We start from the raw sequence: 72089 nt of genomic DNA on the forward strand, positions 1-72089 counted from the left end.
ATTGAGTGTCCCATGTATTGAGTGTCCCATGTAATTGTGAGTGTCCCATGTAATTGTGAGTGTCCCATGTAATTGTGAGTGTCCCATGTAATTGTGAGTGTCCCATGTAATTGTGAGTGTCCCATGTAATTGTGAGTGTCCTATGTATTGAGTGTCCTATGTATTGAGTGTCCTATGTAATCGTGGGTGTCCTATTTATTGAGTGTCCTATGAAATCATGACTGTCCTATGTATTGAGTGTCCTATGTAATCATGAGTGTCCTATGTATCGAGTGTCCTATGTATCGAGTGTCCTATGTATCGAGTGTCCTATGTATCGAGTGTCCTATGTATCGAGTGTCCTATGTATCGAGTGTCCTATGTATCGAGTGTCCTATGTATCGAGTGTCCTATGTATTGAGTGTCCTATGTAATTGTGAGTGTCCTATGTAATTGTGAGTGTCCTATGTAATTGTGAGTGTCCTATGTAATTGTGAGTGTCCTATGTATCGAGTGTCCTATGTATCGAGTGTCCTATGTATTGAGTGTCCTATGTAATCATGAGTGTCCCATGTATTGAGTGTCCTATGTAATTGTGAGTGTCCTATGTATTGAGTGTCCTATGTATTGAGTGTCCTATGTATTGAGTGTCCTATGTAATCCTGAGTGTCCTATGTAATCCTGAGTGTCCTATATATTGACTGTCCTATGTAATCGTGAGTGTCCTATGTATTGAGTGTCCTATGTATTAAGTGTCCTATGTAATCATGAGTGTCCCATGTATTGAGTGTCCTATGTAATTGTGAGTGTCCTATGTATTGCGTGTCCTATGTAATCCTGAGTGTCCTATGTAATCCTGAGTGTCCTATGTATTGATTGTCCTATGTAATCGTGAGCGTCCTATGTTAGGATATTTTTTAACCATTTCATTGGCTTTATCACATGACCCTCCTAGGTTCCTGTTTACTTGAGTCTAAGAATTGATTGATAACCTCAGATTAGAAATAAAACCTGAATGTACTGATGGGTAAAAGCACACTTGTCACATCTATTCGCTATATATGAAGATGAGAATTACTTTTGACAGACGTCCGTGTTACTTTAATCGCTTTCTTGTGCTTTGCTATTGCCGCTGTAACTAGAAGTTATGAAGATGATAGCGACTAATTATAAACGCACCTTCCCCGTACTGTAAATCTTTCTCTTAATACTTTACAGACGACAGAATATAGACCATTGTAGAATACGTGAGCGACTTTCGTCCAGCTTCATGGATTTAATTTCTTATAATTGGACCAACTTCCTTCAAAACAGAGTAAGCGTTCTACTTCTTAAAGCTGCTTTGATTTGTATGTGATATCTTAGTCTGAACATCTAAGGCAAAACAGTTATTTTCATAGATATTTTTATGAAACATTCACTAGTTGTATTATCCAGGGCTCGGGGAGTTTTACGTTAAACAACAACAGTGCCCCCTAGTGTGTCTTTCTATCCCAATGCTGTTTACTTTCACTCTTTCGGGTTTATCCTTCAGGGGTTCATTTAATCTTGCTGCCCCATGTAATTTTCCTCCTGACTCTTTAACAGTGGGACAGAAATCTAACTATTATTATCGCGATGATTTATAGGAAATTATGTTTTCAATAATTGTGCTGTAAAGCTGTCAAATTAGAAAACAGTTATTAGGCAAATTGACATAAAACAAAAGAGATTAAAACATCTATTATCCCCGAGCTCTCGACTGTCATTACTGTCAAAATGTGTCTATAAGGGTAAACATCATCAACTCTCTCAAAGTAATGAAAAGTCTAATAAAGAATTATCCGGACATATATGATGAGCGCATTCTATGTATGTCTATCAGTGTGTGAGATATCAAGAGAAAGGAAGAGAGAGAGAGGAAACAAGAAAAAGGGCATGTGAAGAAAATAAAAAAAGAAAGCAATAGTGGAAGAAAAATAAAAAAGAGTGAAAGAAAAGAAAGTAGAAGCTGAAGACATTAGACACAGAAAAAAAGGTTTGAAAGGAAGAAACATTTGAAAATAATGAAAATAGAAAGTAATAAAGAAAGAAAAATAGAAAGAAAGTAGAAGTCAGAACGAATGATAGAAAGGAAGAAATAGAAAGAAATAAAGTAATAGAAAAAAAGAAAGAAAGAAGCAGAAGAAATAGGAAAAAGAATTCAAGAGTGAAAGAAAAAATAGAAAGAAAGAAAGAAAGAAGAAAAAGCTGAGGATATGAGAGAAAAAAGAAAGCAAGCAAGAAAGACATAAAGAAGAGAAAAAAAAATAGAAAGAAAGAAGCAGAAGAAATAGGAAAAAGAATTCAAGAGTGAAAGAAAAAACAGAAGGAAAAGTAAGAAGGAAAAGCTGACAATATGAGAGAAAAAAGAAAGCAAGCAACAAAGACATAAAGAAGAGAAAAAAATACAAATAAAGAAAGCGAGGGAGAAAGAAAGTATTCATATCCTATCATGCATTCTATTCTATGTGTGAAACAGTATTTGCCCCTTTGTTACACTGATCAGTAAGTGAAGGACATGAGGGGGATTCACACATGAGATAGTTTGCACATTTTTGACTTTTTAGAATTTCTTTTTTCCAGGGTTCATATGACTTTAATTATATGAAAATCTCACTTTCTTTATAAACTTAATTCCTTGATGAGCGCCTTTTATTAACTCCTTAGCAACTGTTGTATCGTCTTTTTACAGCGGCCTTTAAGGTTTGTGTATATCTGGTGTTTGCCGGATAAATAACGGGAGGAGGACACAGGATGGATTAGTAAAGAGAGAGTTGACATTTCATGCAGTTAGCGAGTGTGATAGGCCTGTCTGAAAAGATGGGTTTTAAGACCATGCTTGAAACTTTGGAGATTTGGTATTAGTCTGAGAGTCTGGGGAAAGGTGTTCTCGAGAATTGGTGCGGCTTGTGAGGTTATTATTTTAAACTGAATTGGAAGGAGACGGGCAGCCAGTGCAGTGACTGGCACAGACTGGAGGCGTCCGTGTAGCGTTTGGTCTTAAAGACGAGCCTGGCTGCTGCATTAAGAATAGATTGGAGAGGAGAGAGATTAGGGAGTTAGTTAGTAGGGAGTTACAGTAGTCTAGTTGAGTGAATAAGAGCAACAATTATCAATTGAGGAGTTTTAGTTGTCAGAAATGGGAGGATTCTGGAGATGTTTCTAAAATTCATGTGGCAAGAGCAAGCAAGAGATTGAATATATGGTGCAAAGGAGAGGTTGGAGAGAGAGGACATGATTTTAGAGACGGCAGAGAGACAATTACTAGTGTTCTGGATTAAGGCAGGGGTGATGTTACATGCAGAAGTTTATAGCTGGGTGTCATCAGCATATATATGATACTGGAAACCAAATCTTCTGATAGAGGGCAAAGAGAAGAGCACCTAGGACTGAGCCCTGAGGAACCCTGATACCGAGAGGAATATGAGAAGAGAAAGAGCTAGAAAAGGAGAAACTGAAAGTGAGGTCAGAGAGATAGGAAGAAAACCAAGAGAGTGCAGTGTCCTTTAGGCCAATGGAGCGAAGCATCCTAAGGAGGAGCTGGTGGTCCACAGTATCAAGCACTGCAGATAAATCCAGAAGAATGTGGAGTGAATAGACATCTTTGGATTTAGCAGTGAAGAGATCATTGGATACTTTAGAAAGAGCAGTTTCTGTGGAGTGCATAGAGCGGAAACCAGATTGTAGGGAATCAAGGAGGGAGTTAGCTGAGAGATAGTGGGTAAGTCTAGAATAGACCAAGCGTTCCAGGAGTTTGGAGATGAAAGGGAGATTAGAGACTGGTCTGTAGTTGTAACACTGGATGGGTCATGAGAAGGTTTCATTAGTAATGGGGTAACAACCGCATGCTTGAAAGAAGAGGGAACTACACTAGAACAGAGATAGAGGTTGAAGATTTAAGTGACTGCTGGGGAGAGAGACTGTACGAGATGTGAGGGGATGGGGTCACTGATGCTGGTAGTGGGGCGAGCAGCGGAAAGGAGTCTGGACACTTCTTCCTCTGTGACTGGCTCAAAGGAAGAGAGCAAAACAGGGTGAAGTGAGCGGAGTGAAATTATTTCATGGCAAATGCAATCAATTTTAACTTAAAAGTAGGTGGCCAGATCTTCAGCCCCAAGGTCTGTGACACGTAGCTGCCCCTTTGGTGTTAGTAAGGAGTGAAGAGTATCCAAGAGCCTTTTGGGATTGTTAGAGAGAGAGGATATTAGATCAGTAAAATAGACCTGTTTATCAAGGGAAGTGCAGAGTTATAGGTTTTTAGTATGAATTTGAAGTATAGAAAGTCTGCAGATGTGCTTGATTTTCTCCACAGATGTTCGGCAATCCTAGAGCACTGCCGAAAGAAACAAGTTTTTTCCTTGTGCCAAGGTTGTTTGCGTCTGTGTTAAAAACCATGTTTGACCATGGTGTCTAAGCAATTGCAGAGGGAATGATGTCACAGATAGGCGGTTGTGCTCTGAGGGACTCCCTGGTATACCTATTGTATCTTTCCATTAGGCCATGGCAGAGGTATGGCCTTATAAAAAGCCTGCCAGTGACTGACAGTAAAATACACTGGACTAAATAGGTAATGCTGTTAAGAGATCAATTGATGTTAGGTCAGTGTCCCATTGCAGGATAGAATAATAATTAAAAAAACTAAAAAAAAAAAAAGTCTATAAAAACCATCAACACACACACAAAAAAGTTTAAACATTTTGTAATTCCATACCCCCACCAATGCAGGCTATAAAACTATATATAAAGCTATAATAGTATATATCTTGTATGACAAACAACTTAAAGAGACCCAGTCATCAGCAATTGGCCTAATAAACCACAACCAGTATATTGTCAGGTAGTGTAACACCTTCTAGGTTTGGTTTTTTTCATGGTCCTGTGTGGTGGCATCAACCAGAAAATCAACTTTGAAATGAGATGTAATTGGGTTGGATTAAGTCAAGGAGGCGGAGAGTTTCACATGAAGTCAAGGTGGGGAGCCCTGAACACCTCCTCCTCTGTGACTGATACTATGCATTTCACTTCAGGAGATCTGGATAGTTATGTCTCTAGATCTAGGTCCATCAATTACAGTGAAGAGGACTTTTTGAGGAAGAGAGAGCATGACTTTAGTGTTAAAAATCTCTTCTCCCATGACTTTATACAACCAGTTTACATCTCACTTCAAAGTTGATTTTCTGGATGATGCCACTATACTGGGTCATGAAAGAAACAGGATGTAAAAGGTAATGGCAACAACATACTTTCATAATGGTTTATGAAATCAATTTCTGCTGACAGGTTCCAATTAAAGAGAACTTGCCATTAAATTAACCCTTCTAAAAGAAATAGTTTATAAAAATATAATTAAAAGCATTGCCGTTATCCCTATATGGTTCCTTTAAATGGTTGTAATGCTAAGAAATCAGCAACTCATATTACACTAAGTGGGTCCTTCATATTAAATTTTACTTGCATTGCCCTGCCTACTTGTTCCTGATTGATGTCTCACTGCTAGGATATGCTGTTTTATGAAATATTGGGAGAGAGCTCTGTTACATCATGGGTCTCTTTATATCATGTGACCAGGGTGTTGTCATCTAAGGTCCTTTACCCAGTTGCATTTGCAACTTCTACCCCATGTTTCCCATGTTCACATGAAATCACCTCCATGAAGGCAGGCTGTGATTTCATGTGATCAGATACAAACATGAGGTAGTAGTGCAAAAGTAACTGGGTAAAGAACCTTAGATGATATCACCCTAGTCACATGACATTAAGTGCTAAATGTTTAGAAGAGGCATGAGACATGGGAAGGAGTAGATGGGAGGGACTGGCCTGGAAGGACACCCCCACTGATGTCAGGTAATATAACAAAAATATAAGTTGATTTATGGTGATGTTATGGAAACAATTCTAGCTAAAAGAATAGTGTCAGTTAAAAGGGCTCTCAGAGAATCTGTTACTAGCTCTATTTGTGAAAAAAAAAAATTTTTAAAGGAAAAAAGTGCCCAAATGGGCAATTTTTAATCATGCATCAGACAAAAAATTATAATAAACTTTATGAAAGCCAAGTGGCTTCCATAAAAAAAAAAATTAAAACTACTGTTTTTCATGCAAGAAATAAGCCCTCATACAGCTATACTGACAAAAAATTTCAAAAGTTTCCTAAATGCATTCGGAAGTTGCCACTGTAAAAAGTCCCCCCACCCCCTTGAAGGGATTTCATTATGCAAATCAAGTATTTTTTTCCTATGAAATTGGTATAGCTGCATATGTATTGGCCGACATAAATAAACCGATGTTATTAGGGTTCCACAATAAATGCAGACATTTTTATTATAAAAAGCAACATCATATTTATGGTATTTTTAAAATATACTGCACAGAAAGTGTTATTAAATGACATCTACCACCAGGATGAGAGAAGCCTAAATTGCCCTCCGTACGATAAGAGCTCGGAAACTGTAACTACCATGTGCCCGACATACCATGTTTAATTCTATGTTGTTGGCACAAAGCTATAAGCAACTCTACTTCAAGGGTTAATACAAAGGTGGCTTTCCTTAAAGGGCCTTCTTTGGTTAAAGGAAATCTACCACCAGGATCAAGGATTATAAACCAAGCACACTTACATACTGGTGTGTTCCCCCTCCAGCAGGATCCGCTCTTCTTTAGGCCTCTTATTCGTGTTTTTAAAGAAAAATAGGCTTTAGAAATTATGCAAATTAGCTTGAGGGGCTCCAAGCTCCATTAACGCCTATAGAGCTCAGAGCTCATTTTTATAATTTTAAAAACCCAGGGCATAAGAAGCTGAAAGAAGAGCAGATACTGCTAGAAGGGGCAAAAACCAGTATGTAAGTGTGCTTGCTTTACAGTTCTTAATCCTGGTGGTACTCATTCTTACTCATGTCCAGCCATTCAGTTGTATAGGAGGGCTATCTCTGATTGCTCCCATAGATAGGGAATAGAGTGGCAGGAGATTCAGATACCCGTTCTCTGGAGAGCTAGGGGTCATGTTCTCTTAATGAATGGGATCCTCACCAATCACTTTATTATCAGCTTATAAATTCATAAGTTAGGATAACCTCTTTATGTTTTTGGTTAGTGATCCTGTTACTGATGTATTGTTAAAAGAGTGCAATTCCACATTTTCTATGCAAAGTCTCCAAAGTAACAAATACAAAAGTGTGGACCTTCAGTAATACTCTCTTTTATTAGTAACATGCTTTTTGGTACCTTAATAAATAGATATTAGTTAGTCAAGACACAGAAGGAAGTATGGCTGTATCATCTTGCAGAGGAGCTGTAGAAACAAAATAATAGGACATTTACAATTAAGATCCATTGTAATGTTAGTTATAGTAAAAATCAAGCATGATGCAGGGGCATTTCTACCCTCCCACTCTGTGCTGAACCTTCATCTGCTGCAGTGATATTACAATAGGCAAAGGGAGTGGGAAAAGTGCTGGGAGAGCAGAGGAGGAGACAGTGTAACAGTTAGAGAAGCTGCAGCACAGACAGGCTCTGGTTAGGCCCACTAGTGCCCTTCAGGCTCCTTAGCATAATTTTAAAAGTTGATTTTAGAAGGAAAGAGGCCATAGATAACAAATATAAGAAGATTACCACAGTTATGGTGCCTGGATCTATTAGTAAGTGTTTATCATGATGGATTTTTTATGGTAGATTTCCTTTAAATGGATATTCCTATGGAGACAAGATTCTTAAAAATACTCAGGACAACAAAATAACACATTCTCTAATTCACTGTTATTAACAAAAACACAGCATTTCACAGATATAACGCCAACCTGTCTCTATCAGTCCTGGTGTACACAATTTCGGTTGCCCCGGGATCCAACCCTAAATCTTCTATCTATTATGGTCGGGCAGGGCAGATTCTTCTCATGATTAGCTTCTCCTGCCTGCTTCTCTTCTCTGCCTCCAGACCCTTTTAATGCTTTTTTTTTACATTGCGTGATACCCTTAAAATAGCTTCAGTAATAGGTCAAATTGATTATTGTGATTTCTTTAAATAATATTATGCAAATCAGATTATGATGCATCATGGGAGGAATTTATGTAACACAGTAGTAGGAATGCACAGGTTTCACAAGTGCTGGAGCTCAAGAACTCATGGTATACCATGGGATTTAAGGGCTTTAAGAAGTTTTTAGAAAGTAATGCATAGTATAAAGTTTCCTAAAGCCCGATCTAGTATTGTCCTCTTCAGGTAATCTTCTAATGGGATGGGGAGAAGCTTGTATAAATCCATCCACTTAAATTTTTTTTCATCACTCAATAATTAAGTCTCAATACTTTGACTAGTACATTACTGAAATATTTACTATGATCTCTGAATCCATATTGTGCTAAATTAAAGGATCTCTGCTTTTAAAGGAAACTCCTTCAAGTTAACTATTCACAGGTCGCAATTCTTTTATTGTCACTTTTGGAAGCTCTAGTTTCTAGTTCTCCTTATAGAGATCCACTCGTGAAGAGTGTGTTACCTGCTTTCATCTCTGAGAAAAAGTGTGCTCATCATAAAGCTCTTATTTTGTGTAATTTATTGGTAGGTAAACTGTAAATCCTTAAAAACAAAACATGGATTCACAGGGAAGCTACCAATGGGGGGGGGGGCACTACTAACTGTTCTTATTTCCACTGAAAATCTTAGTCATAGAAATTATGACTTCTAAAATACTAGAAAAAATTCTTCGTCCTAACAATTTTTTGCACCCACAACTTTTTATATTTTCTGTGTAAAAAATTGTACTTCGTATTGATGGTATAAATTCATAAAAACTGATGATGCAATTGCATAGACTACACCACACATCTCTCTCCAGGGGGCAGCATAAATTCCTAACACAACTACAGATGATTATAAGTTACACAGTTATTATAATGGACAATATAGTGTATGTCAGTACACTTATGATTTCTTAGGTTTCAGGGAAGAATATAGCCAGAAGGATTATGAAAGGCTTTCACATAAATGGTAAAGTCTCTAGCTGCCTATGTGATGCTCTCCTGATACATCTCAGTAACAAAGCAGACAGCACTTAGGTAAAGTAATTTAACAGTCATGATGCTGTTTAATGATGGATGGAAAAACATAATTTTGTCGCTTTAATTTCTGTTTATATAGTAATTATACTTTATGTTTAGTTTATCTGGTGAGGGAAACCCCTGACAAATGCAAGGAAGGCAAAGGCCAAACAAATGCCATAAAAGATAGGTTCTGTAGGTTTGTTCTTAAGTTGAATTTGTATGTAAGTCGGAAGTGTATATTTTATAATTGCAGCTCCAGTCAAAATTTTTGGGAATTTTTTGGACAATTGGATTTTAAAAATGTTGGGTTGTCATAAGAAGCAAGGTTAACAATAAAGCTTAATTGCAGACACCTGTGATAACTGTTATAACTGTTTATAGTAGCCTAAGGCTAAAGTCCATAGGTCCATTTGTAACTAGGGGTTGTCTGTTAGTCGAGTGTTCATAAGTAGGGGACCGCCTGTACAGTAAAAGAATTTTTATAAGACTTATTACATGTGTTGCTTTACCCAATATTTTGTGAGGACTCTACAGCTGGAAGCTTTATTCCTAGAAAAGTTAGAAGGCAAACTTAGGGGATTACTCCGGAAAGTTCAAGTCATACTTGGTTTTGGGTGGCTGTCTGATTCTATGGACACCTACCGGTCACAAGTAGATAGATTGGATTGTCTGTTATTTTGCCCAAATGGATCAAAGAAATGATCAATATGACAAATTTCTTTCTAGACAACAAAATTATCCTAAAGAGTTTTTCCCTTTGCGGTAACTTGAAGGTGCATGGTCCCAGTGCAAGAGATAGGTAACAGGTCCCCAACTGCAATGAGTTGGTTATAGTACTGGCTGACCTTATTTGTAGAATAGATACTATATGACCCCTCATGCCCCTTGGACAAAGTATAACTGTACCCTATGCACCACATCAAGTTACACCCCTGGTTTTCTTTATAGCTGTTTATCATAGGGACAATGCAAACAGCAGCACAGTTCTGAGCTTCATAGACCATCTGTGGTGGGACTTAACATGGAAGTAGTAGATTATACTTATCTACACTGAGACCTGAGGATTTCCTATTACTAGTTCATCATGTCTTCATCCAGATTTAGAGGCTGCTACTATAACACACCATTAAAAATCCATAACGAAAGATGGTCTTTCCTTTAATCACGAAGACAAAGAAAACATTCATCTGCTTCACTTCCCTAAGAGAATAATATTACTTAACAGATTTTGCTATGGTCCTATTTATTTGTCATTTTGGCCCATATCCCAGAAAACCAGCTTCCCAAATACTACAAAACATCAATAAGCTTCGAATTAGATTATATGTTCTGCAAAATGTAGTTATGGAGCAGTCAAGAAAAATCATATTCCAACGTTGTGTGCTTATGAATAACACAGGCAAAAATCAGCCATCTGCTAAAATGTTTCCCGGTCAAAACCGAAATTTACAAATTAGGGGTCAGATTTTTATTATGGACATATAATGTAAAGCATTTTCTGTTCTATCTACTCCAATATGTTCTATAATATAGTTAGGATCCTGAAATATATGTACATATGTAGAAGATTAAATTAAATATACAATGAATGCCATAATGGATAAATAAAACAAAAATTTGCAACATTTGTAAAAAGGAAACCAAAAGACAAAGAGAAAAGAAAGCGATCAAAAATTGTATATACCAAAAAATGGTATCTATTGAAATGGAAGTGCCCTCAATGCATTGAATGAATGAAAATAGAAAGGTTAAAGGAACCTCCTTATGACGGCTCTATAAAACATTTTAAAAAGTGGTTACATAAAAATAAAACTTCATAGCTGTAAGGACCTGTATATTAAATATGATGTAAAAAAGTTCAACTGCAAAACTCAACTTCTTGTGTTATACATTTCTGACTGTTGTGAGAAAAACTAAAAAAAAAATAAAATAAATGGGAAATTTTGTGAAACAGATACTTACTTAAAAATATTTACATAGACTTTTTTGGGAGAAAAGTTGTATCTTCTGGTGCACTCATTGAAAACTGCAATTTTTTCAACATCTTAAATTCACTTGCCACTTTAGAGAAAATTTAGAAGAGTAGGGTAGGCAACAAGGGGTTCAGGGTGGAGACTACTTGGCCCACCGGATTTACTATAACCCGTACCAGAAATCTGCCAAAGGTTATAGCCGCTTTACAGACCCTCTCTGACATGTCTGGTGCCAGCATGGCAAATAGTCGAGACATGATTGCTTATGCTGTGCATGTTAAAGGAAATCTACCACTTGGTAGACATAATTTCAAATGAAACGCAGCCACATCAACATCATAGAGGCGTGCATAATTAAAAGGGGAGAGCCCAGCGCAAGACTGCTGGGGCCTCATTTGCATGATTTTTAAATGGGTTTTGTGGCAATTAGGCACATTTCCAAAACTAAAGAAAATAAGTTACTTGTTCAGCATACGCACCGCAGTCTAAAGGTATGTTTGGTTTGAAATGATGTCCACCAAGTGGTAGATTTCCTTTAAAGCATTTGCATGTCATCTATTTCTATAGACTGTTGTAATGCAATATTGAACTCCACCACACGTTATTCTTTTGGGGACTACTAACTCCATTTTTTCCTGGTGTATCACCTTAAAAATGTAGATAAACACATGTAATTCTAAAGTGCCATTGGTTTATGCCATTGTTTTGGGGACTGCTAACTACTAGGGATGAGCAAACCCGATACTCAAAGTGTAAGACCATGCAGAACATTGCATTTTAACCTTTAGTCTGGGTTTGGATTTGATGATTGGGCTCACTCCCTCCATTAGTAGTTAGTAGGGATGAGAAGTCCCGCTCAGGTTTTGGTTCAATGAGTTCAAGACCTAGAAGATGGATTGAGTTGGGGTACCGGAACCTGAACACTCACCCCCACCAGTAACACCGGTGATTGGTACTAACAAATATACCTGTCTTACACCCCCACAATTGGTTTGTGCCTTTGTTTTGGGGATTATAAACTACTATGGCTAATTGCCACTCCGGAGCATAGCTGGGTATTTTAGTCTTTTTATTGCCATCCTGTTATAAACTAGATGTCTCTGTATATATCAATCCGTTGTTTTAAGGTTTTTTTTTAATGTCCTTTGATGATCAAAGTCTAGTGTCAATAAAATGCTGTGAATTTTCTGTTTCATACATTACAGAATGTCTGGCGAAGAGAACTAGTATTCTCGAAAGCTCACCATCAAATATAATCAGTGAGCCTCACAAACGGTATTTCTACACTCTTCTTCTAGATAAACACAAGTAATTCTTAAAAGTTTTGCAGATTATAATTAACATTATAAATGAAATTCAAGTCTAGAAGCAACACATTGGAGTCAAGTTGTGACTGGGTATGGGGGAGGACCTGCATAGTTTGACAATTTCCCTTCCCTGTCTAGTAGTGTTATCTTGTAACAGCTTGTACTGCTATTATTCTGCTATCATCTTGTACCAGTAGTAGAAAGTACAGGACGCCAATCAATTTGGATGTACAAAGAACACTAAGACAAGGTCACTGGCTGCCAAGTCCCTAATTGTAGAACTATTGAGGAATTGGTCCAAAAATGAAATTAAATTAGGTGGATAAAGTCCAACTTTTGTTTATGTTATTATAAGGCAGTACAGGGCGTTGTCTGGGACCTTTAAATATGCATTGTTCATTGTGAAAGGGAAACATTTATGCATTTTTACTTTCTGGCTTGGATTTGCACAGAAAAGATTCTTTATTCATTATGTAAACATATTATATGTACAAATGCACACAAAGGACATAAAAGTTTCAATAGGAGCCATTTTGTTGGTTTTATCCATATACAATGAGTAAAATAAATATTTAATGCACTGCCGATTTTTCAAGTTTTCTCACCAACAAAGAATCTGTAATTTTTATCTTTTATCATTGTTAAAATTAAACATTCCAAAAAAAAATCCACAAAATCACACTACAATTTTGAAATATTTAATTTGAATTTTAAGAAATCAGTATTTGATACAATAGAAAAAACAAAACGTAATATTTGGTACAAAAGGGGGGGCGTGGCTGGCAGTGCATGAAGTGAGATGCACATCTCACAGCTTCGTGTACCTAGACATTGCAGCGGCATCTGGGAGATTTGGACCACAGCAGTACTTAAAAGAGTGCTTTATCCTCTGGTAGCATCTGGAAATAAGAGCTCTCCTTAAGAGGACTTTAAAGAGGACCTGTCACCAGATTTTGACCACCCTGACTAACAATGCCTGCTGATAAAGGGTTACAATTACTCCCAATATCACCTAAAAGTAGCTGCTAATGAGCCACTGTACCTTAATTAGACATTTTTTCTAATATTCAAATTAGCTTTTCTGACTCATGTCTGGTATTTGTGACTCTTCTTTCTCTCAGGATGGCAGTGAACCACACCCCATTATTGTGACTGACAGCTCTGTGTCTCTTCAAATCCCTGCTCTGCCTCCTTGTACTTAGGGATGTCTTCTAATATCCAACTACAGACATATAAAGCTCTATGTACAGATGGGAAATATTGTTTCAATTTTGACAACTGTTAAGGTAAACCTAGCTGATAGATCAAATCCTGTCATTTCTACTTTTCTTATTATGTGACCTTTTGACGAGTGACATCATCGCAGGTCCCTTATCCTTCTAATAATAGCAAACTTTACACCATGTATGTGATTACATGAAATCACAGCAGCCTCCATGGAGGATGGAGAGGAGTAGAGGTAGATGGAGGCAGCTGTGACTTCATGTGGTTAAATACAATGGGGTACAATTTGTTAAGAGGCTAAAGGACCTGAGATGATGTCACTCTGGTCACATGACATGAACAGTGACCAGCAAGGAGGCATAAGGCAAGGGAAGTATTAGATGGGAGGGGCCAGATGAGCAGGACAAGCCCTCTTTGATGCCAGATAATATAAGATAAAAGGTGATTTATGTAGCAGTAAGCAAAACAATTTTTAGCTAAAAGAAGGATGTCAGTCAGTTAATAGAGTTCTATAGGAACCTGTCACTGGCTGTATATGTGCAAATGTGGTGACAGGTTCCCTTTAAGGTGGCCTTAATGGGCATAGTGTCCATAAGGAGACTAGTCACGAGAAATGCTGGACTTACGCAAGCAAAAAAAAAACATTTGCAACAAAAAAGTGAATAAAACTGATTTGAATGAATTTATTTGACCACATCTTTCCATAGTCATCCTTAATGTCATCGACGGAGGGACTTCATATCCTTCCACCATCTCTTCTCTTCTGGTTGCCGGCTCCAGGTAGTTTATTTAAAGTTTTATTCTTGACATGAGCCTGACTTTAGTTACTTTTCGCGCCGAAATGAATGGTATTGGCTGCAACAATATCAATATTTCATCAGATCTTTGTTCAGCCCCATTTTAGCTTTTCTTAATGGTGCACTTTACCAGCCGGTTTTGTCATACATCATTAAACAGCAGCTATAGTACTCATGCACCGCTTCTGATTTACTGTAGACAGTAATGTTTAAGATCGCATTAAACACCACACATACTCTCAGCTATTTGAGCAACATCAGAGTAATGAACAGTCAATAGTCATTCTTAGTTACTACCCTTTGGAGCTTTTATGACTGAATCAAATAAGTATCCTTTGTACTTCCAATGAGCGAGGCCCTAATGTCATATAATGAATTTAGCATCTAATCTAAACTTCAAAGGATTTCTTTTTTATCCATTGACTCTTGAGATGAACTGTATAAAATGTAAAATAACTCTGGAAATCTGAATATTCAGAGTCTATCATTTAATAAAAAGTAGAAAATGAATCTTTGCTAAGGCCCCGAGCCCTGAAAGATTTACTTGGTAAAATAGATATGAAGTGTCACAGTGCTCACTTCATGTATCATTTTGATGGTATATTATATAGACCCTCTACGTAGATACCAAAAATATCTCTAAAATACATGGCTGCGAGCAATATTAAATAGGTACTGAAATTGTTAAAAAAACATGACTTACAACCTTATTATTGATATATCAGTGAAATATGGATATTCATTAAAGGAATTGACCTGAATTATAAAAATGGATCACTGTGCAAAAGTTTTGGGCAGGTGTGGAAAAAACTACAAAAAAAAGTAGCTTATAGCTAATAGTATACAGGCAGTCCCCGGGTTACGTACAAGATAGGGTCCAGAGGTTTGTTCTTAAGTTGAATTTGTATGTACGTCGAAACTGTATATTTTATAATTGTAGATCCAAAAAAAAAATTTGGCTCGAGTCACAATTGGAGTTTAAACATTTTTTGCTGTAATGGGACCAAGGATTATCAATAAAGCTTCATTACAGACACCTTACAGCTGATTATTGTAATCTGGGACTATAGTAAACATTTCAGAAAGCTTCACCAGAGGTCAGATGACGCCTAGTTACAGACGGACCTCCGCGACTACTGTGAACTCTGGTCAAGCTCTCTGATAATTTACTGAACTTTGGAGCAAAGCTACAATGATCTACTGTAAGAGTTATCAGAAGTGTCTACTACGAAGCTTTATTAACTCTATGCAGATACAAATTCAATTCAAAGTGTTACTGTCATTTGAGATCATTTTATATATTGTGTGTGGGGGGATTTGGTGAACATTTTTCTAATATATTTCATTAATAAATTCTGATGAGTTTGTAAAAAGAACAAGCAGCTCCCTCCCGTAGAAATCCGTATTACAGCCTGTATAGTGTGTGTCTATGGAGGCTCCATGAGCTCAGATCTAATCTCCCTCTGTTTAGTTAAACATCTCTAAGATGGGGAAATTAACCACTTCACTTTCAGCTTGATCTTTGAAAATAACGTTCATAGCATACTGCAGTCAGGGGGAGAGCAGAAAGAGTTAACACTCACAGCTGTGTGACCCGTCTCCAATGCTGCAGACAGATTTGCCATAGCAATGTAGAAGTAACATGGTAAGTAAGAGGAAATTAGGGGTCTGTTTCTATAAAAACTAAGGAAAATTTTTTATTGAAAAAATGTTCACAACATTCCCCCTACATACAATATCAAATATCATCTGAAATGAGTTACTCTTTAAAAACAAACTGACAGAAATTATCTGGTATGTAACTCGGGGACTGCCTGTTTATGTATCAATTAACAAGATGCAAAATAGATGAAAAGAGAAATCACTGTTTGGTGCAACCAACATTTGCCGTGAAAACAGGATCAATTCTTCTAGGGAGGTTGTTACAAACATCTCAAAAAAATCTGCCATCATGATAATTCATGGTCACCTACTCATGGTCCAGGCACCGCGACTGTGGTAATAGTCGTACAGTATATTTCTTATCTATGGCCTCCATCCTGATGGAGCAGGGGGGAAGGTAAGACAGTGTGACAGCCTATAAAGCTACAGCACAGAGGGACTCTGGTAATGGCTTATTAGGATAATTTTTAAAATTGATTTTATAAGGAAGGAGACCAGGAATAATAAATTTAAAAAGATTACCACAGTCACAGTGCCTGGATCTGAGTGTCCCTGGATTATCAATTTTCATTTGATTGTTGATTTCCTTTAAGCTCCAAATGTCTTATTGTGTAATTTCATACCAAATTGATAATTCAAAGATCGTGGGGCTTAGTCCATGTAATTCTACTTTATGATGAAGATAGTTCTTAATAACATTGGGGTTAATCAGGGCCGCATCTGCCATGAGGAGGGGTGAGGATCCTGCCTCAGGCAGCAGATTGCGGGGGGGGGGGGCAAATTGTCATTAATACAGACTTACTAAACACTGTTGCCAATGTAATTGACAGGCAGAGAGGTGCAGCACAGATGACATCATCATGCACACCATCCTGTGTTCTCACAGTCGATGTGGCATAAGGGGGTAGAAGACGATCAAATGGAAGCAGCAAGGGACTGCCAGGGCTGGAGCCCGAAAGTGTTAGGTTTATGTTTTTGGGATGTCATGGCTAGATATACTGTCTTCTAAGGGAGGGGGGTTGTATAATATCTACTGGGGGAGGTGGGTTGTCCAAACTATCTACTAGCTGAGGGGGGCTGTGTATACTATCTACTGGGTGAAGGGGCTCTGTATTATATCTACTGGGGAAGGAGGGCTGTATACGCTATCTACTGGGGGAGGGATGTTTGTGTATGCTATCTACTGGGGATACCATGGCTCTATATACTGTCTATGGGGGATCTGTATATTTGAGCTGGATTTTAATAAAACTGGGTGTTTTTTTTATTATAGGGCCTGATATGTACTGTATATAATTTAATTTGGTATGCATATGGGGGCTGTTATAAATAAATAATGGGAACTGTATATAAATAAAATGTGTGTATAAAATTAGCAGGGTTCTGTAGTTCAGGGGGTGTTGTATATATAATAAATTGAGGGTGCTGTACATAATATAATTTATTCTGGGGACTATATTAAGGATGTTTTATGTGGGGAATATTGGGGCACATTTACTTACCTGTCCATGTCGCGATCCCCAATCTGGAATGTCCGTTGATCATGGATTGTGGCGGGATTCACTACGTGATTCCATTTTTGCCAAAACTTGCGCCTAAATGAAAAGTCGCAAATCATGAATTCAGTCCTAATCTATGCAAATAATGAATTTGGCGTATGCAGGGGGGTCAATGTCAGAGTGACTTTGCACTGTCCTATGTTCATTTGGCGCAATGGAGAGTTGAAAAACAGCATTTGTATCACAACACCCCCAAAACAACGCCAAACATCGACAAAAACCTGATGATACATTTCCCACATCGGTGTTATCTTACAATATTTGATTATAATTATTTGGCAACAAAAAAAGCTTTTCCATAAAGTTAGGACAAAAATATAAAGAATATGAAAATGAGGAAACATACATTTAAATCTTACCTGGTTAACATGGAAACTGCAGGTAGTGGACCGAACAAAGAAAATCCCACAGGCGCATTAATCTTCCCTGACAGTTGTTCTGTTGTGCGGGTTTTTAATTAGGATACAAATATGCCAGCTGATAGGAACGAGAAGGAGACTTTGGGAGCTTTGTCGTCTTCCTGAATTTAGCCGAATAAATTTGAATGTTTATTGCTCTTTTAGAATATGTTGAATACTCAGCAAAACCTAATCGGAGAAATACGGTAGGTAGGTGTTCATTTATGAAGTGATAAAGCGCCTTAGGAAATGAGAACATGTTCAGTTTACATTTTAACAATTTATTTGTAAAAAAATATTATTTTTTTTTAAATAGGGTTAAATAACTTTTTGCATTTTTTTTAAACTTTATATTTACTTTTTTTTTTTAATTTTGCATTGTACCAAATGCCAGGACTAAAGCAAGTTAAAAAAGACTTGGGATACATGCGCCATTTACCTGCAGCCTAATGTCTGTCGCTAAACTGCAGATGTAGTATAGCAGTATAGCCGATGGGATTTGTTTTCAACCGTTTTATTTTGCTACTGATTCAGGGTTGGGATTGCAAAAATTGAGTCCTGCCCCTTCAGCAGCAAAATTGAAACATAAAACTTCAGCCACTTTTGGCAGTGGTCATGAACGTTATGGAAGTCTACTGCGGACATTCCTCAATAACCCTTATTGTGTGTCCTCACCCACACCTATGTCCTGGTTGAGCATATGTTGGTTGTAGCCTAATGTTGGTTTCATCTGTAACCAAACCCTACCTCCCCATGGGACTACTGTTCTGTTCTGTAGTTCTGTTTCCAGCATTGGGCAATATTTCTACAGGGAAATGGTGACTCCTCGTGATTTTCGTCCTACGTGGTAATGTAACGGGGGAATCGGGATACAGAGGCATTTATTCCATCAGTTATACAGTGGCAAATTATTGATCTCAATGTGAAAAAAATTGAGAATAACCTTTGTCTATGAGGTTTCCAAACACCCAGGAGCCACCATGTGATTGTGAGTTGTGACTTTGTGTTAGTTGATAGATGGGACAAAATAGATACAAGAAAAATAGTACAAGACACCAGAAAATGGGGCGATAATTACAAGGCTTTGGGTTGGCCTACGATAGAGCTGCTGAAAAGTTCTCAAGTTATTAACCAGTGCCCAACCAGGTATGATTCATCGGTAACAGCTCCATTCAGTCAAAAAATGTGGGTTCCCACAGTCAGAGGGGGCTGCAGGCTATAAGCTGGGGGGACAGGGGTTGCAGGCTATAAACTTGGAGTGCAGGGGCTGCAGGCTATATACTAGGGAGGCAGGGCTGCAGACTATAAACTGGGGGGCAGGGGCTGCAGGCTTTAAGGTGGGGGACAGGAGCTGTGGGCTATAAACTGAGGGGCAGGGGCTGCGGGCTATATACTGGGGGCAAAGTGTTGCCTGTATACTGGGGCAAAGGGCTGACTGTATACTAGGGGCAAAGGGCTGACTGTATACTAGGGGCAAAGGGCTGGCTGTATACTGGAGGCAAAGGACTGGCTGTATACTGGGGCAAAGGACTGGCTGCATACTGGGGAAAAATGGTTGGGATGTTATATACTAGGCTTATACTCCAGTCAATAGGTTTTCCCAGTTTTTTGTGTTAAAATTAGGGCTGTCAGCTTATACTCAGATCGGCTTATACTCGAGTATATACAGTATTTTTTTAAATTTTTTTAAACACCTGTAGATCTTATTTGAACACATGGGATTCCTAAATTTATTCATTATATTTAAAATATATTTTTTTGTGTGCTGTATGATTAAAATATGTAAATTTGGGAATGCTTTGCTTTTTAAGTTTTTTGTAGTATGGAATAAATAGAAATATATCTTTGTAGCTTGGGTTGGTGTGGGTATGAAAGTACAAAATGTGTGCGATTTTCCTTTTTTATTTTTAAAGGGTCGGGTGATTTTTGTGTGTTTTTTTTTATATAGAGCATTTTTTTAATATAAAACTTTATTTTTTATATTACGTTGTCTCATAAGGGGAGACTCACATGAGATCATTTGGTCTCTTATATAATGCACTGCACTACTTATGTACAGGTATCTATTGGGCCAGGTAACCCTGGGATCTTTCAGTGCACCCTGCTGGTGTGCAACAACATTGGCACCACGCGATCATTGCTGCTTTGTGCCAATGGGAGACGCAAGCTTCTTCTGTTCCTGCCTAGACACCATGGTCCATGACCATAATTAAGAATGGTTTAGCCATTTGAAATGCGTTGGTTTATTGGATTTACGCTGTGGATTTGTGAAACTATCATGAAATAAATTTGAAGATTTATGGGAATTGGCTGGACCGTTGGAATGTTTTCTATACTGTGACTGCCTTCACAGCTAGGTTGGGCATGAGGTGAGTTGGATCTCTCTTCTTTTACCGTGGTCCACGATTAACTGTGGTGTCCGGGATCAAAGCTTTTTCGATTCCAGGTGTTAGTGCCGAGGCTGGTCTGTGATAACAGCTGGGTCTGATGTCTTGCAATCTTCTTCGGCAGAAAGGCGTTGCATCTGAAGAAGAACCCTTAATGACCCCCGTAAAAAGCCAATACAGCGGTCATAAAGGTATTTTGGCAGTTTGGTGTATATTTAGTCACCCATACCCATTCAACATGGGAAGTTTTACCCTGGAACACCTTTTTTGGTGAGGATTTACAAAGGGATTTTTTTTGAGAAATTTGAGGATGTAAGGGTATAGAGGTTGATACATTCCTCAAATGGATCTTGGATTTATTGAAATGACCACCAAAACTGTTTGATGTCTGGTTCATGCCACAACCAGAATAATGAGAGATCTGGAAACCGATACCACTTCATCTGGAACCCAGATGCCAGAACATTTTACATAGATGTTGTATCTGGTTGCACTTTGGAGTTGCAAACAAGCAGGTCTTATGCAACCATAAGCAATAATATGAAATTGTTGTTGCACGACCAAATGGAAACTCACCACTGATCATGACTTGACATATGTAAAGATTACTAGATTATGTGCTTTGCTCAACACCCCTCTCCCTTTCTGGTCTCCAATCACATGAACTTTAAAGATCCATATTCATCTAACCAATAAAATACAACAATGCCGAAAAGTATAATGAAGCCATTGTCTGCAGTTTAATGTTATTCTGAGCATGTACATAATTATATTTATCATTCACATTTGTTTCTATCTGGGCAAATTATTCCAAAGAAAGATGTGCAAAGAAACACAATATATAATCCTCACAATATATTCCATACTGGTGATTATAGCCTTTGGGTTGTTTTGTAATATATGCTGTGGGTTTTTACATTCTGTGATTTAGTTGTTTTCATTTCTATGCAAAGATATTAAAATAATGTTATATATTAGCAACTCTAACATCTGGAGGGGAAATTATAAAATTAATTAATTTTATAATAGGATTTGGGACTTGGAGATGTATGCTTTATTGCCCCAGCATCCTGGTCTGTGTTAGGGGTGCCTACCACTCCTAATTTTGAGATATTCCTATTTTTACTCTACTCTCCCATCCTTCAAGGTCATGTGTAAATGAGCAGAGAAGAGACATATGAAGGAGTCTCTTTTGGAGTCTGAAAGGGAGTATCACTTCAGACTCACCGATTATTTTAAAGGGGAAGACTGAGGTTTCCCATATAAGAGGGAATTCAAAAATTTCATACAATAACTGATGGAGCTGGTAATTTTTATGGGGGTGAAAACTTGTAAGTCTCTACAATCTTTAAGATGTCTCTCTAAGGTTAAAGTCAAAGGCATCATGAAGACCATTCATTTTTTGCTTTATTTGTATGTCCAAAATGCTGTGCTGATCAATAGTATCATAGTATCATATTATATAAGGCTTGATAAAGACGCAAGTCCATAAATTCCAACCTTTCAGAATCAAGCAAATTTTTTTTTCCCCATTTCCCATGATACTTTTGTTTTCCAGAAAGGCATTCAGGTCTTGAATAAACTAAAGGATTATTCCAAACATTTTCAAAAATTATCACACCCCATTGTCACGGGCACCCCCGCGATCCATACCACGGATCGCGGGTGCACCCGTGCCTCTGTCGTGGGCACCCCCGCGATCCATACCACGGATCGCGGGTGCACCCGTGCCTCTCTCCGCTGCCCCGGTCCCGCTCCTGTGCACTCACCCCTCCTGGCTCCCGCTCCCGTCCGGACTAGGTCTCGAGCGGCCCTGCTCCCTAGGGCGCGCGCGCGCCACTGTCTCAAGATTTAAAGGGCCAGCGCGCAGGTGATTGGTGCTGGTCATTTCCTGTTTTGTATTTAACCCTATGTCTCCCATCATTCCCTGCCAGATGTTTGTGCCTCATAGCCTTAGAGAAAGCTTCCAAGCGAGTATTCCTGCGTTTCTGTGTATTCCTGCGTTCCTGTGTGTCTCCGATACCCGAGTCCTGTGTTACCTGTGTTCCTCCGTGTTGCTGTGTTACCTGTGTTCCTCCGTGTTGCTGTGTTGCTGTGTTCCTATGCCTGTGTTCTCGTCCCCTTCTGCCTGGACCTCCTGTTGCTGACCCTGGATTGGACTTGACCTTGCATCTCTTCCGCCTGTCTTGACCCTGTGCCTGGACCCGACCACGAGACTGTCTCCTGTTAAGGTACCTAGACATCAGCTGCCACCGCGGGCCAGTCGCACCTGTGGAACGACCAAGTGGTATTCTGCCCCAGCAAGTCCAACCCACTTTGCGGCGGGCTCTGGTGAAGACCAGGTGCCACTTGGACTCCGGTCCCAGGTGTCGGCTGGTACCACCTCCCGCGGTGGTCCAGGGGATTCACACACCCTGAATCCTGACACCCATATAGATTAAAAAAAATCTTACTCATCTGCTAAATATGTAACTAAACAAAAGAATTTTTTTCATTTATTTTAGAAATTAATAGTGCAGGTGATGATTGTAAAATTGGTAACTTACTTCTATGTCCATATTTTTCTACTACTTTCTTCTCCTGTAATGAGCAGTGTTTCTGAAAAACATTCTCAAGCCCAAATCACTCATTAACCCCTTAACGCTCTGCGCCGTAGCTCTACGGCGCAGAGGTATAAGGGATGTATGAAGAGGGCTCACGGGCTGAGTCCTCTTCATACAAAGGTGGGGTTTTTTGCAAAATGCATAAAACCCCCACCGCTAATAACCGCGGTCAGTGCTAGCACCGATCGCGGCTATTAACCCCCCCCGTTGCCGCCGGCAAAGTTTTTTTCGATCGCCACGCCCCCGAACGTCATCGGGGGGGCGGCGATCGGTTGCCATGGTAGCCTCGTGTCTTCTTTTGACACGAGGCTATCTGGCAGCTGCAGATTCGTTACAATGAGCCAGTGGCTCATTGTAATGAATGTGCTGCAAAAATGCCATATATTGCAATACAGAAGTATTGCAGTAGATGGTAGCAGCGATCTGACCATCTAGGGTTAATGTACCCTAGATGGTCTAAAAGATAGTAAAAAAAAAAAGAAAAAAAAAAGTTTAAAAAATAAAAAAAATTAATAAAATATTAAAAGTTCAAATCACCCCCCTTTCCCTAGAACGGATATAAAACATAATAAACAGTAAAAATCACAAACATATTAGGTATCGCCGCGTCCCAAAATGCCCGATCTATCAAAATATAAAACCGGTTATGGGCAGCGGTGACCTCCGAGACGGGAAATGGCGCCCAAATGTCCGAAATGCGACTTTTACACCTTTTTACATAACATAAAAAATGAAATAAAAAATGATCAAAATGTTGCACAGACCTCAAAATAGTAGCAATGAAAACGTCGCCTCATTTTGCAAAAAATGACCCCTCACAAATCTCCGTGCGCAAAAGTATGAAAAAGTTATTAGCATCAGAAGATGGCAAAAAAATTTTTTTCTTTTTTGTACACATTCGTTTAATTTTTGAAAATGTATTAAAACACAATAAAACCTATATAAATTTGGTATCACCGCGATCGCACCGAACCAAAGAATAAAGTAGGCATGTTATTTGGAGCGAAGAGTGAAAGTCGTAAAAACTGAGCCCACAAGAACGTGACGCACGTGCGGTTTTTTTTCAATTTTTCCACATTTGGAATTTTTTTTCAGCTTCGCAGTACACGGCATGTTAAAATAAATAACATTACGGGAAAGTAAAATTTGTTACGCACAAAATAAGCCCTCACACAGGTCTGTACACGGAAAAATGAAAAAGTTATGGATTTTTGAAGTGGGAGAGCGAGAAATGAGCCGAAAAACCCTCCGTCCTTAAGGGGTTAAATAATAATCCTAAATCAAGACACTTGGGGGGAATGGGCTGTAGATCGCAATTATAAAAACAGTGATCATGTGGTCTAAGCAGCAGGTAGAGGTTTTGTTCTATAGGGGTTCATATATAGTTATAATAAGACAAATCTTTAAAAGGACACCTACCTCCAGGATCAAGGATTGTAAACCAAGTACACTTACATGTTGCTGTGTGCCTCCTCTAGTAAAAACGAAAAAAAGTTTTAAAAATTATGCAAATGAGCCAGAGGTGCTCTAGGCTCCATTAACACCTTAAAACTCCTCCATTAAAACTCAGGCCATAAGAAGCTGAAAGAAGAGCAGATCCTATTTGAGGGGGCACAAACCAGCATGGAAATGTGCTTGCTTTACAATCCTTCATCCTGGTGGTAGATGTCATTAAATTATGCTAATTTAGGCTCCATTGACTGGAAAAGAAATGGTATTGCCTCTCCAATAAATAAAGCTTGTATTTTTTCCCATCCATATTCCTCTCCTGATGTATTTACTTACCCATCCTAAAGTCATCCCTGTCCTAATAAACCCTTCACAGTCCTAATGACACCTGTCCTCAGTTGTCATATATAATTAGGTCCAATCATCATAACATTTGTAGTAGAATATGTTGGTACCTGCAAAGCAAAAATACCTGTGGTACCTGTGACAAAACCTTTAATAGACAAAGCCTACTATGAAGGTGTGAACAGAGCCGAATATATGATTGGCCAAGAAGAAATCTTTTTGGAGGAGATTTACTGCACCTCTACAGCACTGTGCAAAATAAGAATGATTTCAAAAATACACGTTTAAGTTTAATTTTGCCATTTTTTGGCATACAAATTATTTAAATTACTAGATAACTATCAGTAATTGCGAATAATGTACTCTTTACACCACCTCCATGGCACGTGGGCGTAAAGGGGCATGGAAGGGGGCATGGCCGGAAGTGAAGTTGGCCAGTGCAATGGCTAATAGTGATGGGCAGATCAGTTAAAATACATAATCAGAGAGTGATGATCGCCTGTTTCACCGATTATTGCGCTCATGCTCCATTTAACGGAGTGGTTTTGCCAGTGACATTTAGAGAATTAATTCCAGGGGGTTTGAGACAAAGCCGAACTCCTAATGAAGTTTGGCATTGTGACTGTCAAAGTTCAGGATGAACCAAAACTTTGCAGATCGGTCCGCTCAACATTATTAGTTACACATTCTGTAGACTTGTGCACCAGTGCAGCTGTCCATCAATACATCAGGAGGCCAGATACAGGTGCTATCAGAAACTTCCGCCATTGACTATATGTTTCGGGTTGTGTCCTGGTGCAGAATACATTTTTTATACTATTCAGCAATTTCAGTAAGTAAGACTCTTACTCACAGCAACATATTTTTTACAGAATTTTTGATCCAAAGAAGATGCTGGGTGTTTATACACTTTGTCTAAATATAGCAGTCCCTTGATCTTAACATTAGCCTCCTTGACTTTCTGTTTTCTGAGCCCTGGTCACCCTCATCATTGTCTTCTGGAACCTTCCAAGCTATTTTATAAAAATCTTACTTTGGGCCTTTTTTTCCACACCAAACCTTCACACAGTACTGTACACAGTATTAGTAGATCACAGAATATTACGCGGAAAGGACTTTATGGTTCATAGCCAAGTGAAGGTGACTTTATTCCTTCCCTTCTGGTATTATGATGGTCCTTCAAAGACCTCAAGGTCATCACATAGTTTTGAAATTACGACTGACTTTTATAACTTTGTAGCACCTCCTTCCTCGCCATTGCTTAAGTGAGGCCATTTATTCTTAGAGAAGGCAATTCCTGTAGGAAGATTGGCTCGAAATCTTCCCTTGCAATAGAGTAACAAAGCAGGTTGGTTAAATGTACAGAAGCCAGATGGATATATTAAGGACATGAATTAATGTAGTGTATTATTAATATTACCGGGACTAATTACACTGTAATAAAATGGTAATAAATATCACCCCATCATAACTATTTTAAAGCTGCTTAGTTTCATCCATCTATAGCCCTTTATACACATATTTGTACAAAATGTTGTCTGTAATTTTAAAGATTCCAGCCTCGGGGAGGTTTCATTTTTCCATTGAAGTCCCCTTGATTTACAGTACGCAATATGTTACAGCTTCCTTATTTGCTCTTTTGGGACAGTTACTGACAGTAAATCTCTATTAAAATATTCTTCCATATGGTTGCATGAAAATTTTATTGCACTGTGCCTGAGGCTGAAGGTCACAGATGAGTAGCTGCAGTTAAGTATTGCAGTCTATGGACTCGGAGGTACATCTGCTGCGGGAGATGAAGGAAAATGTAAATTTTCCTGTCAATATCAGTAGTTAGGAACAAGCTAGGTTTGTTTGCTGCAAAAAGCTCACATCGAAGGATTGTTATTGGCTAGATTTATCATAAAGCTTCGACTTTAGCGATGGTTATTTTGACCGTAAAATATGATAGAATCCTCAGGTCACTAGAGAGCTTCCCCTAATGTATTTTTCATTTATGGATCATGAAAAATTTATACTCACTGGTACCATTGGATGTTAGCAAAGTTATACGATTTCCGACATGCTCCGTTCTGTTCTCCAAAGTGTTTTCTGGACATCACATCAGCCGTTTGTAAGTGATACAAGTTACAAGAGCCGTGAGCGGAAAATAAGAGCATTTTATAGAAATCATTACACTTCCCGTACCACAGAGGCTTAAAATCCGAGAGTAGGGTGTGGGGGTGTCTTGTTATTCCGCTACTAATGGCTGCGGCAAATGTTATCCAAATATTTTCAAACAGGGTTTTATTTCCAATGTAAACTGTCAGGACGGTGTCTGAATGGTTAACAAAGTCAAATAATGGATAATGTGTTCCTTTCAGCAGTCATACAGTAAAAACTTCCTCTCCCCGCCTCGTCTCTGTTCCGCTGGATTACGATCATCACTGGATAAAGTAAGCTCATTTCGTCCACTTTCTTGAAAAGCCACAAGTATATTTTGCATCCGTTTCAGACAAAAATACCACAAGCGAAACCCTTCAAATGTTTCTATGAAACCCTTTAACAGGATAGAACAAGAATATCTTTTTACGTGTATTTGCTTTAGTTTTCACCATATAGTTTAATCAGCTATGGTTATTGGTGATGGAGTCGAAAAGGGAAATGTAGGACCCCAAGAGAAATATGGATGTGTCCAACCTTAACTGAATGTGAATGCATTCAAGGGGGATTTTTTATCATACGCCGCGCTACCAGATACATCAAGAGGCTTAGGCTTCACATGTGAAAACTATCCGCGTTGGATAACTCCCCAAAGTACCACCTTCAGGTCCCTAGCATAGAGATGGCGGAAAGGGGGAAATAATCGCAAATGCTAGTGATATACTAACTATTGCGATTATTTCAAGTCTTCTATTCTGCTTTTTTATTCCATTAATCTCATGATGTTAATGTAGTATATTATCACAATATGCTAGCAAAAGCATTGACAGACTGCCATTCACATCACAACCCCTCCTCATACACACTGGGGCTTATTTAGTAAGGGTCCTCCGGACGCATTTCCGCCGGGTTTTCCAACTTTTCGGGGATCGTGCCGCCGGGACAGGCATTTAAAAGGGGATTGTGTCGCACGCGATCGGATTGTGTCGCAATTGCGCCGGCTTTCATGGGCCGCCGGACGATCCGACGGATTCGGAGAAACCGTGGGATTTAACTTAAAAATTGTGTCGCACTTACATACATCGGGAGGAAGATTGTGAACCCCGGCAGACCTGATCAGGGAAGCGACACATGCAGGAAATCGAACGCACTATCTTTGTGAATTGCGCCGGAGTGCATGATCGTCGGACATTGGGAACTCCTGTGGCCGGGTAAGTAAATGTGCCCCACTGTCCCAGAGTAACTAACATAATAACTTCTGTAGGTTTGTTCTTTAGATGAATTTGTATGTAAGTATAACTCCAGACAATTTTTTGTCGCTGTGACTAACAGACTTTCAAAATTTTGGGTTGTCATGGAATAAGGATTAACAATAAAGCTTCATTATATACACCTTTGATAAATATTACCATTGATCATTTACCCAGGGGCTAAAGTTCAGTCAATCAACAGCATCCATAGAGCTTCACCAGAGGTGACAGTGGACACAGAGGTCTGTTTATAAGTACAAGTTGGGTGTCCTTAAAGGAAACCTACCACTTGTAGTGGCAGGTTTCTGATGGAAATACCGGGCACCAGCTCAGGGTGAGCTGGTGCCGGAGCTTATTTTCGTTAGTGTTTTAAACCGCGGTATCGCGGTTTAAAACACTTTTTAAACTTTATAGCCGGCGCAGGCAGGTACGCGCTCGGCGCTTACCATGTGCGCGGCTCTCATTCACTTCCTATGTAGCCGCGCGCACGGTAAGCGCCGAGCGCGTACCTGCCTGCGCCGGCTATAAAGTTTAAAAAGTGTTTTAAACCGCGATACCGCGGTTTAAAACACTAACGAAAATAAGCTGCGGCACCAGCTCACCCTGAGCTGGTGCCCGGTATTTCCATCAGAAACCTGCCACTACAAGTGGTAGGTTTCCTTTAAGTCAGGAAGTTGGAAACTGCTCATATCGTCTCCACATATTGACAAATGTAGCATAACTGCTGACAGAAAAGCTTTATTTCAGTTCACAGTACACTCTGTGGAGTATGGAAGATGATCTGTTAAGGACATTTTATAACCAGCAAATATCCTGCTGGGGAATATATGATTAATGGCATCAGGTGTCTCAGTGGTTAGTACTACAGCCTTGCAGCGCTGGGGTCCTGTATTCAAGTCCCATCAAGATCAACATCTGCAAAGTGTTTGTACGTTCTCTCTGTGTTTGTGTGGGTTTGCTCCGGGTCCTCAGGTTTCCTCCCACACTCCAAAAACATACTGGTTGGTTGATTAGATTGTGAGCCCCATGGGGACAGGGACTGATCTGGCAAACTCTGTGCAGCGATGCGTAATCTGTAGGCGCTATATAAATAAAGGAATTGTTCTTCTTATTATTATTATTATATGAGCCACAACTGCCCATGCTATATCTTCCATTCTCCACTGACATAACCTTATCTTAAATTACTGAAAGTTGGAGTATCTACTACCTAGTAGTCGGAAGGCCACAATGGCCACTCACCTTTGTCTCCAAAACCGCCCTTCATTAACGGGCATTTAGTAACATTTAATAATTCTTTCCCGCCATGAAGACACATCCATAGTTATATTTGACATTCTCTTGACGTCAAAGGTAATTGCTGGCTTGGCTGACTCATTAGACTTATATGGTGTAAGCAAGTTCACTTATGCATCATTGCAATATTGGACAAGGTAGGGTATGAGAGGAAGAGGTGAAGCACCATTACAGCATTGATCTACATACCTTTAGGGGCTTTCATCCCAACAAATCTGCTTTCTTATTCTCTGCTAAGAGGCTGAAATAGAAAAAAAATGGACTTCATTGTTCATATTGTATGTGTTTGCCGGGACATTCTGCCATGCGTGAGAGATATGGCAACTCCTACTAGGTAGAACTTCCCGTTTATCGGGAGCCTCATGAATATTCCAGGAACTTTGACACCTTTGGGATCTGAATGGTGGTGAATCCAATAATCGGCACAGATCAGCTGATAAGCAAAGAATGAAGCAGGGAGCGGACAGCTCCGGTCTCTGTGTAGTGGTTAACCCTAAAAATTACAGCTGGAAGCTGATCTACAGTTCCCTGGTGTGAACATAACACATAGAACGGAGTTGTCTTATTCCTGTTTTTGAGAACAGCTGATCTGTGAGGGTGCTGGGCGTTGGATCCCAACCAATCTGATTTTGAGGACCATTTCTATGCAAATATTATCAATATCTTTAGCCCAGAAAACCTCTTTAAACTTAAAGATTTTCTTAACTTGAAGCTATAAAAGAACAATAATCCATCCCATCTTCTTTGTGATGTAAGGTGTTAAATATAATTTTATGAACATAATATAAAATAGCAGAAGTTGATTCTTTCCACTGTTGGGCAATTTTCCTATAGATTTAGGTTTTTTAACCTGTTTTTATTGACCGAATGATATAACGACGTTAGTCTCAGCAATGTTCTAATGAAAGACAAAGGCAAACACAATAATGAACTGGAATTGCATTAAACATCTGGTTCCAAACTCCTTGGTGAATTTGCCACCTGATGACTTGAGCTGATGTGCTTAGATATGGGCGATGCCTCCAGCTTCCTAATCATCTGGCACTTATTACAAAACACATTGAGCACCAACTTCCTTTCATTAATTGGCTCAGGGTTACTGGCACTGGAAGGATTTCTCAGGTATGTACTATGTATACAGAAGATGGGAAATGAATCCAATTACAATTTTACTATTAATTATATTTTCTACTAGAGATAATATTTGGTAAATGTAATTCAGATGTAATAATTACCACAACAATAATAACTTCTCACATTATTGACCCAGAACATTTTGCACTCAGATTACAAATATTTTTGTTTTTTTTTCATTAAATTTTTTTGCATTCTAAATGATATTGTTGTTGTAGATTGACAAATCCTGTCATGGATATCTGAGAACCGGGATTAAGACCCAATCACACTTTTAATTTTTAATAACTGTTTTCGAAACCAGGATTGGATTTTACAAGAGAAATATAATTGTTTGATTATATTATTGAGTGTTTAGGCTGCCCTTGTAGCTACTAAGTTTTTTTAATAAGAAAATTAACAAAAATAATGATAAAATAGTGAATTGTGGGTTCACTGCATATAGCACTCTGTATGCATCACCGTCCAGATGTAAATTAACTTGCATGGTCTGACAATATTTTAACATACCTAATACTAGGGGAAATGCTTATACCAGACACACCTGGAGGCATACACAACTAAATGACACTTTTAGCAGCAATTTTAAAGTTTTTTATAATACACACCGTGATGTCACAGCACAGGGAAAATACACACAGCGATGTCACAGTAAAGGGATAATACACACAGCAATGTCACAGTAAAGAGATAATACACACAGTGATGTCACAGTACAGGGATAATACACACAGCGATGTCACAGTACAGGGATAATACACACAGTGATGTCACAGTACAGGGATAATACACACAGTGATGTCACAGTACAGAGATAATACACACAGTGATGTCACAGTACAGAGATTATACACACAGTGATGTCACAGTTCATGGATAACGTATGCAGCTATGTCGCAGTACAGGATAATAAACACACAGTGTATATAAGTTTAATTTACATGACCTGACTCCCTGCCAGCAGAATGTGGTGAGTCCCAAAAAGAGGGCAGATGCAGCCTGTGTGTGCCTGTGTATTCTTCCTCACCTCCTCACATCCCCCTTTCTCTGCTGCCTGCTCAATGCACATGACAGGAATTGGGGAGGGGGATGGGCGAGCTACATGAGTGAGGAGGAGAGGAGACTGACACAGGCACAGACAGGCTGCTGCTTCGCCCTCCCCTAGGACTCACCAAATGCTGCTGGCAGGTAATGTGAATGAAACTTATATAAACTACTGAAATGATTCAGAATGCTGACAAAGGCATTTTTAAAATCAGCACAACATTGGGACCTGTCATCAGCTAAAAGTGACATTTCTGGTGCCAGGTTTGCTTTAAGGCTGGCTCTAGACAGGCATATTCAGTCTGTAAAATCGAACAAAAATAATTCAAGTATGTTGTCTATATTTTCCAGACCTGGACAATGACCTGGAACATCATCTATGTCCCTGTGAGCCACGGGGCACATGTCCTGTTCAGAGAGCATTGATCAGAATGATCCTATGGATCCCTCTGCGTTAAGGGATCCATAACACAGAACACTTAACAGTGTTAAGTCCGGGAATCTAAATACACCTGTGTGAACCTTAGGTCTTAGTGTACGGTCACCTTAAAAATATTGTCCTGTATGGCAATAGACTGCAGGTAAAACATTAGCATTGTCCATCTCACTTTTCCCCATATCGCCATTAACCAGTATTGAAGAATACATCCTCAGCACTTCACAAGTCAATTCTCATATGTTCTTCATTAAAAGGCAAAGTCAAATCAGTGTTTTTTAATTAACGCAATTGTGTGGACTTCAATCTTGCTGCACAATAGGTTTTGTGACCTTGGAGCTGCATGCATGGGTTCATTATTGAGTCTATTGTTTCCTATAAACATATGAAACCCCGACCATAACAATTCCATCAAATAAAACAAAGTTATCCGAGAGCAGAATTAAACTCTAGATGACCCTTAGCGTTACTCCGTAGACCCCTATTAATAATTTCTAATCTAATCACTGTGGATAAATGTAGTATAGCCGGCCATGCCAGGCACCTCGCCAGGAATCCGATTGCAGGCCATTTGATTCATTTCAGTCTGGAGCTTCTACACAGAAGATGCATCTTTTACTAAAATGCTACTTGATGATTTTCCTTTTGTTATCTTCGACTGGAAAAAAAATCTGTCCTTGTAAATGACAGACATGTTTCTTAGCAAATTGTTCTGGACTGACTGATGGAACCGGTGCCAAAATCCCTGTGAACATACAAGTCGCGCTCATGCCAGTTTTATGTCAGCTGGAAATTTATGGTATGTAAGAAGCTTGAGCACAAATTTATGTTTATTTTTCTTCCGCAGATTTATTTAATGATCTGCGCCGGAGTCGACAAATGTTTCCTCATCAGTGATACTTTATACAGTCTGGATTATTATCAAGTCTTGCTTGCCAAGGTCACCATGTTGTCCTAACTTCTTTATGTCTACAATATGTGAAACGTATAAAATGAAGTCCAATTCTGCAATTTTGCCATATAACCAACCTCGTAGACCTCTATCGTACACTACCATTTTTTTCTACGAACACACATTCTCTCTACAGGGGTTTTACGGAACTAAAGCGTTGATGGACTGTACTGAGGACAGGTCATCATTGTTGTTAGTAGTGTAGACATGTACTGTGTTAGCCAAAAAGAGCAGAAGACGAGTGAAGAAATAAGAAAATACCTTTATGAGGCTACCCATCAAATATACTCAATTAGCCTCAAAAAGGTATTGCCTGATTACTTCAATCTTCGACTGGTCATCAATATCAGTTTGTCCAGGGTCCATCACAAGCAGTTCCACTGATTATCCATTTGCAGTAGCCTTTTGACCTGCAACCAAGCAGATGGCTTCGTCAACTGAGTGGTGGCCATTGTGAGGTACTGCAGCATCAACTCCCGTTGAAGTCAATGGGGGTCATGTAAGTCCTGCCCATCCACCGCTCTGACCTCCTGATGTATCTGGTGGGTGGCTGCACTGGCATACAATTTCATGCCAAGTCCTGTGTGACATAGAATTGTGCAACTACCTGTGACTGTTCAGGTCTGAACAGTATCAGGCTATAGTAAGTTCGCTGCCAGGCATGCCCTCTTCACACCCCTCTTCACCCATTTAATGTGGACGTGGTGTAAAAGGGGAAATAATTGCAATTCCTGGCAGTTAGAAAACTGGCACACAAGCTCTGATAACTGTTCCCCATTGGGAGGAATTCATTAAAATTCTCCCCACCACACTGGCAGTCCTTTTCGGCCTCTTAGATAATGCGTGAGCAAACTCTGCCAGTTCAGACCTGTAGACCAGTTCCGAATTGGCGGAGCTTTCTTCCTATAGTATCCACCGGTTTTTCAGCTGAGACTATAGTAAATGTGATGGGCCGGTCACAAGATGTTCCCAGATGTCCCCCGGACCTGTTGGCGCTGCGGTAAAGAGGAGGGCACACTCCTTCATATTTTCTGGAGCTGTCCCTCACTTGTTCCATTTTGGACGGCGGTGCTGGGGGTGATTTGCGAGGTGACGGGCAGAGAGCTGCGGGATGACCCCGCTTGGGTATTGTTACACCATCACGAGATTTCCCTTGCCACGTACAGGAAGTCCCTGGTATGTCACCTTCTAAATGCAGCTAGGGCCTGTATCCCGGCCTGCTGGCACTCTTCCGATCCTCCCTCCATGCATCAGTGGCTGGGCCGTGTCAACGAATTACAAAGGATGGAGAGTCTCCTGAACACTGATCCAAAGAGGGCCGCCCGCTTTCAGAAAACATGGTTCCACTGGGTCTCCTTTGTGGCATCTCCCCGCTACTTGGACTTGACAGCGCGGGATGGTGATTCTACTGAGATCTGAGCTCTAGGTAAGGGGAGGCACGACGCTCCTTCTTTTGATCCCCCTACTCTATTTCTCCTTATATCTGGCGATTCCTCGCCGCTATTTTCTCTTTCTTTTTTCTCCTTTTAAAGAAATTTTATAGAATGCATCTAATTTACAGTGAACCTGTTTCAGTAGATAACGGTACATTGAATTTTTGTTGTCATACACTTGACATTCTTGGTTATAAATTGTTGCATTATCCAAATGTAACCCCCCTCCCCCTTTCCACAAATGGGTGCATGTTGGCACCTGATTATTTGACTGTAAGTGCTTACCCCTTTCCCCCCTCCCTCCCTTTATGCACTGTTTTGTTACAAAAAATTAATAAAAATTTTAATATGAAAAAAAAAAATGTGATGGGCCGGGCCTTTACACCTCATAGTCTCTATACTGGACTAAAATACACTGCTCTTGGTAAAGCAGCTTTTCTGATAGTAACTATAAAACTTTATACCTGCTTTTGAGTAAGTGCAAGTTGTACAATCTATTGTAAAATTACCCATTCTTTAATGCAGAACATACAGACATGAACATGAAAACTACAACCGATCACTAGTCTCAGTGGTATGTATGGCATAAGACAGAAGTGGCCAGTGATTGGTGGCAGTGGTTATGTGTATGCAACGCACATTATCACAGTAGACAAATGGGTATTGAAAAAGTTGGCATTTATTATTTTAAGATTTTCCCTAGAGGCCATGTTTTTAAATTCTGGAGAATGTCTTTAAGCTCTTCCTGGTCCTAATGCAATGTGCCACATTTATCAAAAACAGTGCAAACTGAACTATATGTAATTTGCCTGTCAAGTGTGCAGGTTGTGCCAGATTTAGGATTTGTGGTGCCCATTCATCAAGAATTTGGCGTCCCCTGCACAGCTCCTACTTTTTTTTGGTGCACCTTTAACATGGGGCACACTTCTGTGGGTAAATGTGGCACACTGTCTGACTGAGCACCGGAACGCCCCTTTATGTGCAGAGTTTTATGTTGCGTCGGGTATAGTGCAGCCGCGACACAAACGAGTCGCTTACAACACATATGTGGAGCGTACACTTCTTAAATACATGTGCAAGCAGTTTGTACATAAAAGAACATGCATAGTTCGACAGATAACTGGCGCAGGGACCTTACTAAATGTTGGCCAATATGATACAGTACTGTGCAAAGGTTTAATGCAGAAGATAAATAAAATGCTAAAAAATAAGGAATGAAGGACAGTGATCCCAAACATCAAAAACTAAGGACTACATGAAGAGACAGAAAGACTGGTGCGAGCCAAACATAGGGTCTAATGTTAGTTTGGAACAACCTTCCTATCGAATTCCTTCAGAACTTGTGTTAAGGTGGACCTGGAGGATTACTGCTGTTTTGAATGAAAAACATTGGGCCACATTTATCACTTTTGTGCGCCTAAGTGTAGTAGTTGCGCCTAAATTCTGATGCACTGTTTTGCCAGAATTATCACCAACTGTGATAAGGTAATTTCCTGCCTCTTATTAATCACTTTACTTTAACACAGTTTAGGCACAATTTTGGCGCAGTTTAGGCGCAATGTTAGATTCAGGCACTTACATGTAATCCTGCTACAAGCTCCTCTCTGCTTCTCCCACATCCCAAAATGAAGGTAACACTCACAGCAGCACCCAGGTGTGTGACACCCAGCACCCAGTGACCTCCTCAGCAGTGGCTTCTCCTGGAGGGGATCCCCCAGTGCTGGTCTCCTGCTGCACCCCTGTAATTCTGCACAGTATCCCCCTCAGACACACTGGATACTGTGCAGAATTTCATGGGGGACACTTGTCTGTAGTATCTGCAACATTCTGCAAACTTCTGCAAAGTTCTCTTCTCTCTTGCTGTGAGCTCAGGGTTTTGCAGAATATTTTGTAAATAGAAGGTGATGAACTGTAAATAGAGTCTGCAGCTCCTGTCTGCAGAGTATCTCATGTCTGTATTATATGTTCTAGTGTCTGCAGTGTCTGGCTGAGCTTTGCTGCTAGAAATGAGCTATTCTGCAAAGGGGCTCAGTGCTTTCTTCTCAGTTAACACCACCTTCGGGCTGGAGTGTTTTTGCGCCCGTTTTTGCGCCTAAATGAAAACGTTGCAAGTGATGAATATCATTAGGCGCAGCAAAACATATGGATTGGTAAGATAGATGAGGGGAAGCTGGTTATTTTTGCTGCGCGGATAGTTTGGCGTTTAGTCGCAAAAATGGCGCAAAAACGGTGCGCCTGAATAAAAAGGCGCAAAAACAACAGAAAAAACGAGTGATACATGTGGCCCATTGTTTCTTAGGGAATTTCACTTTGCCTTAAAATTGACAAAAATAAATTATTAACGCTCCTATATTTTAAAGCGATCTTACCTTACATTCTTCCGCACATGTGTAAAACTGTTGCCCACTACAGTATATAGCTGTAGTATAGAAGCAGAAATGTTTCTCAGCAATTATACTCTAATGATAACTAAATACGCCAAAAGCCATCAGACAGATAATTGGCAGCTATTAGATTTACATTCGTGGAATCGTCTGGTGTCAGCGCATCAACTTTTTTTAAGACTCGGTAATTCTTTCGTATCCTTATTTGATTTAATTACTGTACGTCGAAAGCAATGATTCAGGGTAACAAAAAGGTTAACCTTTCAAGACAGTAGAAGGAGAGTATATTCGTTCTCATTGTCTGTAAAATTAGAGGCTGAATGTAATACAATCAGGTAGTCTGCTCTAATGAGGTCTCCGAGATGACGGTAAACATCCTGACGGCTAAATGTATAAGATTGAGGATATATATGTATATACATGTTATATCTATATGTACTGACCCCAGATTCTAATCCATGTATCCCTCATTGAACAGAACGATGTGTTCACCTTATATATACTTAAGACTCCATGATGCCCAGGTTCCGTATTTGTAGAACAAAGTCCAAATTACGACCCATTTTATACCCAAACTTCTCCACTTTGGTCTATCCAGTCCAAAAGACATTTGGACAGATTTCTCAATCTGTTTACAACAAAAGGTCAGACTAGACGGTCCAATACCAATCCAGATTTATCATCCAGCAGTAGAAACTTGGAGAAATCTTTTGCAGCATATGGATGTCTAGTAGTGATGAGTAGACCGAAACTGAATTTTAAAACCCTGTTCAGGATCTCCCACCAGAGACATCCGTGATTGGTGCCAGCACCGATCGCAGGGGATTAACTGTTTAAATGATGCTGGCGACTAGAGATGAGCGAGCACTAAAATGCTCGGGTACTCGTTATTCGAGACGAACTTTTCCCGATGCTCGAGTGCTCGTTTCGAGTAACGAGCCCCATTGAAGTCAATGGGAGACTCGAGCATTTTTCAAGGGGACCAAGGCTCTGCACAGGGAAGCTTGGCCAAACACCTGGGAACCTCAGAAAAGCATGGAAACACCACGGAAATGGACAGGAAGCAGCAGGGGCAGCATGCATGGATGCCTCTGAGGCTGCTTAAATGCACCATTATGCCAAAATTATGGGCAACAGCATGGCCATGACAGAGTGACAGAATGAAGCTAGATAGCATCTAAAACATCCAATAATTGACCCTGACACTATAGGGGACGGCATGCAGAGGCAGCGGCAGCAGCGGCAGGCTAGAGAGTGGCATGGCGACATACCCTAAATGGACTCAGGCTTCAAACCAATGGGTGGCAGAGAGGAACCAAAGGAGGTGAGCAAGAAGCGCTCAAATAATATCGGTACATGATAAAAGTTTGCCAGTATATTTTGTGGATTACACAGCAGGGTGGCGACAAAGTTAACAAGTTTGATGTGGAAGCCATGAAAACAACCCAAAATTCTGCCAGACACAGCTCGTTTGATAAGGGGACCATGTATGGAGGCAGTGAACTAGTAGTAGATTAAAGGTGCTGCAGTTAAAACTATGTTAGTTGGATCTTGGCATGGAGCTGGCGCTCCGCTGCCAGGCGAGCTTTCGCCAATCCAAGCCCCTGTCTCTAGGCTACTCCCCAAACAGCACTTCTAAGAACCTTTTGTATAAGATCAAGTGTAGTAGCGTTCTTATAAGTTTGGGATATGGCGGGTGAGGGGAATGTAAACATCTGCGCAAGAAGCGCTGAAATAATATCCATAAATGGTAAAAGTTTGCCAGTATATTTTGAGGATTACACAGCAGGGTGGCGACAAAGTTAACAAGTTTGTTGTGGAAGCCATGAAAACAACCCAAAATTCTGCCTGACACAGCACGTTTGATAAGGCGGCCATGTATGGAGGCAGTGAACTAGTAGTAGATTAAAGGTGCTGCAGTTAAAACTATGTTAGTTGGTTCTTGGCATGGAGCTGGCGCTCCGCTGCCAGGCGAGCTTTCGCCAATCCAAGCCCCTGTCTCTAGGCTACTCCCCAAACAGCACTTCTAAGAACCTTTTGTATAAGATCAAGTGTAGTAGCGTTCTTAAAAGTTTAGGATATGGCGGGTGAGGGGAATGTAAACAGATGCGCAAGAAGCGCTGAAATAATATCCGTAAATGTTAAAAGTTTGCCAGTGTATTTTGTGGATAACACAGCAGGGTGGCGACAAAGTTAACAACTTTGATGTGGAATCCATGAAAACAACCCAAATTTCGGCCTGACACACCTCGTTTGATAAAGGGACGATGTATGGAGGCAGCTATATGGACGACTTTTGGAGGTAGCAATGGAGACAACGTGTGGAGGCTGCTATGGAGACAATTCAATTTGGATAGTGCCTGTATGTGGCAGTCCAAAAAAGTTTTCAAACCAGAGGAGCAGGTAGGTGGCCCTCCAGAAAAATGGAATAGATTGAGTGCCTGTATGTGGCAGTCCAAAAAAGTTTTCAAACCAGAGGAGCAGGTAGGTGGCCCTCCAGAAAAATGGAATAGATTGAGTGCCTGTATGTGGCAGTCCAAAAAAGTTTTCAAACCAGAGGAGCAGGTAGGTGTCCCTCCAGAAAAATGGAATACATTGAGTGCCTGTATGTGGCAGTCCAAAAAAGTTTTCAAACCAGAGGAGCAGGTAGGTGGCCCTCCAGAAAAATGGAATAGATTGAGTGCCTGTATGTGGCAGTCCAAAAAAGTTTTCAAACCAGAGGAGCAGGTAGGTGGCCCTCCAGAAAAATGGAATAGATTGAGTGTCTGTATGTGGCAGTCCAAAAAAGTTTTCAAACCAGAGGAGCAGGTAGGTGGCCCTCCAGAAAAATGGAATACATTGAGTGCCTGTATGTGGCAGTCCAAAAAAGTTTTCAAACCAGAGGAGCAGGTAGGTGGCCCTCCAGAAAAATGGAATAGATTGAGTTCCTGTATGTGGCAGTCCAAAAAAGTTTTCAAACCAGAGGAGCAGGTAGGTGGCCCTCCAGAAAAATTGAATACATTGAGTGCCTGTATGTGGCACTCCCAAAAATTGTTTAAAACAGAGGACCGGGTCGGTGGCCCTCCAGAAAAATTAAATGCATAAAGTACTATAGCTAGAGCCAGTGGGCCCTGTCAAAAAATAGCCAGTTTCCTCTGCTTTACTGTACAAAGAGGAGGAGAAGGAGGAAAATAAGGAGGAGGAGGAGTGGATAAATTATTCAGGTTGAGCTTCCTTCACCTGGTGGAGATTGGAAATTAGGAGAAATCCAGGCTTTATTCATCTTAAGCGTCAGCCTGTCAGCGCTGTCAGTCGACAGGCGTGTACGCTTATCGGTGATGATGCCACCAGCTGCACTGAAAACCCGCTCGGACAAGACGCTAGCGGCAGGGCAGGCAAGAACCTCCAAGGCGTACAGCGCCAGTTCGTGCCACATGTCCAGCTTTGAAACCCAGTAGTTGTAGGGAGCTGTGTGATCATTTAGGACGATGGTATGGTCAGCTACGTACTCCCTCACCATCTTTCTGTAAAGATCAGCCCTACTCTGCCGAGACTGGGGACAGGTGACAGTGTCTTGCTGGGGTGACATAAAGCTGGCAAAAGCCTTGTAAAGTGTACCCTTGCCAGTGCTGGACAAGCTGCCTGCTCGCCTACTCTCCCTCACTACTTGTCCCGCAGAACTACGCACTCTGCCGCTAGCGCTGTCAGAAGGGAAATACTGTTTCAGCTTGTGCACCAGGGCCTGCTGGTATTCATGCATTCTCACACTCCTTTCCTCTCCAGGGATGAGAGTGGAAAGATTTTGCTTGTACCGTGGGTCCAGGAGAGTGAACACCCAGTAATCGGTGCTGGAATAAATTCTTTGAACGCAAGGGTCACGGGATAGGCAGCCTAGCATGAAATCTGCCATATGCGCCAGAGTACCAACGCGTAAGAATTCACTCCCCTCACTGGCCTGACTGTCCATTTCCTCCTCCTCCAACTCCTCCAACTCCTCTTCTTCTGCCCATACACGCTCAACAGTGAAGGACTCAACAATGGTCCCCTCTTGTGTCTCGCCAACATTCTCCTCCTCTTCCTCCTCATCCTCCTCCACCTCCTCCATATGCGCTGAGAAACAGACCTAAGGGTGCTTTGGCTATCAACAAGGGAATCTTCTTCCCCCGTCTCTTGTGAGGAGCGCAAAGCTTCCGACTTCATGCTGACCAGAGAGTTTTTCAACAGGCCAAGCAGCGGGATGGTGAGGCTGATGATGGCGGCATCGCCACTGACCATCTGTGTTGACTCCTCAAAGTTACTCAGCACCTGACAGATATCAGACATCCACGTCCACTCCTCATTGTAGACTTGAGGAAGCTGACTGACCTGACTACCAGTTCTGGTGGAAGTTGACATCTGGCAGTCTACAATCGCTCGGCGCTGCTGGTAAACTCTGGATAACATGGTCAGTGTTGAATTCCACCTCGTGGGCACGTTGCACAACAGTCGGTGAGCGGGCAGTTGGAGGCGGCGCTGCGCTGCCCTGAGAGTGGCAGCATCTGTGCTGGACTTCCTGAAATGCGCACAGATGCGGCGCACCTTCGTGAGCAAATCAGACAGATTGGGGTATGTCTTGAGGAAACGCTGAACTATCAGATTTAACACATGGGCCAGGCATGGCACATGTGTCAGTCTGCCGAGTTGCAGAGCCGCCACCAGGTTACGGCCGTTGTCACACACAACCATGCCTGGCTTCAGGTTCAGCGGTGCCAGCCACAGATCAGTCTGCGCCGTGATGCCCTGTAATAGTTCTTGGGCGGTGTGCCTTTTATCGCCTAGGCTCAGCAGTTTGAGCACCGCCTGCTGTCGCTTAGCGACGGCACTGCTGCTGTGCCTAGAGCTACCGACTGATGGCGCCATGCCCACGGATGGTCGTTCGGAGGAGGAGGTGGAGGAGGGGTGGGAGGAGGAGGAGGCATAGTAGGCCTGAAACACCTGGACCGAGGTAGGCCCCACAATCCTCGGCGTCGGCAGTATATGACCAGCCGCAGGGTCAGACTCGGTCCCAGCCTCCACCAAGTTAACCCAATGTGCCGTCAGCGATATATAGTGGCCCTGCCCGGCAGCACTCGTCCACGTGTCCGTGGTCAGGTGGACCTTGTCAGAAACGGCGTTGGTCAGGGCACGGATTATGTTGTCTGACACGTGCTGGTGCAGGGCTGGGATGGCACATCGGGAAAAGTAGTGGCGGCTGGGGACCGAATACCGAGGGGCGGCCGCCGCCATGAGGCTGCGAAAGGCCTCGGTCTCTACTAGCCTATAGGGCAGCATCTCCAGGCTTAGCAATCTGGAGATGTGCACATTAAGGGCTTGGGCGTGCAGGTGGGTTGCACTATATTTGCGTTTCCGCTCCAGCGTCTGGGGTATGGAGAGCTGAACGCTGGTGGATGCTGTGGAGGATCGTGGAGGCGACGATGGGGTTTTTGTGGCAGGGTCCTGGGCAGGGGGCTGACTATCAGCTGACACAGGGGAAGGAGCAGTGGTGTGCACGGCCGGAGGTGAACGCGCTTGTTGCCACTGAGTGGGGTGTTTAGCATTCATATGCCTGCGCATACTGGTGGTAGTTAAGCTATTAGTGGTGGAACCCCTGCTGATCCTGGTTTGGCAAATGTGGCACACCACAGTCCGTCGGTCATCCGGTGTTTCCTTAAAGAACCTCCAGACTTCTGAAAATCTAGCCCTCGCCACAGGAGCCCTCGCCACGGGAGCTTCACTAGTTGACACATTTGGCGCTGATGCACCAGCTCTGGCCCTGCCTCTCCGTCCGGCCCCACCACTGCCTCTTCCAACCTGTTCTGGTCGAGGACTCTCCTCCGTCTCAGAAGCACTGTGTTCACCCGGCCTATCAACCCAGCTTGGGTCTGTCACCTCATCATCCTCCGATCCCTCAGTCTGCTCCCCCCTCGGACTTCCTGCCCTGACAACAACTTCCCCACTGTCTGACAACCGTGTCTCCTCATCGTCGGACACCTCTTTACACACTTCTTCCAGTATGTCAACAAGGTCATCATCACCCACAGACTGCGACTGGTGGAAAACCTGGGCATCGGAAAATTGCTCAGCAGCAACCGGACAAGTGGTTTGTGACTGTGGGAAGGGTCCAGAAAACAGTTCCTCAGAGTATGCCGGTTCAAATGGCAAATTTTGCTGGGAGGGGGCAGACTGGGGGGGAGGAGGCTGAGGTGCAGGAGCTGGAGGAGTGCCGATTTCGGTGACATGGGTGGACTGCGTGGAAGACTGACTGGTGGACAAATTGCTCGAAGCATTGTCGGCAATCCACGACATCACCTGTTCGCACTGTTCTGGCCTCAACAGTGCTCTACCACGAGTCCCAGTAACTTCAGACATGAACCTAGGGAGTGTAGCTCTGCGGCGTTCCCCTGCTCCCTCATAAGCAGGTGGTGTCTCACCCCGCCCAGGACCACGGCCTCTGACCCCTGCAGTAGTTGGACGCCCACGTCCCCGCCCTCGTCCTCTACCCCTAGCCCTCGGGTTAAACATTTTGAAAATGAGAGTTATAACTTTAATTTTTCTTTTAACTTTTTTTAGTGTTTTTTTTTTTTTTGTGTGTTTTTTAGTTTTTAAAACCAAACGCTGCTATCCTATTGCTATGGCTATTTTCTAGCCAAGTATGAAAGCACACTGCTATGCCAGATGAGATGACACTGAGTTATTAAAAAAATAAACGTAAAATAAAAAAGGAAATGGCAGACTGTGCCTAATTGAAATCCAACCCCGGGCCCTAATAAATTTTCCCACTTCGGTCTTTGCGATGGATATGTGCGTCACTAAGCGCAAAACACAGTGGTCGCAAGTCTCACTCCAAATTGCTCACAATTTGCTAGTAGATGCACTGCAGCAACTACAGCCACCAGCAGATCAACCAGAAATCAAATATATATAACGCTACTGTAGGCGTAAGAAAGCCGTTTGGATTCTCCTATGGCTATTTTCTAGCCAAGTATTAAAGCACACTACTATGCCAGATGAGATGATGCTGAGTTATGAAAAAAATAAACGTAAAATAAAAAAGGAAATGGCAGACTGTGCCTAATTGAAATCCAACCCCAGGCCCTAATAAATTTTCCCACTTCGGTCTTTGCGATGGATATGTGCGTCACTAAGCGCAAAACACAGTGGTCGCAAGTCTCACTCCAAATTGCTCCCAATTTGCTAGTAGATGCAATGCAGCAACTACAGCCACCAGCAGATCAACCAGAAATCAAATATATATAACGCTACTGTAGGCGTAAGTAAGCCGTTTGGATTCTCCTATGGCTATTTTCTAGCCAAGTATTAAAGCACACTACTATGCCAGATGAGATGACGCTGAGTTATGAAAAAAATAAACGTAAAATAAAAAAGGAAATGGCAGACTGTGCCTAATTGAAATACAACCCCGGGCCCTAATAAATTTTCCCACTTCGGTCTTTGCGATGGATATGTGCGTCACTAAGCGCAAAACACAGTGGTCGCAAGTCTCACTACAAATTGCTCCCAATTTGCTAGTAGATGCACTGCAGCAACTACAGCCACCAGCAGATCAACCAGAAATCAAATATATATAACGCTACTGTAGGCGTAAGTAAGCCGTTTGGATTCTCCTATGGCTATTTTCTAGCCAAGTATTAAAGCACACTACTATGCCAGATGAGATGACGCTGAGTTATGAAAAAAATAAACGTAAAATAAAAAAGGAAATGGCAGACTGTGCCTAATTGAAATACAACCCCGGGCCCTAATAAATTTTCCCACTTCGGTCTTTGCGATGGATATGTGCGTCACTAAGCGCAAAACACAGCGGTCGCAAGTCTCACTCCAAATTGCTCACAATTTGCTAGTAGATGCACTGCAGCAACTACAGCCACCAGCAGATCAACCAGAAATCAAATATATATAACGCTACTGTAGGCGTAAGTAAGCCGTTTGGATTCTCCTATGGCTATTTTCTAGCCAAGTATGAAAGCACACTGCTATGCCAGATGAGATGACACTGAGTTATTAAAAAAAGAAACGTAAAATAAAAAGAAACTGGCAGACTGTGCCTAATTGAAATACAACCCCTAATAAATTGTCCCACTTTGGTGTTTGAGGCGGATATGTGTGTCACTAAGAGCTAAACACAACGGTAGCAAGTCCCCCTGCTAATTCCTCACAATATGGTACTAGCTGCACTACTAGTGCCAGCAAGCCCAGCCACAAGCAAATAAAAAAAAAAAAAGTATAACGTTATTGTAGCCCTAAGAAGGGCTGTTGGGTTCTTGTTGAATCACTCCTGCCTAACAGTAAGCTAATAGAACACCCTAACGCTTTCCCTGACCAGCAGCAGCTCTCTCCCTAGCGGCATCCAGACAGAGAATGATCCGAGCAGCGCGGGCAGGGGCTAGTCTATCCCAGGGTCACCTGATCTGGCCAGCCAACCACTGCTATCGACGTGTAAGGGTACCACGTCATGCTGGGTGGAGTGCAGAGTCTCCTGGCTTGTGATTGGCTCTGTTTCTGGCCGCCAAAAAGCAAAACGGCGGGAGCTGCCATTTTCTCGAGCGGGCGAAATACTCGTCCAAGCAACGAGCAGTTACGAGTACGCTAATGCTCGATCGAGCATCAAGCTCGGACGAGTATGTTCGCTCATCTCTACTGGCGACACATTGGGGAGGATCGGCGCTTTCGATGCCATCATCAAGGAGCAATGATCCTTTCAGAAAAGATGGAACGCATCCTGCATCATGCAGGTTGGTGCCAGCACTTGCAGTAGTTTAAAAATAGCTGAAAACTTTGCATTTGTTGGCATTTAACGAGTTAACGCCTGCGATCGATGCCATTCATGGGCGGCCAGGACCTGGTCCCAAACTTCTAATGAAGTTCGGGTCAGATCTGGGGGCTGTTGATTAACCTAGCTGTTACTTACCCTTTTAATTCCTATGGAAACAATTGTAGTCAAAGGGGTATTCTGGGAATATGAACGTCTGATACAAAAACCTATAATGCTATAAAGAAATGAATATAACAAAACACAATGGGGCACATTTACTTACCCGGTCCAGTCGCGATCCAGCGGCGCGTTCTCTGCTCTGCATTCGGGTCCGGCCGGGATTTATGAATGTAGTTCTTCCGCCGTCCACCAGGTGGCGCTGCTGCGCTGAAAGTCATCTCATCGCGCCGGAATTCACCACCTCGGACCAAGTGAAGGTAAGCGCTCCCCAAGCGACACTTTTTCGGTTTTTAAATGCGGCGGTTTTTCCGAATACGTCGGGTTTTCGTTCGGCCACGCCCCCCGATTTCCGTCGCGCGCATGCCGGCGCCGATGCGCCACAATCCGATCGCGTGCGCCACAATCCCGGGGCAATTCAGGTACAATCGGCGCAAATCGGAAATATTCGCGTAACACGTCGGGAAAACGCGAATCGGGCCTTTAGTAAATGACCCCCAATGTCATTAGACACAAAATGGAGCTTAAATGGTTTGCTTTTATGACTCAAAAAATGTTATGACCTCTTTAAACTATTAATTATCTCCAAGACGGCCACCACTGAAAACTACAAGTCCCATGATCCTTTAGTTCTCAGTAACTCCTCCCTCTCATGTTCTGCTCCCAGTGAGGATCTAATAGAGTTTCTTGCTCTGTTACCATAGTAATGATGTGTGTAACTGCCATCACTGCACATTATCTCACTGAGATGGCGTCTCACCACAACACCGGCCGTACTGGATGCACTGCAACCAACCGACTGCAGACAAACAAAGTGATAATCACATGACCTGCCCGGGCAGGTGCAGGACATGTGATGTGAACATGTGACCAGCGACCATCATCTGTCCTGTGTCTGCTCCACGTGGAGAAAATCAACGGACTGATTAAAGGGCCAGTAGCATTTTAATTCTTCATTACAGTGTATGTCAGCAGCATTTATCTTCTAAGGGGAGTAAAGTTTTAAATAACAACTAATTACATATTAGCTTATATTTTAAGGAGCCATTTGTATATGAATTATGCTGATTCCTGGAATATTCCTTTCATCTTTCATACATTTGGCTTCATGTTTGCTAAATAATTTACAATATGGTGTAAATTATAGACATCTAAGGACCATCTAAGAATTTAAAAGGATTTTTTATAATGTCTTGGTATGTAATAAATAGAAATCAAAGATGCTGTGGTATATTTATGATGTCAGCATATGATGGTGCCCCCACGCCCTGACACACTTTTGATCTAACAGGAGGCTCCAGCTTCCTGATAAATCTCTGCAAGCAAAAGCCACTGCTGTGGCGCTGGGGCAATCCTACTCCAGGTCTGTTGGACATATGTTCAGGCGCCATAGCCTGCGCCTCAACAGGCCCACTGCACGGGCAAACACCTCCCCCTCCCACCAAACTGGCGAAGAGAGGGCCAAGAAATGCGACTAAATGACAATTGTTTGTCTTTTTCAGGTGTTTAGGCCTTGATAAAAGTGGCTCGGTATTTACTTTTTTGTATAATTGTACAATCCAAGGATAAATAAATAGATAGATAGATAGATAATATATGAGAATCAAGCAGCACTCCAGGGCGTCAATGGTTAGGTGAAGAAAGTGAAAATGCTTTATTCCATGTTTAGAAGTACAACAAGGTACAGCAGCAACGTTTCGGCTCCAAGTAGCCTTTTTCAAGCTTTATCCTTTATCCTCTATTTATTATCCTTTTTCAAGCTTGAAAAAGGCCCCTTGGAGCCGAAACGTTGCTGCTGTACCTTGTTGTACTTCTGAACATGGAATAAAGCATTTTCACTTTCTTCACCTAACCATTGACGCCCTGGAGTGCTGCTTGATTCTCATATATTACATTTGAAGGACCTGGAGCCTGGTCTTAACGAGCCTGCACCCACCTGCACCTTCGTTTGTGTGCTGCTTGAACTTTCTACTAGTAGATAGATAGATAGATAGAATACCAGTAGCTCAACATTAAATTGTATACAGGTTGGTGTACATTCAATAATGGCTTCTTTCCTCGTTTGCATGGTTTGGAAAAATACTTGTGTCTATTTTATGGACTCTATGGTGCAAGAAAAATGTTTTAACCAACACTAGTGCGGAGATCCGTTTTGTTCCTCGATGGTTGAATTTTAAATAAGACTGGCTGAGGGGCCCTACAAAAATAATAGTAGAAAAAAACAGTACTCCAGAAGTGATGATATACTGTAGGTAGAAAAAGCTGTCCTAAATAAAATCTACCATCAAAATCTTCCTATCAAAATCTTCCTACCATCCTTCCTTTAACTTTTACATTTATGCAAATGATTCTGAAGGGCTCCTGAAGGTGTTAACAGAGCCACTATGTGATGCAGCTTCATAGGCTGTTAGACTGTACTGGAGGACTTCCCCATCCTCCCCTCCCACTTTTTCCAGAAAATTCCTCTGCTGCTGCAAGATTACATCAAGTAGGGGGAGGGGGAAACGCTGAGGGAACAGAGGAGAAGGGTGAGACAGTCCAACAGCCTGTGAAGCTGCAGCATCGAGGGGCTCTGGTAACACCCCCAGGAGCCCTTTAAGCGAATAAGCATAATTATAAAAGTTGATTTTAGAAGGGAAGGAGGCCATGGATAAAAAATATAGTAGAGATATATGACCAGAAACCTCCCTCTTGGAGATGAGCACCTGTGTAGAAAACCAGACTTTTCTGTGATGGATAGTGACAGAACATATTGATATCATTTAAGCAGTCTCTGCACATCTCCTGCGATCTGAAAATTGTGACGCAGTGAAGAAAATCAAGTTTGAGCTTATAATACAGTCACAGGAGTACTTTAGAGCACAATGCCTCCGATCAATAAGGAAGCTGTAACTACATTTTCTGTCATCTGATGATATTGATGCAAAAACATAATGGCTGAAATTATAAAATCAATTTCTTAATTTAATAAAAAATGTCTATTGATGTTGTTAAAACTAAATCCAATGGAGATAATTTCCTACCTGGAAGAAACAAAATATGTAAATGTTGCAGGAGATTTTTTTTTGTTTCTACATCAGTATTGCAGGATTTTAACCCTGATCCTATCATGGGGAATGGCAGCCACTTATATGAATAGTGAAAACTGTCAGGTCTATTGTGTAAATGAAAAAAGGCAAAGAAAATTCTAGACCACTTCTCCGAGACCTTTTAGCTAATTATCCAGACCCGATTTGATGTGTAAAGCCTTTCATTTCCACCTTATATTATCTATACTGGCCACCTTTTTTAAGAACACTCTCCCAAAAAGATGTCTATAAGGGCATGCAGGCCGCCTTTTTGGCGAGGATCTATGCTCCCTGTGACACAATCGGGATTGACTATCCTCCCAAAAATAACCCTGCGTATGCGCCACCAACACATAAGCCCCGAAGTGCACCTTTTCCAAGACCCATTTGCAGGTGTTATTGGTGGGTGGTTGATCCAAACATTTAATCACAAGGTCAGGTCCTGGTTTTCAGTTCACATCCTCTCAACACTAGTCATATCATCACTTTCATGACTCACTTTTACTCTAGGGGGATTATTTATCATGTGCTGGCGTACGACGGCCCACTGGCCTCTTCATGTATCCGGTGGGTGACTGCACAACGCAGGGAAGCCTCATTCTGGCCTACCAGCCATGCCCACACCCCCCGACAGTTGTGGCCCCCCTTACGTCTCTTCATACCCTCCCAGCGTGGAGGTGGTGGAAAGGGGAGAACAATGACAAGCACTAGCGATACACTAGCATTTGCGATTATTTCAGGGCTTCTACCCCACTTTTGTGGTATAGAAGTCCTGATAAATACCCCCCTGGGATAGTTTGCATTGGCATTAGATCACTGTTTAGGGTTATTGTCCTGCTGCAGAATACATTTTCTACTTTGAAAAGCATTTTTACTTTGTCACATTTTTTCGGGCTCATCTAAAAGTTTTTGCACAGGGGCGCCAGATTGAAGGGTCGCCACCTAGTGCAGTTTGCACTGTTTTTGATAAATGTGGGCCACTGTATGTTACAATATATCCAATTTTTTATGGATCCAATCTATAAACTAGAATAGCACATAAAACACACATTACTGTATTGAAACATGACAACCCAGACAGCAATTGTGGATTCACAAGTCTAGATCTGTGAATACAATGGTGTAACACTCCGAAAGTCTCTGCCATATATTCAAGCTCAAACCAAAAAACATACAGTAGTTTGTGCTAATTTATGCTAATCCTTTCGGCACTCCATTGAATGAGTCCCTGTGGAATACTATTACACATCTTTTCATCGCTTTAGTATGTGTTTCCTTCTGTGTTGTCACCTGACACAACCTATGGAACTCAAACATCTGTGCTCCACAGGTTTATCTGTGCTACAAACTGGAATGTCTCTACACCTACTATGAAGATCGTATACTGAATGAGTAACGATGTCAAAGCTGATGCTGACACTATAGGTAAAATGCACAGAAGGAACAAATACTGCAATAATCTATAAAAATTGTAACAAATAATTCATTGGTGTTGTACACTTACAAATTAGGAGATTGAGTAGAAAGAGGAAACAGCAGTAGGGACAAATGTATCATGCCATGTTCATCTTTTGGAAACATTTTCCAACATTTGTGCTACTTCTGCTTCATAATGTGTCATTGTATAGCATCATGGGAAATTACTCTGACCTTGAAAGATTAAAAAAAAAACATTCCAATTCCTTAAGATTCAAAATCCTGCTTCATTTAACAGGTCAGAGGAATAAAGTATATACACTCACCGGCCACTTTATTAGGTACACCATGCTAGTAACGGGTTGGACCCCCTTTGTCTTCAGAACTACCTCAATTCTTCGTGGCATAGACTCAACAAGGTGCTGGAAGCATTCCTCAGAGATTTTGGTCCATATTGACATGATGGCATCACACAGTTGCCGCAGATTTGTCGGCTGCACATCCATGATGCGAATCTCCCGTTCCACCACATCCCAAAGATGCTCTATTGGATTGAGATCTGGTGACTGTGGAGGCCATTGGAGTACAGTGAACTCATTGTCATGTTCAAGAAACCAGTCTGAGATGATTCCAGCTTTATGACATGGCGCATTATCCTGCTGAAAGTAGCCATCAGATGTTGGGTACATTGTGGTCATAAAGGGATGGACATGGTCAGCAACAATACTCAGGTAGGTTGTGGCGTTGCAACAATGCTCAATTGGTACCAAGGGGCCCAAAGAGTGCCAAGAAAATATTCCCCACACCATGACACCACCACCACCAGCCTGAACTGTTGATACAAGGCAGGATGGATCCATGCTTTCATGTTGTTGACGCCAAATTCTGACCCTACCATCCGAATGTCGCAGCAGAAATCGAGACTCATCAGACCAGGCAACATTTTTCCAATCTTCTACTGTCCAATTTCGATGAGCTTGTGCAAATTGTAGCCTCAGTTTCCTGTTCTTAGCTGAAAGGAGCGGCACCCGGTGTGGTCTTCTGCTGCTGTAGCCCATCTGCCTCAAAGTTCGACGTACTGTGGGTTCAGAGATGCTCTTCTGCCTACCTTGGTTGTAACGGGTGGCGTTTTGAGTCACTGTTGCCTTTCTATCAGCTCGAACCAGTCTGCCCATTCTCCTCTGACCTCTGGCATCAACAAGGCATTTCCACCCACAGAACTGCCACTCACTGGATGTTTACCCTCATTCTCTGTAAACCCTAGAGATGGTTGTGCATGAAAATCCCAGTAGATCAGCAGTTTCTGAATTGCTCAGACCAGCCCTTCTGGCACCAACAACCATGCCACGTTCAAAGGCACTCAAATCACCTTTCTTCCCCATACTGATGCTCGGTTTGAACTGCAGGAGATTGTCTTGATCATGTCTACATGCCTAAATGCACTGAGTTGCCGCCATGTGATTGGCTGATTAGAAATTAAGTGTTAACGAGCAGTTGGACAGGTGTACCTAATAAAGTGGCCGGTGAGTGTAGTATACAAGTACAAATCAAGGATATAGGTAATAAAGATTTGTATCAGTGACTTTAAGACATTTGAATAGTTTACACCCATGAACGGTGGCCTTCTGTCTCATTATCATAATTTTAAAAGTTGATTTTAGAAGGAAGAAGGCCATGGATAACAATTATAAGAAGATCTCTAACTTCGGGACACTTTTAAATATGGAGCAATGCAGCTTTGTCTGAAATCACTTCTTCTTGCGTCAGGAAGTAACAGTTCTTATGGAGAGTTTGCCAATTGAGGCTGCCTTATAGGTGTGTGGAGACTTACAGCCATTGATGATCCATTCAGGGATTCTGGGAAATATGCAAATCAGAAATCGTGGAGAAACCCGACGAAAGTGCACAATTTTTTTCCTTTTCCCACCCCGGAAAACATGTTTTCATATTTCCCAGAATCCCCAGTGGATAAGCTAATCCCCAGTGGATTGGTTAACTCTCCATATGGAGAACTCTTACTTATTGACCCTAGTCAAAAGCCTTTCACTCAACTAAACCAGTTTCCTACACTGTATTGAAGAGACCCAACTATGTCGAAACAGCGCTGTCTACAGCTGGGAATCTGTTCCTTCTGGAATACATATACTGGTTTGGCTTAATCCCAGATCATGTTACTAGTTGTTACACTAAGCTTGTAAGTCATGCTTGGTGGTAAGGGGGCTGCCGTTCAAGGTGGCAAAAAGAGGCATTGTTTTCCATTTCCCACCTCAGGAGACATATTTCCATCACCTCTTCTTTGAAGATATTGGTTGGAATTTCTTCTCTACAGTCTTCCTGTTTCGCCTACCCATTGTATACATTATCAATATAATACCAATAGAGTAAATTTAGGCAGCCATGTTGGCGTCTAGGTAAAATGGTTTATGTGATGAATGTATTTTCTTGGTCGATCATGGCTCAGATCAAGCAGAATCATTACTTCATATTAATTTGTGAGTTACAGCCCAACTGTGGCTTTACTGTAAAATAATAACATCATCATTTGTAGTTTAAAGCATTATGAAATATATGTATCTCATAATGTGTTAAGGATGTATTAAGAGGACTCACAGGCTACACCATCTTCATACATGGGTGCTGTTGGCTGCATTATACAGCAATTACGCACCACTGATACCCACAATTTATGCTGTCATCGATCGTGATTATTAATCATTCGAATGCCGCCAACAAAACCAGCAGCATTTTTATCCTGGCGGCGCTTGAGTGGCAGTTACTCGGCGATTCATGGCTCCCTCATGACATCATTGGGTGATGATGACAGCATGGAGTCTTTATAACACTCCGTAAGACCGTATTTGAGGTACACTGTTATAGATCTTTGGCATATTCCCCATTTAATGCAATGGTGTAGTATTGCAGGACAATATAAGGTAGGAGCGACCAGACCCCTAGGGTTAAAGTATCCCAGGGGGTCCAAAAAAAATGGTAAACAGAAAAGAAATTTAAAAGAAAATAAAAATTCAAATCACATCCCTTCCTCTAGCACTATTGTCGCATCCCAAGAGCCCTAATCTATCAAAATATAAAAGGAGTTATTCTGTAATGAAAATAGAGCCCAAACGTCCAAAATGCTACTTTTTCACCACATAAAAAAAGAATTAAAATTATCAAAAAGTTGTACAGTCCCCAAAATGGTAGCAATTAAACATTTTTAAAGATGGGGAGTAAAATTCGGAAAAGCAAAAAAAAAAAAAAAAAAACAACAATGAAAATGGCTGGGTTAAAAGTATTGTTCCAGAGAACAGACCACCCAGATACCAAAGATCCTAAATAGCCATTTAACTTACCGTATATTCCGGCGTATAAGACGACTTTTGAAGACAGAAAAATCTTCTGTCTTTTCTGGGGTCGTCTTATACGCCGGTAATCCCGACCGACCCGACGTGACGGTCGATTCACGCTGCATGGACGGGCTGAGCCCTCTCCATAGCCGGTAAGTCTTTGCTGCATATTGCAGTAAAGGCTTACCGGTAACACCCGCGATCGCTGCTGGCACCGATCGCGGGTGTTTTCACAGCGATCGGTGCTAGCACTGAGCCCTCTCCATAGCCGGTAAGTCTTTGCTGCATATTGCATACTGCATATTGCGGGTGTTCTCACAGCGATGGCTGTCGGCAAAGCTGCCGGCAGCCTCAAAAAGATAGCGGCGCATGGGCGCATACTCACCCTCCGGGGGCCCCGATGTCTGCGTGGCTCGTCTTCAGTCTTTCGCGCCGTCTTCTTTCTTCCGCCGGGCGCCGCCATGTTTTTCCCCGGGGCGGCGCCTAGTATGACGTCAGCAGCGGTGCGTCATACTAGGCGCCTGCCGGGGAAGATCAATGGCGGCGCCCGGCAGAAGAAAGAAGACGGTGCGGAACACTGAAGACGAGCCGCGCGGACATCGGGGGAGCAGCGCAGCACATCGGGGCCACCGGAGGGTGAGTATATAAGTTTATTATTTTTTTAATGCTGGGCTGGGCTGTGCTGTATACTACTGGGGGCAGTGCTGTATACTACTGGGGGCAGTGCTGTATACTACTGGGGGCTGTGCTGTATACTACTGGGGGCTGTGCTGTATACTACTGGGGGCAGGCTGTATACTACTGGGGACAGGCTGTATACTACTGGGGGCAGGCTGTATACTACTGGGGGCTGTGCTGTAATGGTAATGTTGTTGTTGTATGCCTTATGTTTATGAGTGACAGTTTTCCTGCTATATACCTGCATGTCATAAGAATTTAAATTTAAAAAAGGACCATGTTAAATTCAAATCTGTTTTTTTTTTAATTTTTACCGGTGTTTTGTATGCATTGGAAAAGGGGTAGTCTTATACGGTGAATATATCTTAAACTCTATATTTTAAACAGGAAAGTAGAGGGGTCGTCTTATACATCAGGTCGTCTTATACGCCGGAATATACGGTAAACATAATTAACAATTTGTTGTATGAAAGATATAAAAAATGAATTCCAAGAAATAAATGGTTATAGTATAAAACCCTGGAGATCAAAATTAGAGAACAATGTATTTTCACTTGAGTTTTTCAGAAATAATCTACATTGATCACAATTCATGAAGTACACCTTGCCACTAGTATAGAAATATACAATCTTATAATTGATAATTAGAGTAAAATAGTGACTATAACACAGAGAAAGATTACATTTCAGAAGATTACAATGGTCACCAATCAGTAGGTAGTGCACAGGCCTTTGCAATGAATGCCTTCAGCACATCTGTGCTACAGGACATCACTCCCTCTGGTGGGATTCTGCTCCACTCGTCTTACTTTCTCTTCCACAGTTCTGTGACTTGTGGATTTCTTGCCCATAACTTTGTCACAAGGATTTTCCAAAGGATTTTATTGGATTTAGATCAGGATCGTGGATAGTCATTTAATTGTTTCAATGTTTTTTGTTTCAAGGAACTGGGGCATTGTCCTGCATGCAAAATTGCTGGCTGACTTAGTGAAGAACTCAAGGAAGGAATCATGTGTAATTGAAGAAGGTTTTGATACACAGTTGCATTCACTCTACCATGAAACTTTTTAGGGGGTCCAACTCCTGCTGTAGAAAACATTCCCCAAAACATGAAACTTCCTCCACCACCTTTTACTTACTTCTTTACACACTTTATTAACTTTAGTCTTTCCCCAGTTTGTCGATGAACTTAATGTTTCCCATCAGATCCAAATAAATTAAACTTACTTTCATCTCTAAAATGAACTGTGGACCATTTCTCCTCTTTCCACTCATCATTCTCCTCAGCAAAGGTGAGACTAATGTTTTGATTCTTTTTGCTAATGAGAGGTTTGGCCACTGCAGAGTGGGTTTTCAGTCCAAATGCTCTTAAACAACAAGGCAATGTTGAGACTAATCCTTACCCTGTTCAATGTGGAACTGGCGAGTAATTCCAGCTGCAGTGTTAAAATGATTACCCATGGAGATTCTCCACATTATCCTGTCCTCTCTTGCATTTGTCTTTTTAGGGCAAACAGTCTACTTGGGGGACTTGAATGAGTTTGCAATGTTGTAGAGATGCAATAATTTGTAACCAACTTCTTTTGCTATGGCTGATAGGGTCACCCCTTTGGCCTTCATCTGGACAGCCTGCTGCCAGAGCATTTCAGTCGCTTTGAAACAACACACCAAGTCAGTGGAAACTGGAAAGTTAGGCTGCCAGGTAGGGTTTGTCAGATAATTGAGAAAATTAGCACAAGGTGCCAGATTAATACCCATAACTCATAAGTTCTCTTGATGTTCTTTTACAAATATTTGTATTCTGTGTATTAATGCTATTGTGCGTTGTTTCTTAAGTTGCCTGCAACTGGACAGGAAGATTATTCAAGTCCTGTTTGGTGAACTCTGGTGGTGCTTGTCAATGGCTTCTGTGCCCATAGAGAAGGCTCTGAGTGTCACCTCTGGCACCCATGCCATAGGTTCGACACCACTGTTATAGTGTATAGTGCCATACAATTTGCTGCACTTGGATCATTTGTACTTCAAACAAATAGGCTGCCGACACTTGTAACCTCCCTGGCTAATACCCAGCCCATGCACCAAGTTCCCCTGTTTTAGTGAACATATAGAGGTACAAATAGATTGCCAAGGTGAACCCTGATGTGGCAAACTGACACTTTTGTTGTGTTTTACACATGACTTTGCTATTAAATATTTAAAAGACAAGGACAACTTTTTATTTCTTTCCTTTGTTTCTTTCTATACACACCTGTTAATCACATGATTATTGTGGTACAAAAAAGGATGCCTGTACCAATCCAAGCATGTCAATATCTAACATGCAATTAATAAACCCTCTTAATAATCACCCATCTGGCACAAAAAATACTGCAGAATAAAAACTAAACGGGAAAAAGAAAAACAAAGAGAGAAAAAATAAAAATAAACAGGAAAGAGAAAAACAAATAGATGAAAAATTAAAACAAAAAAGGACTGAATTTTAAAGCAAACCTCGACAGTAAACCAACCACAGGTCCTTATAGACTGGTGGTTTAGTGTACCAAATCGACCTGTATGCTTTTTTAAGCCTTACAAAGAAGCCTTTATGCTCACCCTTTTTTTGTTTCCTTTGGCACCTGCATGCTGCAGCATATTAGACCCAGGGTGTTCTCCTGCGAGTGGAGGCGCCAGCGCAGAATCTTCAGTTGTGAGTTTGATGTGCCACATCTAGGTAAGTATAATTTTTTTTTAATTTTATCCATGTACAGTCTTCATATAGGTCAATTTGGGAAACTAAACCACAGTTCTATAAGGACCAGTAGTAGTTGGTTTAGGGTCCCAAATCCACCTGGCACACCATCCATCATGTCCACGAAAAGTAGAATATTTCATGAAAGGATTTGTGTTCCTTCGACAAGAAAGATAGATAGATGCTAGATAAGTGTAGGGTACTCTAGAAATGTGGAGAAAAAATCCATAGTGACACCTGCAATGTAAAAAAAATGAAAGGAGAGTTGGAGTTGGTGGAGTAATTGAACCATTATAATCTACTACCACCTTACAAACATTCTGGTGTGAAGAAGTTACGTATAATGAGTTCAACCTTGTCAATTATGAGTCTTTTACCAAGATCCACAGTTGGCCAGGGAATGGCATGTCGAGAGATCTGGACAAAAAGACTAACACGCCTCATTCTAAAAAGGTAGTTAAAAAAACAACATTTTTTTGACTGGATGTCCCCTCCACAGACCAGCAAAAGTGAGGACATTTATTACTTGTACATTACTTCAATAAATTCTGTTGGGTGGGGGTTTGTCCCGTACTACAAAAAAGTCTTGTGTTGCTCTCATCTATTGTTGTGAATGGAGCCTACCTGTAATACAAATACAGCTGAGATACAGATGTGCTAAACTATTCTTCTAATCCAGACAACCCACCAACCAAAGGATTGGTGGATATTATGGTAAATGTTGACTTATGTATATTTTGTATGTTTGCTATCTATCCTAAAGTCAGTGTTGAAACAGTCTATTCCATCAGTTCCCTTATATTACAGTTTCAATAAAATTAGATCATTAAAAGGTCATAAAAATTTTTACTTTTATCAACTTGTGCAGCCAATGCTAAAGCAACTTTATTCTTTGATTTAAAAATCCAAGAGTTTAATTTCATTTTTTTCCCCCAGATCTGGATCTTAATACCTGTCAAACACCTTCACTCGCCTGTTTTTAATTCCCATTGAAAACTCAGCAACATATACCAAAATTATTCATGTGCTCACAACCAGCTCCAGATGCTCTCAACACTAAAATGTCTTTACCTTAACAAACATAAAATGACAATAAAGTAAAAGGAGAAAATAAAAAGATGAGAATAACATAAAAGCAGTAAAAGATTCACATAAAATAAAAGTCGGTGCAGTACATTCCAAAAATGTTCTCCTAATAACAAACTACAATATATTTATACACAGTAAATATACTAAGTGTGTGTGGGGAGGGGGGGGGGGGGTTGACATTAGATTTTTTTAATGGCAGTTTTACAAAAGATTACATTGAGATGTGTCTTGTTTATGAATTATTGGATACATTTGAAGAAAATATCCACCCAAAACAAATTTATTAGTGATAGCTTACTGACAAACAAACTCGGGCTAGTTAAGAAACTTGACATCATGCCTGAGTTTTTTTGTGAGCCTTCTCAATGCCGACAGGAAGTGCTCCCCTGTCTTCTGACTCTGGGGACAGTCTTCTCTCAGAACTTAGGTTATATTCCCACTATGTTTTTACCCTCCATCCTAAGGATACATTGGGTGGATATGCACATACAGTGAACCTAAACAGCAGGGAGAGATTGGCTTTTGCCAATATGAGAGTATCACAAAAATGTGATGTAGATGTAGCATTACAATGCTCCTGAGATGCCCATCTATGTTACAGAAAATTTAATGTATGGACCTATGGTATCATAGGTAACAACAATGTGTGGTGAGCCACATGCTCATCTGTTAAATGGATGATGATTATCGGAGCCTAAAAGCCTCAGTAGTGATCTCCTTTATAACAGGCATATAATAGTCCTCAATTTAGAAGCAGCACTCCAGAATAAATCAAAGTTTCTTTATTCCACCAGTGGAAAAATACAACGTTTCGGCTGACTCTATACAGCCGTTCTCAAGCATGCTTGAGCATGGCTTCATAGAGTCAGCCGAAACGTTGTATTTTTCCACTGGTAGAATAAAGAAACTTTGATTTATTCTGGAGTGCTGCTTCTAAATCGAGGACTGTATACTGACAGGCTCTTGAGTTGGATCCTTTTGAAGCCTGCACCCTCACTGGATTGAATCCAGTCACAGTGCTGCTCTACAAACTTGTTTGAGGCATATAATAGTGATATATGAAGTTATATCTTTATTAACTATAGAGTACCATTTTGTGATGCTCAACTTGCCAGACCATTCATGAACTAATTAAATTCCTCATTTTAATTTTCAATTATTTCATCAATTTTTATTTTAATTACATGCAACTTTCAATTGAAAAATATCTTTTTAAATAAACAATAAAACATTTAAAATGTAAAACTAACTACAATTGTCAATATCTCATTAATCCTGGAGCCCACTCTGGATCTAAGCAAGCCTGCGAGCCGTGGGGCTCGTGCCTTTTTACACATCAAAACCGTGGCAACAGGATCTGTGATAGGAGGCAATTCCATTAATGATATTGAGAATTTTCTACAATCTGGGCAATGTCTGACAAGTTGTGGGTTATATTCTCCATTGTGGAGTTGTGTTTGTATTCTTATGCTTTGTTTTTAGCTTCGAGGGGACACAGCTAGCCGCCTGGTGTTCTAAAACTTTACGAGTGTTCCCTTTCCTAACCCGCATGGCATGGTTTACATAACTCTGGAAACACCTGCAGCATCACTTAATGGCTAACATGAAACTAGATGTTTTTAATAGTAAGGATAAAATGTAAAATGTTGTAGATGCAGAGAGAGAGGAAGAGAGCAGAAGGAGATCAAAAGAGAGGTCAAATGTATAATGCATTTGTGTAATCCAGTCTTGTGTGAGAAAGACCATATCTCTCCAGTTTTACAAACAAATGTGTATTGACGGCACAAACCTATAAAAGTACCTCTCGACCTAGAGATGAGATTTATGTGATGACATCACTAAAAAAGAGCCCCGCCAAATGGGGGCTCATCAGAAGGGTATAAGTGACCTTACAAAAAGGTTCTTCACCGACTTGTGCCTTTCTGTATATACAAAGCCTCAGGAGAGGAAAACACTGTAATCCCCCCCCCCCCCCAGAATGCAGTGCAGCACAGATCATTATAGAAGTACAGCTAAGATTTTAGGGCAGTGTGGTAAAAATTACGCTGTTGATATCCAGGAGTAATCAACTCAATTCTGCTATTGGCCGAAAGACACAATATACGAGACTATGTTCAGTTCAAACTAAGATTTACCCATTCTAGTCTGGATTGATCTTGGATACCTATGCTGCGCTATTCTGTACTGAAGAGACCCAACCAGGTCAAAACAGCGCTGCCCACAGTTGGGAGTCTGGAATACGTAGATATACTGGTTCGTTTTTAATCCCGCATGATGTCATAATACCACTCGTAGGTCATGCTTGATGCCAAGGGAGCTGCCTTAGAAGGTAGCTAAAAGAGGCGTGGTTTTGCTTATCCAATTCTGGAAAACTTAGCATATTTTCCCAGAATCCCCCTATTGGAGCATCAATGGCTATAAGACTCCACACACCCATTCGGCGGCCTTTATTGGCAGTCTCTGTAAGAAGAACTCTTATTTCCCGACCTTGATCTTGAATAGTCTGTTTTTTTGCTTGCCTGTTAAATATCAGGTCAGTTACCCAAGTTAAGATTTTTTCTACTAACTTTAGAGTTTCTTTATTGTTCATTGTCTGCAAACTTCTGGCTGTCAACCCAGCTCTACTAGCAAAGGACAATCTTAGACTGTTGAGAGACTGGAGACTAGTTTGGAAAGTAAAAAGACTCTGTACAGAGACTTTGCCATTAAAGGTCACTTCTCCGGGCAAGTGGAGACTTACAGCCATTGATTAGGATTCTGGGAAATACGCAAATAGATTTTTTTTAAGAAAACCTTGCCCCTTGTAAGGCAGATCCCTTAAAATCAAGCATGAATTTTTTAGAAGGCAGGTGATGGATACTTCTGTTGGTGAACTGTAATATTTCTAAAAATAAGTATGGCTCAGTCATGAAGACAATTTGTCAATGTAAATATGTATTTTCACTTCTTTCTTTTGTCTTTATAGCTGCTGTGAACTGTATAAATTGAGCTGAATTTGCACATAAGAAGACAGCAATGTTTTCCTTAAGTCATGGCAGCATTTAACTGAAACACATGATATCCTTTGATGCAGATCTCACTATTTTCAAAGAAAGGAAATCAATGTCAACAATTTGTAGTGTCACAATCCTTAACTTTCATGTTATTCAAAGCAGATTGTCGCTTGCCTCTCCGCAGTGGTGACTCTCTCTCTCCATGAGTTCACTTCCACACAGATCGTACTTTCTCTTTGAAACTTAAAGGTGATACCTGTTACCTTTATTCTTGGGAATTAAAGATGAGCCCTGGCAAATTCGTTGCATGTTGTTTTTTTCTTTGTGCGTCGAGCAACATCTGCTGTGATGTACTGCTCGGAAGAAGCTGGAGACGTACCAGATGGTACTAAAGGTAACAACACTACATCTTCTTAAGTATCCTAACAATAATGAATTAAACCTTATCTATTGCAGCCTATATTTATTGCAGCTTTCATCATATGTCGAAAGATCTCTGGAGCACATACTGTCTTATTTTGTAAGCCTGGTTCATGATACTGATGTTACTGAACTGTCACTTATAGCAATAATACTACTCTATGAGGACCACACAATACAACCACACCATGATCTAAAGTGGCCACCAAATGGTGATTAATTACCTCCCTACTGTTACACAATGAAAGCCACAATACTAAGTCCTATAACATTGACAAACATTAACCATATAATGGAGAGGTGGTCACCAGTTCTGCAACAATGCCTCGCAAAGTATAAGTGAATGTCCTACAGCTTCATCCATTGACTACAGATATTGTAATCTCTTGATGGTTCCACTTTGGCTCTTAATTTTTCAAACACAGCTCCACTTACTTCCAAAATTTACCATCCATAGTACCCACACAGTAAAAGTGCCCCTTATTCTTTAATCATGATCCATTTATGTAGTAACAGATTTCCTCAAAGTGCCCTATGCAGTTAAACTCTCTTAAAACCATGTATTAGTAATGCCCCATATCTACCTCAAAATACTAATATTTTCCCTTATGCCCCATACAATAGGAATGTTCTTTTACCGTATCCTATATGGTATTAATGTGCTCTTGTGAATTCTTACTATTCTAATTGGTCAAGCCAAGTTTACATTGTTTAATCAAAACTTGTGTTCAAGTTTTTCCAGGTAAACCAAAGGATGGGAGAAGAGAAAATCTGTGGTAAACTTTAGAACTTTGATTCCTCTTGTTGCCTAGAGGAAAGTAAAAAAAACGGTTAGGTAATTTTTGGGGGCAAAGAGGTGCCAATAGGCCATCAGTTCTAATTCCTGGACAAGTCCCTCCCAAACCTAAATGATTGCCAAAATGGATCAGAATTCAAAATGGAAAACTTTTATTTATATATTCCTTCCAAATGTACAAATTTGACTTCGGAACCTATAATTCCTATTCTTTTTTATTTTCTTTTCTGTGGTAAATTCTTATGATAATTATGATATATTAAAATTTTTATAATGTTAATTGGTAATTAAAAATGAATCCACATTCAGCTAAAAGATGTCTATTTTAAAAGAAAATTTTGGCAAATCTTGAATTTTTGACTTGTGGTATCTTACATAACCCACTTGATTGTGATTGACATCCTAAGAGTCTTGTGTTTCTTCAAATAAAATGAGTATTTTTGTAGCCAGTGGGTAACCTTTCCATGTTTTTACAGTATGTTATCACATCTACATTAATTCTGACAACCCAACAATGTGATTTCTTATATACGCACTGCGTACATAAAAAAATAATAAAAACAAGAAAAAAAATAAGGACAAAAATTTACTGCCAAAAGTCTTTAAAATGTTCCAATAACATAACACAATCAATCATTCGATTTGTGATCGTAATACAGTTAATTTGTCCAGGTCTTTGTGCTGAAATGATAAGACTTTGATTGGTAATAGATATCATTCCCTAGAGTCTTGTAATAAAATGAAAGAAGACTCTTAAATAAGGAGAAAGTATGTCTTTGACCCTTTGTCCTTTGCATGTAGATGCAGAGATACAGTACTTGGAATTTAGAACTCTGTAACAGGACTATAGGGATTCATGGCATTTCGAAAGACAGTTGGTATTTCACTTTTTAAGCACGACTTTAGAGCAGAACTAGTGCGATAACTGGTTATGTCTAGAATTGTGGCCTTCAACTCAATTAGCCATTTCTTCAAGGATGTTGCATACCCTTTCTGTGGCATATGGATTAGCTAAGCTCCCTGGCTCTATCATCTGGTTCACATTTTCTTGTTATAACTTATGTAAGGTCATGTCTTCCAGCCGAGTCTATTGATGGATGTTATATTGTATATGCTATTAACTTTTCATATTTACTGTAATGTAAATGTGATATTTATTTTGACCACATACAGTACTGTGCAAAAGTTATAGGCAGGTGTGGAAATACAATTCTGCAGTGTGAGAATGCTTACAAAAATACTAGAGGATAATGACATAGGACAGGACAATGACCCTAAACATACAATGTTATAAAGAGCCATCTTCAAAATAAGGAAGAACTAGTAGTTGTGAGGATAGGGAAGAACACTACTTGAATTCATTGATTCACTATAATTTTTGTCATAATTTTTCCCTACTTTCCATTTAATGATACAATATTTTTGATATCACAAACTCTACCAGCATTAGTATTCCATCAATGGCCAAAGTAGTAATTTGTACATAGAACTAGTTTCTAAAAATCTATCTGGGTTCAGTTTTGTTAACTTATCCATCCCTACCTGCTATTAGTTACTAAAATAATTGTTCTGCCTAGTTCCACCTGTTCTGCCTTTTAGGTTTCCCGATTATGTGTATACTTTGATAGTTTTCATGACATGTTTCAAGAGTGGGCCCTAAACTCTCTCACAGCCTCTGCCTCTGTCTCTGCCTACTTACCAGTCTTGCACTAACCCACAAGCGACAACTAAGCAGCAGTCCCTACACTTGATAAGGCTACAAAAAAGAATGAAAGACAACAAATACAAAGGACAAACTACACAAACAAGCAGTACAAAGTTCAGAGTAACCTGTGGTAACAGCAGAATGTCCAAGATAGACAATCACTGGCAAGGATCAAGGACACAGTCAGGGGCGTAACTTTAGGGGGTGCAGAGGTTGCGATCGCACCTGGGCCCAAGAGGTTTAGGGGGTCCTTATGGTGTCACTTTCCCATATGAGAAGACTTTTACTATAAAACATACATTATAGTCGGGGCCCCAGCTGAGACTCTGCACTGGGGCCCATCAGCTTCTAGTTACACCACTGGACACAGGTATACTTAAATAGAGTGCCCAGATTCCACACAAGATGTAGATTGGTGTTGCTTTCTTGTTCTCCTATTAGCCCATGTGACACATCCCCTGCTTAGAGAGGCTGTTCCCTCACTCCAAAGTCTATAGCAAAATGTCTCATATAGTTGAGAATTCACAACTGAAATACCCTACTGGGTTCTAGTTGGTCAGGTCAATGGGTCCCACCCAATTGTCAGATTTGTGCTTGTCCATAGTGAATAAATTTATGATGATCTCCAAAATTAAAGGGGTACTCTAGAATTTTCCATGTGAAGAAACCTCAGTTTTTCAACATATCTGCCCAAGCGCAGTGCTATATATTGTACAGCAGCTATAGATGAACTTAATCACAAAGACGTCATTGACATGTCCCTCACTATTTGCCTGATGTACTCCCCAATTTCTGCTAAATCTTGTGTGATTTAAGCCAGTTGCCCAAGAATGAATTTGATCCACAAAATCCCAGGATGAACCTCGAATCAATGAGCGACCAATGAGCTGATTCATTTTAGGTCTGGAAAATCCCTCGAGTGTATGGAGCCAGTTTCTCAGGATGAACCTGCTCGTGGGCAATGGGTTTCAGAAAGGACTGAATGACATGCTAAAGCTGACCCCACCCTTGTGACCACTAAATGTAGTTTAGATCTGCTTATCTAAAAATATATAACTTAACATTTTAGCAACACAAAACAAAGTTAAGGGTAACATATACGAGGACATTACGTTAATTAAACCCCACCTTACAGGTCCCCTTTACCGAAATAAAGCCCTAAAATATTTTCTATATTATGCTATAAAACCTATGACATATATTGTAGAGTTAATCATATTATCATATAGTATTGATTTATTCTATGAGAAGGAAAGTTCACGAAGAAGATGATAATTGTTTTAATTATTACTTTACTACCCGACACAGATTCCCAGACCCCTAGAGCAAGTACGAAACAACACACTCAGTGTCTGCAAAAAGAACAAAGGGAATTTTTTATCAAAAAGTCAGGCTGTCCTTGAAAATTAGAGACTGCTGATTGTGCGGTCTGCCTTCGGTACAGTTTGGGATTTAGTTTCGACATGTTCAGCCAGATTGTGTCATGATAACATTAAATAAACTGCACAAACCAAGGTCTTTTATACATATGGCAATTTATAGATTTTACAGAGCGATACAATGTATTTTTACTTGTTTTGTGTCTTAGATTTTGACAAACTGTTATAGATAAGATATCATTGACCATTGAAGAATATATATACAGGCAGTCCCCGGGTTACATACAAGATAGGGTCTGTAGGTTTGTTCTTAAGTTGAGTTTGTATGTAAGTCGGAACTGTATATTTTATCATTATAATACCAGCCAGAACTTTTTTGGTCTCTGTGACAATTGGATTTTAAAAATGTTGGGTTGTCATATAAATCAGGATTAACACTAAAGCTTCATTACAGACACATTTGATAACTGTTACAGCTGATCATTGTAGCCTAGAACTAAAGTACAGTAAATTACCAACATCCAGAGGTCCGTTTGTAACTAGGGGTCATATGTAATCCGAGTGTTCTTAAGTAGGGGGCCGCCTGTATATATATATTGTAAAAGGCAGGATTAGGAAATTTGTGCAGCTTAATATAGATAACCCTGTTTTTTGTGTTTTGCTTAAAAAAAACTATACAAAAATAATAATTGTATATATACGTAAGCGTCTATAACAGACAGAGACTAAGAAAATAAATTTCGAAAGATCAAATAATTTAAAAGATGGTAAAAATAAGGCAAATTATGATACATTTATTGCTATAATTTATTATCATGAATTTGAGAAATTGTGACACATTTACTTACATTCCCCCTGTAGTTCACTGAAAGTGCATCGTCTGGCGATAACAAGTGATATAAGTGATTCACTAAGATCGTGCACCCAATATCCTGCATGTGTCGCTTCCCCGCTCAGGTCCGACATTGCCTTGCGACACAATTTGAAAGTTAAATCAATCGGATCAGTCGGATCGCTTGGCAGCAGGCCCACTAAATGGAAACCAACACAGCTGCACCAAAAAAGGATTGAGTACACCAAAATCCCAGCCGTATAATCCCCGAAAAAGGTGCACAGTCCGACGAACGTGTGCTCCGCGATCCTTAGTAAATGAGCCCCATTATGTTTAGTTTATTCTATTCTAGTTTATTTATTATGTATGCTAAAAAGATATCTTCACCAATGGTTGGTATACCTTTTATAAGCCAAATCACTCATACTATTCCTGATTTGCAAAGAGGCACCAGTGAGGGGGAGGAAGGGGGGTTTGTAAAATTAGTGCACCCCCCATTTATTTTACATATACTGTATTTATATAAGTCTAATGAAAAAAAGCTTTAGCACTAATATGTAGTTATATACCATACTTTCTAAAGTCTACATCTAATTGCATTATAAAAAAATAGTGAACAGCTTTTTGCAATATATTAGCTGAAACTAAATTTCTTGTACCGATGCCTATTCTTAAACAGTTTTTGCCTTAGATGTACCAGGGTTAATATAACCAGTAGCAGCGAGCAAAAAAATAATTTCACGCTCTACTGTACATTTTGTTTGGCAAAGATTTGTAGTAATATGAAACATAATATTTTTTTTCCATTCTTTGCCAGCCTCAATATACTCTGGCACGCTCTCGGCTTTAGACGCAGCCATTAGACACTGAGGTGATAATTGTGATCCTTAAGAAAATCATTGCGAAAAAAAGCTTCAAATCAAGGAAAAGAAATGCCCTATAGAATTAGCCATTACTAATGTAGAGCCGCTAATTCCACTACGTTATTAATGTCACTGAGATCTTAATGCCTTTTATCAGTCTTTCTATCATCTGCCTCAAGAAGACTTGGTCACCATGTACTTGTAAATCTGTCATCTAGTTCTGACTCTTACGATGAACTCGCAGAGGAAAGAAGGAGTCTTGCTGCCAGATGTATAAATCTTGGTTTCTCAGTCGGTACCTTGCCTGTCCAGTTTACTACATCATCTTGTAACCCTATTGATGTAGACCTTATTGTCTTTAATTATAAGTGGTTCTGGGTGACCCGTAAAAGTCTTACATCTTCAGTATATGATTTACGCCTCGGAAAAGTCAAGAAGAACTAGACGTTAAAAGCAATCAAGTTATAGGCATAATGTAAGCGGGAATCTGTTCTATTACATCGTCTGGTAGGATCATTTATCATACGGGAGAATATCCATGCATGTAAAATGTAGAAGTGTAATAGAGTGCGTAAGTTGTAGGCAGCTGCTGAGAAAAATGCTGCAAAATAAGAATATACATCCACATTAATTAAAGCATTTGCCCCGTTTTTTGGTAGGACTTTGCACTAAAAAAGAACCTTCAAGCTGCTTGCACAGGTGTTTATGTAGTTTTGCGCCATTTTTGTGTTGCGACTGCATTGTGCAGGGGTGTTCCGGTTCCGGGGTGTTCCGGTTCCGATTTGGACTTGACAGAATTCTGTCGTATGCTGTATGTTAAAAGGTACACAAAAAAAAGTGGGTGCACACTTCCCGAGCAGTGTAGGGGGGCGCCAGATTAATGAAGACCGTGTCCAGTATTGAATAATATGCCGCGCCCTGCACATAAGTGCGGCAAAGTACACATGGTACAGCCACAATATCCGATACAGTGGCTTGCAGATAGAAACACAAGCTGCTGCTATCCCACAGTTATTCACCAGAATCAAATGTTTGAGGTTACTGTACAATTACAAAATATACCAGTTCCGACTTACACATAAATTCGCCTTAAGAACAGCCTATCATATGCATGATTTTTGTGACGGTACTCAGCATTTAGGTTGTTGACTTTTCCTTGATTGAAATTAAGGCGACTGAACTGCAATACTACGCATAAACTCTTCTCATCTGCTCTCTACATGTAACTAGTGATGTAGGGGTCGTAGAATACCAGAAACTTGCAAGACGGGGAGATTCATGTGGTTTTTCTCCCAGAAAACTGTGGGAGAAGCCATAATGAATCCCCCCCTAATGACTTTATATTGCAGTTGACAGTATCTAAATGCCTTCCTGTAGCATTCTAGTATTGCAGCTACAGAAGTACTGTCGATGTTAGCCAACAGGACTTCTGGCCCAGAATTTTAATTGTTAATATAGCCAATATAAAGCAAAGCAGTTGCACCTCTTAAATGTGGTTGCTTCATTAAAGACCCCCAAATAACGCATGGTGTAATGTAATTTTACAATGTCCCAAGCCTGCGGTAGGATTATTTATCTCAAATTTCAACTGGCTAGAAAAACCTTTTAAGGCATTGATGCCCCATCAATAGATGACAGCTATTTCTCATGATTTCCATGCCTGTATGATTGAGCATCCACATGTTCTTAATGTATAAGAAAAAGGAGATCAGGCACTAAGATTCCCCCGACCTGACCCTTCTTTCTTTTGACATGATCTGTTGGGGACACATATGGGGTATTCATATCCATAAGAAATCATGTTTAGATGACTTTTCTATTATACATGTTGGAAGTCGGACCTTTACAACCCTTTCCAATATACATGTTTGGCAAACCATTATAACGATGTTTAGCTAACCCCTATCCAAAATGTATGGCCAGCAATAGACTCTTGACAAGAATAAGGCCACTCATATTTTTGCCCAGCAGTGATGATATACGAAACACTAAATGAACAGTGAAATATAAGGGGGATTTATTCACACAATTTATAGCTTTTCTGACATAGTATCCCAAAAATGAAGAATAGTGGTTAATGGGGTTAAGGTGCAAGAATAAAGCAAAATAAATAACAAACGTGAAGAAAAATAAAGTCTTTTCAAGTATAAGGCGATACAGTTTGGTTCTGATTTCTTGTGGTTAAATATGAGCTATAGTTTCAGATTGGTCAGTGTAATGCTAACCACAGCCAGTCCTTCCCAGTGACAGCTTTACTTGCCAAGTCTAAGCTGAAACATATTTCCCCCTTCAAGGGGACCACATCAAAAGGAGGCTGCATTTGTAAAATTGCACACTATCTGTTTATATTTCACTTAGTATATTTATGGTATTTGGGAATGGTAGTAGAATAGCTTATAGTCACCTAACAGCAAATCCTAATTAAAATATTCACAATGCATTATGGGAGTGTTTATTTAACCCAGCTTAGAGCCATTCTCACCCATATCTACCATATGGAGATAGAATTTACATAATAAGTGATATATATACAAGATATACAATATATGTGCAAAATATATATATATATATATATATATATATATATATATATATATATATATATGGTATATCACAGGACATCTACCATCTGATTCCCTGATGGTAAAAGATTACTACTACTCACCTTCCCATTCCGCCCCCGCAGATTTCAGTATAGACAGGAATGCCACATTTAGAAGAGAATAAGGTTTTCAAAATATTCAAATGAACCTTAGGTGCTCTGCAGAGCACCTTTGAGCTCATCTGTCTTTTAATTCATTCACTGCTCTAGTCTGACCTCCCATCTCGTCCCGCCCACACTCGCGCAGAGAACTGGTGAAGTTACTGGCTTTCAGTACTCAGGTTGGATAGGAGGCTAAATGAAAGCAGTGAATAAATTAAAAGACAGACGATCTTGAGGTGCTCTGCAGAGCACTTAAGACTTATTTGAAATGAAAGCCTTTTTTCTTCTAAATACGGCTGTTCCTGTCTATAAAGAAATCAGATTACTGCAAAGGGGGATGAGACGGGGAGGTGAGTGGCAATCATCTACCATCAGGGAATCTAATGGTAGATGTCTTTAAGCACTGTGCTAAGTTTTAGACACGTGTGGGGAACACAGAAGAACAATATACTATGAAAAATACAAATGTTCAAAATCTAAATAATTATTTGGTGTTATTGCTTTTTAGCATTAAAACAGAATTAAATCTTCTAGATTCAGCATTGAGGTTGTTCCAGACATCTTAGAGAACTACTCACAGACCTTGCATGAATGTAAGCTTGCTGAAACACTTCTTTTCTGTCATCTTTTTCCAGTCAGATATTTTAGATTTCTATAATTTTCATTACAGAATGCTTCATTTAACGTGACCACTATTTGGTGGCCTCATAGACCCATATAACATAAGCAACTTGTCATGGCATAGAAACTGGTGCAGGACTTGAGCTATTTACAACCCCTGTCCCTGCCTAATTGCCCAGACTGTGCTAGCCTACAGGGGATAACTGGTTGACATTCCCTAATCGGAATAAGTGCACAAAACAGAAGAAAAATAAACAAAGAGAAAGAGAAAGAATGACAGACGTGCGTTTAGTCAAGACAACTGAGTCAAAACCAAGATGGCAGCAAAGTACAGAATCCTGGGGCAAAGAGTAGAGTAGAGAAACTAGTATAATCAGCACTGAGAGGCAGACTGGTATAAGGAGATCTGCCCCAGCAGCTTATAGGCCATCCATCACTCAATCCACATTTGACACATAAACACACAGTAATCTCCAAGTTAAACCACCTGGCTTTCCCAGAACCCCCCCCCCCCCCCAGTTCAGTCGAGGGACCTAGATTCTGTGGAGCAATCAAAGCCCCAAGCAGCCTTAAATATGGGGATAAGCTCAGAACCCTGCAGCCAGAACCCATTCAGATAGTTCTTAAATATTTCCTGGCCAAACTCATGTATATTTTTGTTTCTTTTTTAGTATCAAATATCCCTTAGCCATCCTGTGATGCAAACTTTCGCCATTGTCTCAACCTATGAGCCATGTCAAAAGTTCCATAGACTGAAATGTGACTCATAGGCCAAGCAGATACTTAGAGTGGACAACTTACCCCCAGTAGGATAAATGTTCATTAAGGGAATATTCCTTTTAACTAAATACGAACACTAGAACATTTAAGGGGAACCTATCAGGGCAATTAAACCACTAGTCCAGAATGACTTGTGGGTGGTTTAGTGTCCCAAATCTCCCTGTATGATTTTAGATCATTCAGCAGCAACAACAAAAACTTTATCCATACCTTGTTTACTCGTTCCCTTGACGCCTGGGTGGTTTAGCCAATGAAGCCGGAGTCGTACACCCCAGCTTTACTGCAAAGAGCTGTAGGTACAGCACATGTGCAGTGAAGCTGGCATACTGTTCCGGTTTCACTCTCAGCATCGCGAGGGGAGGTCCAGTGTGGTATCTGAGGATGCGAGTCCAATATGCCTCATCTGACTCACATCTAGGTAAGTATGAAAGTTTATTTTTTTCATTTTTTAACACCTAAACACTTTGAGACACTAAACCACAGGTCCATAAGCGTCCCAACTTGACCTGACAGGTCTCCTTTAAGAGTAAAACATGGTTGTATATAACAAGGGAACCTCTCCAGATTTCATGTCTCTGACAGATTTCCTATGAATTCTGACATAAAGAGGAATTTCATATTCTTCAGAAATCCAATTAACTGTATTCCTTATGCTCTTCATATTTTACATGCTCTTAAGATGGATTTAAGCCTTGCTAAATAAATCAGAATGGAGCGCGGTATAATATTCTTATCTCTAGAAAAGAAAAAAAATTATGACAAAGGTACTTTCCAAACCTTCTGAAATTAGTGTTATTATTAAGCCGATTACAGCATACTACAGATATAAACCAAGTTGTGCTTAAAAGTTCTAGTTTAAGCCTCAAAATAAGCTGAAAATATACAATCCATAGAGATTAGGTTTTATACACACACTGT

Source organism: Engystomops pustulosus, chromosome 3, assembly GCF_040894005.1.
Source record: "Engystomops pustulosus chromosome 3, aEngPut4.maternal, whole genome shotgun sequence".
NCBI lineage: Eukaryota > Metazoa > Chordata > Amphibia > Anura > Leptodactylidae > Engystomops > Engystomops pustulosus.